The sequence below is a fragment of the Anopheles arabiensis genome, unplaced genomic scaffold, assembly GCF_016920715.1.
Source record: "Anopheles arabiensis isolate DONGOLA unplaced genomic scaffold, AaraD3 Autosomal_pericentromeric_contig0024, whole genome shotgun sequence".
Classification (NCBI taxonomy): domain Eukaryota; kingdom Metazoa; phylum Arthropoda; class Insecta; order Diptera; family Culicidae; genus Anopheles; species Anopheles arabiensis.
Window position 1 is genome coordinate 130625 of NW_024412172.1, and position 72089 is coordinate 202713.

Consider the following 72089-nt stretch of genomic DNA (forward strand, 5'->3'; position numbering starts at 1 on the left):
TGGTAGTTAAACGCAGCGTTCTGTGTATTTAATTTAGCAGCAAGTTGCTCTGCGTGGTTTTGGGTTTGGGTGTCTCGTGCACAGGCCATCCATAATGTGATATTAGTTTTAAACGCTGTGGAACACCAGTTTTGTTTCGGTTGAGGAATTCAATATATTTAATGTATCTCTTTCGGAGTTCAGGAAGCGACTAGCGCTGTACATTTATACATGAGTTAAATGAGAGGTGCGCTCACCTCGCGTGAATTGACAGCAACGTCAGGTTGCGTCATTGGTATTACTGACGGACATTGTATATCCCAACACCCCCGCTCAATGTTCGGAACTTACTAACCCCAAATTCGTTCGGTGTTTTTGAAAAACAGATAGAGGCAAACCTTTCGTCATTATATCAGCGATCTGATCACCAGTACGAATATACTTTACCAATACTTGCCCCCGCTGAATTTCTTCATGCACGAACCGATGCCTTACGTCGACATGCTTTAGACGACCACTGTCTCGCTCATCCTCGACCACTCGAATGATTGATTGATTGTCCTCGTGGTAAACAACCGGTAGCTCCGGTTCTTTCTCCAGATCCCGCAATAGCCGCACAAGCCATTTTCCATGACAAACAGCCACACTTAACGCCACTAGTTCCGCCTCGGTTGACGATAACGCAATCGTCGACTGTTTCCTTGTCAACCAGCTTACAGCTGCACTGCATACTCGGAACAGATATCCCGTCAACGAGCGTCGATCCGTCGGATCATTCGCCCAATCCGCATCAGCAAACGCCTCGATGACTGGCGCAGAATCTTTCGCACGAAAAACAAGCCCATACTCAAGCGTACCCTTGATGTATCGGAGTACTCTCTTTGCATGCTTCCAGTGTACCTCCGTAGGACAACTCTGGAACTGGCTAAGATAGCTAACGGACGCACACAAATCTGGCCTTGATGTCAACATTACGTACATAAGGCAACCAATCAGCTGTCTGTATGGCTTGTCTGTACGCTCAGCATCTTCACCTTTCTTCAGCCGAAGAGACATTTTCCTTCCACATCGCGTTCAATCTTCATGCCAAGGAATGTTTTAACCTCTCCAATGTCTGACATTTCAAACTCTTTCGAGAGAGATTGCTTCACTGCCTTGACCGCATTAAGCTGATGACCAACAACGAGCAGATCATCCACATAAAGCACTAAGATCACTTTACTGTTCCCAGATCCCTTTATGTATAGGCACATGTCACTCACCTTCCTTCCTTCCTTCCTTTTTGGCTCAACAACCGATGTCGGTCAAGGCCTGCCTGTACCCACTTGCGGGCTTGGCTTTCAGTGACTATTTGATTTCCCCCCATAGCAGGATAGTCAGTCCTACGTATGGCGGCGCGGTCTATTTGGGGATTGAACCCATGACGGGCATGTTGTTAAGTCGTACGAGTTGACGACTGTACTACGAGACCGGCCAATGTCGGACATGTCACTCACACTTCTACGAAATCCTAGTTTCTCGACATAATAGTGAAACCTTGCATTCCAAGCTCTCGAAGCTTGTTTCAACCCATACAATGATCGGTTCAACCGACACACAAGATTACTGTCAATGTCAACTCCTTCTGGTCGTGTCATGTAAATTTCTTCCTCCAAATGTCCATTGAGGAAAGCAGTTTTAACATCCATTTGATGAACCACCATTCTTAAATCATTTGCGATGGCTAAAACTACTCTCACGGTATCCAAACGCGCTACTGGAGAATAAGTTTCAGCGTAATCGAAACCATGTTTCTGGTTGAAACCACGCGCTACTAATCGAGCTTTGAATCGATCTTCATTTTTAGATTCCCCGCGCTTTACTTTGAACACCCACTTGCAAGTGATTGGTATTCGACCATGTGGTAGCTTCTCAAGGGTCCACGTGTGATTTCTTGTAAGAGAATCCATTTCCTCGAGGATTGCAGCTTTCCACTTTTCCCAATCTGCGGACGATTTCGCTTCCGTAAGCGAAGTCGGTACATGATCCACATAGCTTGATGCATTGAATGCAAAGCCTGTGTAGTTCATGTTGTAGTCTTTATGCCATGCAGGTGTCTTCCGTTTTCGTTCACTAAGAACTTTAGGCGATTTCACTTCGACATTATCTTCACCATCACCAATACAACTACTGAAACTTTCTTCGTAAACGTTTTCAGCCAGGGTTTCATCAGGATCGTCGGCATTTTCGATCGGTTGTTGGGAGACAACATCATCTTCAACATCACTATCACTGATAGGTCCGTCCCAAACCGTACGGATAAGAAATTCGTCACTGTTGCCGTTTGACCGCGAGGATGTTAACAATTCACTCAAATTCGAATTTTCTACAAAATCGACGTCCCGCGCAACAACGATTTTCTTCTCCTCCAAATGCCATACACGATATCCACAAGAGGCATACCCGATAAAAACACCTTTCCACGATTTTGTATCGAGCTTCCTTCTTTGCTCTTTTGGTACATGCACAAACACAACACTGCCGAAGGTACGCAAATTGCTTACATTTGGTTTACGATTTTCCCAAACTTCGAATGGTGTCGTTAGATTACCTAGCCGGACTGCGATTTACCAAATATGCTGCTGTTTGAACCGCAGGAGCCCAAAACTCTTTACCAATGCCACTGTCACTAATCATAGAACGAAACTTTTCTACTAATGTACGGTTCATTCTTTCACTCACACCATTCTGCTCCGGAGAATATGGAACAGTCCATTCGATTTGAATTCCCTTCACCTTGCAAAAGTTCTTGAATTCACGTCCAACGTATTCCCCGCCGTTATCACAACGTAATCGCGATATACACTGACCGAACTTAGCTGTAACAAAGGCTTCGTATTCCATGAATCGATCCAACACTTCAACCTTTGTGATCTTGGGATAAACAACCGTAAAACGACTAAAATCGTCAACAAAACTAACGAAATATCGTTCACCATGAATTCCCACCTGTGGAACTGGTCCACACACATCTGAGTGTATCAGCTCGAGAACACGTTTTGATCTCCTGATTTCACTATAGAAACCGGTTTCCGCGTCTGTTTTCCTTCGTGACACGCTTCACACACAAACTCGTTTCCCGGATTCTTCACATTTGTTTCCATACCATCTACCATTCCTTTGGAGATGATATTTCTCAAATTCTTAGCACTCAAATGGCCATAGCGTCGATGCCACAGCTCTAATTCTTTAGGCACACGACCACATGAATAGAAACCCGCACTATTGTTATCAAATTCTCGATAAAGCACTAGCTCGTACAATTTACCGCGGCGTTCACCTTTGGCAACGATGCCAGAATCGTTTTCTATTGTAACAATTCCATTTGCAAACAACACTTTCGATCCAGCAGTTTCCACTTTTCTCACAGACAATAAGTTCACTCGCGCTTCGGGAATGTAAAGAACGTCTTTCAATGTTATTCCCGTTGATTCTCCGTTTTCCGAAAAAGCAAACAACCTCACATCGCCACACTCCTTTGCAACAATAGTTTCGCCTTCTTTTGCTACTGATATGTGCATAGGTTGCTTCATGGGAACAAGCCTTTTGAAAAGCGATCGATCATTCGACATGTGTTCAGATGATCCGGAGTCGACAATCCAACTTGCTTCCACGAATTCCACAGCGTCGCCACCAAAGAAACACACATCACTCTTCACCAAGTGCGCATTGTTTCCTTTCAGCACTTTTTGTTTGTCTTTTTCTGGACAATCGGCAACCTTGTGCCCCTCGCGATGACAACCGAAACACTTGAACTTTATGGTTTTCTTCTTATTGTTCTTTTGCTGTTTCTTTGTACTGGTCCCTGCAAATACAACGTCGTCTATTCTTGTTTCACGCGTTGTACCACTTTCCTTTGAACTGTGCTTGATTTCTTCGTCAAGAAGTCTGCACTTTACAAAATCCATCGTCAAGTTTTCCTCTGGCATAGTTTCTATTGCAGTAACTACCGTCGAAAACTTTGATCCGAGCGTTTGAAGCAAATAGCATACCGTATCTATTTCTTCTAACTTTGCACCGGAGGATTTGTATTCCCTATTCAAGCGATCAAACACAAGGAAATGATCTTGTAGACCACCACTAGTGTGTCGCAACGTCAAAAGCCTTTTCTGCAAGTGAAGCCGGCTTGCAATGCTTTTACGTTCAAACACACGTTGTAACGCATTCCAAATTTCTTTTGGAGTCGCCTTGTCCTGGATATACTCCAACATGTCATCACTGATTCTCGAAATCAGCAGGGATTTGCAACGACGATCTTTCTTCACGCGTGATTTGCCTTTCCCTTTCTTTGACACTGTTTCATTCGCGGCATCTTCCGTTGTTTCGTCGAAATCTACATCCGCTTCCAGTTCGATGCAGCATCGTAGCTCTTGCTCTTCCAAAAGCGTTAGCATCCGAAACTTCCACTGCGGATAATTCACAGCGTTCAACAAAGGAACACGTGCCGTTTCACTTTCACGATCCATTGTCTATATTAATCACTCAACTTAACTAGTCAGGTGCTCTGGGCCCATAACCTAATGTGATATTAGTTTTAAACGCTGTGGAACACTAGTTTTGTTTCGGTTGAGGAATTCAATATATTTAATGTATCTCTTTCGGAGTTGAGGAAGCGACTAGCGCTCAAGGTGTTATAAATGACAAGGTGAAGTTGTTCAGAGCAAAATGACATTTCTCGACTTGACATTTCTCTTCCGGGGGCTCCGGTATAAAAATCGGGGAGGGCTGGTGCGGGGTAATGAAATTTGTATGCAGAGAGTGACAGATGTCCCCCACAATGTCGCCCAGCAAAAGCGATAAAAATCAACCTTCTAAATACATTATCCTTGCTAGCGCTCAAAGTGGGTAGAAAGGAGGTGTCGTCATGTAGAACAATTGGGCATCGAGGCTTTAGAAAAAAGCACAAAACCAGGATCGACGGCAGTTGTCAAATGCGACGAATGTTGCTGGTATTTGAATAGGATAAATGAATTGTTTTCGTTTAATTAACATTTGTTTAGCAATCAAAAATTGTATTTTGCATCCACACTCCATAAATCGGCATTTTACACGTTATAATGCAGCTGCTGCCTGTAAACAAATATCGACGGCTGTTGTCAAACTGAATCTCAAAATGGCAACAAACCTAACGCTAAGAAGACACCTCCTCTATATTCCACCTTGCTAGCGCTGTACATTTATACATGAGTTAAATGAGAGGTGCGCTCACCTCGCGTGAATTGACAGCAACGTCAGGTTGCGTCATTGGTATTACTGACGGACATTGTATATCCCAACAATCCACACCAGCAAAATTGACGGTTTCTCGCTCTGTCCAATACTTTGCGCCAACGATGATGAGGTATTGATTTGAGCTGTGCGCGCGTGTCGCAGCGTTCTTCGCTTGCGACTTTGATGCAAGTATTGGCAGATTTCTTAGAGCATTAAATGTGCTGCTTTGAGTAGTATGGGGTCCCGGTTTTCTGCAGTTCGGGGCCCTCGTCATACAGTGCTTGAAGCGATGGGAAAAATTAATTAATTAAAAATAAGTCTATTTGAAATAGATGGTAAAAGCCCCATTCAGAGGGGGGGGGGGGTAGAATCGATACGAAGTCGAACATCCAAAATTGACGGGGCCCCCTAGATCGCCGGGGCCGCCCAGTCCGCCCACCGTTTAACGCGCCACTGGATGTAAGCTGGTTTTAACGGCCATATGAGATAATGTACTCATGTGTTAAAAAATGTCGCATTTTTTACTTTCCTGATATTCCCGAAAATTAACCCATAATTCAATACGATTTGAATATTTTCATTGATTCCTCATACAACGCATGGAAAGAGGTCAACTGGCTTCGTCAATTAATTTATCTCCGCTCCCAACCATTCATCACCCGAACCACCCACAACCTCAGCATTCCATCCACATGTAACGACATTTCCCTCTTCTTTAACAGCAAAGGTCTCAACCGAAGCTTCTACAGACTGCTGCTTTCCATTTTCCTGTTTCTTCTTCTTCTATTTGCCGTATCCATCTACCTGGCCATGCCAGCCAATGCAAGCTTTAGCGTCTTTTTTAGTACCACACACCCGGCTGGCCAGTCCTTACTACGAGGGGACCGTCTATATGAGGCTTGAACCTATGACGGGTATGATATCATCATCCTTTATTTATCCAGTGGCGGATCTAACGGTAGGGGGACTAGGCGGTCGCCTAGGGCCCCGCCGATTAAGGGGCCCCGTAGATCGTCATTCTATAGTATGCCGTATGGACAGAGTACTAGCGACAAGGGCCCCCGGAAGGATGGACGTAGGGGCCCCGAGGCTGGCGAATCAATTTTAGAGCCTATGACTGATGATCGTAGGGCCCCCCGACGCGTTCAAACTCCCAACAGCCAGTTTAGTGCCGCTACCACTTCACCCCCCCACCCCCACGGACCACCATTTACCATTTACAGGGGGCCTCAACTCGTCTTACCGCCTAGGGGCCGCGATACCCTTAATCCGCCACTGCTTACATCGGGTTGAGATCAACATTGGAGAATCACACGTGATAAAAAATCAAATTTCCGGTACGGAATTATTCCTTCACTTTCGCTCGTTTGAAATTGGCTTCATAACCGTTGATCCTCATGGCGATCAAATGGCCACATCAGAAACGGCACGGAACGGCAACCACCAGCATAGCACAAATATTGCTTCAAAACCAGAATTAATCGGCTCTCGCATCGTCAAGGTCACAGGTAAAACCAAATACACTACATATATATGTACCAATCGCCAATTCAAGATACAACTACAACCCTACCTTATACCAGTACCAGCTGATGATCTATCGCACATAAGCCAGCGGCGCGCTCAAATAAGAGGAAGAAGCCTGAAGGAAGAGAGGACAGGGAAGACACCGGGAGAGAGAGTGGTCAACATTTTTGGCCATTTAAATTTTGTCCACCAACACCGTTGCATTTCGGAGCTTTTTTCTTGCCTGAAGCCATACACTTGACATACAGCTGTCTCGCTCCAAGGTGTATGGATATTAGGAGGTGAAGTGCTTCAGAGCAAATTGACATTTCACGACTTGACATAACAATACTGGGGGCTCCGATATAAAAATCGGGGAGGGCTGGAGGGGGGTATAGAAAATTGTATGCGATTTGACATAACAATACTCAATGATGGCGCCCGGAAAACGCGCTAACAATTCACCTCCTTAATAAACACACCTTGCTCGCAAGCTCTTTGTGAGGGCTCTGGAGCAGTGAACTTGTATGGCGTGCGAGCCCTCGCGCGCCCTCGCAAATCGCTGTCACTTGCACTGCGGGTTGTTTGCCGGGAAGTGAGATTTGAGTAATGGTCGTTGGTGTTGATACCCACGTATCTGACCACACGACCATTCATATAGATTTTTGCTCAGAAAGTTAGAAGGCTATATAGGGCATGATAAGATGAAAGTTGTCGAAACACATTGCACGAAAAAGGAAAGCAATATAATGATGATACGTCATCTATTGATCAAACCAATGAAGCTGTGGAGCTTTCATTTTTTTCTATGGATACTCAATTTTCCAGTCGTTTAAGCTTAATCTGTGGCGCTTGGGATTACACGTTTGTAATACCATCTATTGAGCAAACTAATGAAGCTATGGAGTTTTCGTTTTTCTTCTATAGATATTAGATTTAATTGTCGTTTAAGCTTAATCTGTGGCCTTTGGGGTTTTTATTATTTTTATTTATTTTCCCACCTCTTGGCAAAACCAGGTAATTGAATTTGTAGGGCATGCAATCTTGTAGTTAATGTAGTTTATCAATACATATCATATATGTTATATATAAAATATGATTTAAAGATGTTTTATTTTCTGCTTATTAAAAATGTTAATCGAAATTAATTTCCATTTTGAGAGTTTTTAAACTACGATAGCTTTTGTCCGCGAACCACAGTGTAATGATTTACCAAAATAAGACTTTTTGGTACTTATAATGTAACAATTAGCATGAATAATCAGTACAGTTAAATTTTTTATTCAACTATCTAAAACAAACGGTCGCATTGATGATAGAAGTACAATACAAATGTTGCTTGGGAATATTATACAGGGTTACTATAGAACTCAAGACCGCGGGACACTTTTATGAATCTGCGGGAGTCAATCGCAAGACTGCGGAACGATACTTGAAAACGTTGAAGATACCGGGATCTGCGAATTTGTATCGCAAGACTGCGGCACATTATCGATTAGTTTCATGACAGTGTCCTTCTGTCTTGAGTTCTATCGGAAAACCTTGTAACTCGGGGAAAGACTGTATTTTATTATGGTTCTGTGCATTTTTTTGTTTCATCGTAGGACTGTCAAAGTGTTAATCAAAAAGAAATTAATTAGGGATGAACTCTCTCATGTAATCTTTTGGTTAAATCTCTAATCAGCACCTTAGTATGATACATAGTTTTTACATTGTAATTGTACCTGCAATAGTAATAAACTTCTTTTAAATCAAGTCCGTACACTTAGTGGAGAAAACCGGTAATTAAACACGTCTTTCCTTAAAGCAATGCTGCCACAGAAGTTCCCTTGACGTCTTCCAATTATGACCGGAAACGTTTTACCGGAATATGATACAGTGGACAGCATTTTTTCGATCCTATGGCAATGTTCTCGGGTTTCTTGAAAATGATGTAGATATGTAATGTTTATAGCTGATATGGATTCCAATCCTCGATAAATCTTGCCAATTCCATCAATCATTTTTATCTCATTATTCGTCGAACTAAGTATAATTTTTGTACCTGTATGAAAAGAGAACATCATATTCCAGTTAATATTTAACAACAGAACAGATTATAGCCAAGCAATAATCATTATGGATACATACCATCATAGAAAACAACTTCATAATCCTGTAAAGTCTCCATGAGCTGACATTTAGCTTTGTCACTATATAATGTAATTTTTGGGGTTTTTGCTTTAACCATTTGAACGAATTTAGCTGCATACATATACTTTTTAAAATGTTTCTCAGGAATATCTTCATAATTATACATGACCTCAGCACTTCTGGATGGTAAATCTGGCGGTTCATTCTTTATTGGAACACCACGATTGCCATTCGGGTGATACAATATGAATTTTAAACCATCTCCTGATATACGACACACGTCCACAACACGGTTCTCACGTTGCCGTCCTCTTGGTTTAAGAAACTCTAGGACGACATCACCACCTTCGGCAACTATGGTGAGAATTACATGTTTTGTGCGATGTCTTGTAGGTAGCAATCGCAGTGTGTCAAATCGCATAGTATGACGATGGTTATTTGGAACAAATCCCGAAGCTTTATGCATATTATTGTTTTTATTCTCCGATGTTACATGCCCGTGGTTCTAAAGTGGTGAAAGTGAAACGATAAATTTCGATCAATACGAAAATGATACTATATTATTTCATACTTACTATTTGCTCATGAATCGATCGATCTGATACAGGAGTAACAAACCTTCGGGATATGTATTGTTGAGGATTACATACTTCTGTTTCTTTTTCATTCCCAAAAATCTGTAGACGGTTTCAATTCATATAGGTTTTTTGTTTTGTCATTTTCGATTAGTTTGTCCTCAATAATGTTGTACTTATGAACCAGTTCCACACTATTAAACTTTTCAAGCAGTGATATTTGCGAATTAGGTTGAAATCGATAAGAACTCATATTTTCTATTTCGTACTGATGCATTTGCTTCCAGTATGGATGAACTAATGTGAATTTTTCACCATTTAGATCTTGCTTTTGATGGTCGCTGCGCCTGCCGTTAGCTTGGGTCATTCCTCTGTTACCATTAAATAAATCTGATTTGCTTACACTGCTCCCGGCGATAGTGCCCATGCCACTGTCCATACCGGAGTTAAACTTATTATTTGTAGCGTTCATGCTGTTTATGGCTGTTTTATGGCCTAGATCATACCGGGAAAGGAAGGGATGACTGAGGACTTCTTCCAATTTGATTCGCTCAGCGGGATTTTTCCTGAGTAACCGTTCAATCAGATCACTCACGTCAGACGATAGATGAACTGGTAAAACAAAGTTAGATAATACCACTCTCGCCAATGTCGATTTCACTCCATTTGTGTCAAAAGGTGGCTTGCCAACTAATAGAGTATATAACATACATCCTAAACCCCATACGTCAGCTGGTAAACCGTGCGATGCACGTGAGGCTACTTCTGGTGAAATGTAGTTCGGCGTACCACAAAGGGTGAGATGCTTTTCATCTGACCGATGTAGTTGTGTTGCAAGCCCAAAATCAGCTATTTTGATATTCATTTCTTTTGTTAATAATAAGTTTGATAACGAGATATCCCGGTGTAATATTCTATGCGAATGTAAATAAAATAGTCCGTCCACTACCTTACGTAAGATCATTGCAGCTTCAAATTCGCTAAATGGCTGAATACGCTGTTTTAGGTACTGCTGCAGTTCTCCATTTTCGGCCAACTCGAGTACCAAATAAACGAAGTTAAAGTCTTCAAAAAATGTATACATTTCTAAAATGGATGGGTGTTTAAGCTTTGAGTGTATCGCTACTTCTTGACGAACACGGTTGGCCATTCCAGAAGCGTGCATTGCATGTTTATCGATCTAAGATGAAAAGGAAATAATTGATATGATATCAACAAAATGCAAGGCAACAACATATGTTACAACAACACAAAAACTAAATAGGACAAACATACCATTTTTATCGCAACAGAATTGCCCGAAATTAAACATCTTGCTTTGTACACACATCCAAAACCACCTTTGCCGAGAATTTCACCTACTTCGTATTCCTAAAACAAAACAAGAATAAATCATAGCAAAAACATTGTAATTAACGAGGAAACGAACAACAAGTCGGTAAACAGTTGTCATAAACGGACCAAAGGTGGAAAAAATAAACAAACAAAGAATTTAGAAAAAACCAACGGTTGATGTTGTTAGCAATCTAACATCAAATTCACAACTTAAAAATCCAATAGTCCTAAACAAACCTCGATTTTTTCACCAAATTTTTCCATCATTTTTGCAGTCCTTTCAAGAGCGATTAATTGATGATAGGAAAATACACTTCAATCCGTAATTAATATCAACTAAAACGAATTACGCACTAATAAAGTTAAAACGCGCTAAGTTGAACCTCAAAGTTTCTCTAAAAACACACAAACAAAAGAACGCTCCTCTGCAATGAAATATGCTTAGCTCCAAGGTGGATTAATAACATAAGGTAGTGGAATCTCAAGGTGGATTAAAAATATCAGGTGGTGGAATCTAGAGCATTTTGTCAATTCGTCACATGACAACAGAATTAATAGCTCACCCAAAGTGTATGAATATCAGGTGGTCTCGTCCCATACAAATTGACAACTAATTTCGAAATCAAAAAAATCTCCTTTTGACAGAATGGGTAGGAACCATAGGAACCGTTCGCTTTGTTCTTAGCAACACATACGTAGTACACATTGGTATCTTCATCGACGGCATTATTTTGATCCAAAAATGGATTTTAATTAGTTCAGATTTAGTTTAGCTTACAGTAACATATATTTTGAGTGCTTTTTAAGGTATTTCAGTGCAAATAACGAATATTCTAAGATTGTTTGTGTGTAAGGCAAGTCGTCAGAAAGCTTGTTTGGGGAAATGTTTTCACCCATGCTGTCAAAAAGTGACGTTCAACTTTTGCTATAAAAAACAGGCTATGAGACCACCTGATATTCATACACTTTGAGCTCACCGTCCAAATAGACATAGAGCGGCAACGTCGCGCGCGGCGAAAAATAGCTCAAAATTTGACTCGATGTAGATCAAAGTAGCTCATTTGACTCAGTCAACCAGCTTGTTTTTTATTTGAAAGCACACAAAAATAGGTTAAAATGTGTTCAAATCTATTTTTTTGCATTTGGCATTAATCTGGCTTGTAAACAAAGTAGATAATTCGATTATTTAGGATGATGCAAAAATGTCACGCGAGACGAGTAGCTCTGTTTGCAAAATAGAGCTACTTTTTGTCGCGCGCGACGTTATCGCTGTATGTCTATTTGGACGGTCAGAGTTTATTTTTTATCCTTCACTTGTTGAATTAAGTGTTGAAAAATTGAACGTACACCAAAAAAAAATTATTAAAAATGCTTAAATTCCAAATTTAGCGGATGTCAACAAAACGCACACTGCTGTTGTGTCATCTCATACCGTTCAAATAGACATACAGCGAAAACGTCGCGATAAAAAGTAGCTCAATTTTGTAAACAGAGCTACTCGTCTCGCGCTTTATTTATGCGACATTAATGCTTCATCCAAAATGATCGAATTATCATGTTTTTTTTTACGAGCCAGATTAATGCCAAAAGCAAAAAAATTGTTTTGAACACATTCTAATCCATAATTTATTTTTTTACAGATACATATATCAAACCGGTTCGTTTGACAGATAAATATATGCGCAATCTGAGATTACGCATCGTCTATTCCTACGGTAAAGTTTCAAAACTATGGCGACCTCCCAAAGGCCCTTATCCACCCGGAGCCAACGGAACAGTTAAGCTGGCCCTAGACGCTGCATTCATGTATGCGGCAACAAATGACAGCTACAAATTTTCTTTTGTTCTCTTTGAGCGTTTCTACATACACCGAGAATGCAGCTGAGAGATGTCTGTGAGAGAATTGACAACCGGTTCCTCACGCTGGTGTGTGTAGAAGCTCTGAAAAGCGCCGAGATGAGACTTTTAAAATGATGTTGAAAAAATCCATTTTAATCGCTAAAATGAAGTCAAAAAGTTTCTTTTACCTTTTAATAATATATCTACGATTATTAGACGGCAAAAATGCAAACTATTATTGATCGATCGCTATAAACTGCCAATTCAATTTTTTCTCAGCTCCATCGTTCTTTGCATGCCGAGGAGAATTCTCTCACCGAAAATGCTGTCAGTCGCTGTCAAAGCATACTGTCAGTTATTTTCTCAGCTGCATTCTCGGTGTATATAGAAACGCTCTTTGTCAATTGTAAGGTACAGTAGAACGTCGATTATCCGGGTAGCTCGGGACCGGACGGTTGCCGGTTAATCGATTTGCACGGATAATGGTCCAAGAAATGTCAAATTCATATAAAAATTATAAAATACACTACAGGCGTGCCCCGAGTTACGACCCCCCCCCCCGAGTTACGACGATTCACAGATACGACGAATTTGATTTTGACAGTTAAAAGAAGTCATTGACAAGAAATTGATTTATGTTTTTGAATTTCTGGGCTGATAACCGTTACAAACACATTTCCAAAGATTCGAAAACTAGCCGATCTTGTATATCTGTATTGTGTACGGCTTTTGGAATATAATTATAACATTATCGAACATATTTTTAATAAAATACACGATATCATAGATTCCAACTCTTCAACTTCGATTATAGACTTTATATTCACAGATATTCGACATACGACTTTTTCGACTTACGTCTTGCTTTGGGACATTTTTTCGGTCCCAAATACAGTCGTATCTCGGGGGACACCTGTAGTTTTATGATTAATTTACTTTGAATCAATCGATTAATCGTTAGTAGAATATTATTTTAATCAATAACTATAGGTTTTACAACTGTTCATGAACAAAAAATGAATTTCGAAAACACCACTAGACACTACAGAGCTGTACAAAAAACTGGTTGCCCACTTGGCTAACGCTGCAAATGTTCGCTGTACGCTTGAACAGCTGTCACATTTATGGGCACGGTTAAACCGCCCGCCGGTTAATATGCCCCCGCATAATTGACGTTCTACTGTATCAATTTTCGGCACGCTAGTGCAGCAGTTTCACAAAAACTGCTCACACATAAACATTTTTTTTAATTATTTTTCATGAAAGTGAAGTTATTGCGGTTGATGAACTATCATAGTATGTTGCAATATTTTTTATTTGTCGATTCAAAGCCCTTTTTCATAAATATTCGTGAAAATGCAAACATTGATGTTGCTCCTATTTTCGGCAGGCTGTGTCCCATATAACCAAGATACCGAAAACGCCACCAATTTCTTGTACTAAAAATCCAGTTCAATCAAACAAAGCTAAAAAACTATCAGTTTGGTGGGTTAAGCCACACGGCTACAGAAGCAGCCACTTCAATGTTGTTGAAGTTAGTTTTTTATGCACGGGCAATTTATTTGCTCAACATGTTTCACTTGTGTTAAAATGTGATTTAATTATGCAAAGGAAGCAATTAAACGTGTGTGTGTTTTAGTTGGTTTGTTGTAAAACATTCATGTGTAATATGTGTATATGTGTGTTTGTTTACTTGCGAATGATCTCTCCATTTCGCTGGTCAGTGCATAGTTTATAGACTATTAATATTGCTGAAGTTGAAGTGCAGTGATGTAAGTGAATGAATTTAATCAATCGAGGAGTTAAAATCCTGTCCAGCACATCGACTCCTAGCCAACCCTTGACCAAACTTTTTTCCTCAAAGCATTTTTGGAAAAGGTGGGTTAAGGGTGGGCAAGATAAATACATCGGATCGGAACTGGCAGCTCCGATTGTTCTAAAATTTGGTAGGTTAACGACTGAATCGACCACCACAAACCCACGTGGGTTTGAAGTGGTTTTACAGTGGGTTAATGACGATTTGGTTATTTGTGGTTCCTACCCAAGCGCCACAGATTAAGCTTAAACGACTGGAAAATTGAATATCCATAGAAAAAAATGAAAGCTCCACAGCTTCATTGGTTTGATCAAGAGATGGCGTATTACAACTCATCATTATATTGCTATCCTTTTCTTGCAATGTGTTTCGACAAGTTTCATCTTATCATGACCTATATAGCCTTCTAACTTTCTGAGCAAAAACTATATGAATGGTCGTGTGGTCAGATACGTGGGTATCAACACCAACGACCATTACTCAAATCTCACTTGCTTCAGTGCTGGTGGTTTTCATTGGAGTTTAGTATTTAAACAATCGTATCGCCGTTCCAGTTCTAGCGATGCATAACTTCAATGCGAAACCATACAACAGTACAGAGGAAATGAGAAAGCTCTCCTCCAAGCGATGAAGCTCTCAACTGGTTGGGGTATCCCACCTACAGATAGCGCCACCAGCTTTTTTGCTATTTTTAGAATGCATGAGTCGTTTGCCGTCTGCTAAACGAAGTCTTTCTATATTCCGTTTAGGTAGAGAGCTTGAGTCGTTTAGAAGCCGTTTAGTGGTCGTTTAGTGGACTTGTGGCACTTGGGTATATTCGGTAGCGTGAATACGGGTCAGAATATGTTTTTATCAATATTAATATGTACAAAAAAATGATTAAAGCAATTTAACACTCTTACTTTCCTAAGATTGGTGTTAAAAGCACTTTAATTATTAATTTTATGTTGCTTAGTTTGGCCCGTTTTGACAGCCATTTTGATGCGACGTTTCAATAGAGCAGCCCAAGGTGGAATATAGAGGAGGTGTCTTCTTAGCGTTTGGTTTGTTGCCATTTTGAGATTCAGTTTGACAACAGCCGTCGATATTTGTGTACAGGCAGCAGCTGCATTATAACGTGTAAAATGCCGATTTATGGAGTGTGGATGCAAAATACAATTTTTGATTGCTAAACAAATGTTAATTAAACGAAAACAATTCATTTATCCTATTCAAATACCAGCAACATTCGTTGCATTTGACAACTGCCGTCGATCCTGGTTTTGTGCTTTTTTCTAAAGCCTCGATGCCCAATTGTTCTACATGACGACACCTCCTTTCTACCCACTTTGGAGCAGCCATTGAAGAGAATTGACTGTTTGATGGTTATAGCGCACGTGGTGAACTGGCTTACAAATATTTATTTTTCTCTTAAGTTAGTCCATTGTTTGTCGTAAAATTGGCAATATTTGGTACAAGAAAGGCCATATTATGTGTCGACATACGCATTGTAGTGTTCTGATCAATTTTAAAAGCCAAATTTCATTCAGCCAAATTCAGCCAAATCCAAGATGTGTTATTGTTCCGAGTTTCGGCAGCAGCCCCAAGGTGGATTTAAAAATATCAGGTGGTGGGCTCTAGTGCATTTTGACAATTCGTCACTTGACGTAAGGTCCCCAGGATTCAAACTTTGTTTACATTTATTAAATTTGTTCATATAATTTATCTACCCCATTTTTTCGATTAAATATTCTTTAAAAATATAGTTTGGACTTCGCGAGTTCTTATTTAATATTAAAACATAGATTAAAGTGTGTTATTTTGTGTTATTCCGTGAATTTATTCTATAATTCATTGTTTTTTCGACATTTTTGATGATAAAAATTAGGAAAGAATTTTTTTCAATTTTCACAATAATTCCTCATTACCTACGAGCCACAAGGACAATTTACGTGAGATTAGAACTCTTACTCGCATGATTTCAAATTTCGTGCATAAACAAATCATCAAATCTTTTGTTAATATATCTCATTTTTCTATAAAACCAATTAACTCAAAAAATGCACATAATAACAAAGAAATCTGTTCTATTTGCTAAGCTTTGTGTGCGGAAACCAATGGTTAACGGTTCTAAAATGACGTAAAGTCCCTCAACTATGGCGACCCCGCAAAGGCCCTAATTCACCACCTGATATTTTTAATCCACCTTGCCACCATATTTTTAATCCACCAATTAAAAAATAAGCTGCATAAAACTTTGTTCTTTCCAGTATAAAAACAAAAATTCAAAATTATTTTTCATATACAGGCGGTTCCCGACATACACCTGACTTTAAGCTTCCCTGAAAATTTGAAGTCATTTCAACAACCAAAACAGAAGTCATGCACAATTTACCACGATCAAGTGCAATTTCTCATACAAAATGTATGACCTATCCGGGTAGGTCATAAAGATGGGGGTGTATTTTTGTTCATAGAAACGAAGGTTAAGGCAGCAGTAATCGCTACTGCTGGCGTGCGGACGTGCGTGCGGAAAAATCAAAATTGTTTGATCCTGACGCATGCGGTTGAAAACTGTCACCCTCTGCGTGTGTCAAATTCCATACATTTTCAGAAAACGCCCGCACGCCCGCATCAGCGATTACCGCTGCCTACATGTTTCCGTTCTCAATAATGCTCCTGCCGAAATCTGCCAATATAATCTGGCCACACTGGCCCGCAGAGCAAAAGCTCGCTCGAAAGGTCAAAGACCGTCGCAAAACGTCAAAACGACCGTCGCCAGCGCCTCCAAATCTTTGCGAGTTTCGCTCGCTGGCGACGTCGGTTTGCAGTACTTGTGACCAAGGTTATCCTAGGTTAGGTTAGTATTTAGAAGGTTGATTTTTATCGCTTTTGCTGGGCGACATTGTGGGGGACATCTGTCACTCTCTGCATACAAATTCCATTACCCCACACCAGCCCTCCCCGATTTTCATACCGGAGCCCCCGGAAGAGATATGTCATGTCGAGAAATGTCATTTTGCTCTGAACAACTTCACCTTGTCATTTATAACACCTTGCGGTGGCCGCCAAAAAGCTCGCCTGACCTGCGGACCAGTGTGGCCAGATTATATTGGCAGATTTCGGCAGGAGCACTACTGAGAACGCAACCATTTAAATTTAATCAATTATTTTAACGATCAATTTCTTTTTACCCTACTAGCAAAGAGAATGAAAAAGTGTGTGACTTTTATAAATAATGTTTGTGGTTTGAAGGTAGATTGTGTGAAGCTATCAATCAAAAGTTGCTTTTATTTGTAATACCAGTGATAAAATATTTATAAACCAAGTTTGATGTGTTAAAGTTTTTCTTTTGATTCGGGTGCACCAAATCCGTGTGAAAGGAAGCGCACAGCGCGCTAAGAAAGAAACGAGCGGGAGGGGGTTTCAGTCCAGCGCAGCACAACTCGCTGGAATCAATTGGGGCACCAGTTCAGCGCAGCGCAAGCCGAAAGAAACGGAAAGGAAGGGGCATGAGGAACATACAATGAAACAGCGCGAGCGAGCGTTCTTTTCAGTGAGAGCGCCTCGTGCATTTTAAAGGCATGCAATAGAGCGCATTCTCTCCGTGGTAGTGCTCCATCCACCAATTTTAATATTTAGCCCAAAACAACGGACTTCGGATCCGATCTTGAGCCGGACCCCCACCTTGTGTTTCTACCTACCCCTCGTCTGAAAATTTCATTCTCTTTGTCTGTCGGGTAAGCTTTAACCACCGACAAACCGAAGTGACACTTCGAACAAAATGAGCTTCAAAAGTTGTCTCCTTATTTCAAATAAAAATACGTTAAACACTAGCGCCATCTCTATAATGATTCGCTTACTACACTGACACAGAAAAGAAACTGCTAAATCCCCTTTTTGTTTTTCTTCGCAAATTCCAATGCGTATTGTTTTATGTACTTCTCACATCTTTTGCATTGATTTGGAAACTTATAAAATGATTTTCCTGGGTGTTTTATCCAATAATTCTCACAAAATCGTGCCTCACACTTCCTTCGCAATTTGTATTTAGAAAAGTTGTTTACATCGAAGCAGCAGTGAACAGAGCTTATTTTGACAGAAGTGATCGCCTCACTGGTAAATGACAGTACTTTCGTGTGGGACACTTTTGTAACGCCAGTGTCACGTCGGTTTGTCGGTGCTTTAACCGCTGACAGCGAGATTAAAATTCAAATTTAAATGATTTTCTTTAACGAGCAATTCTCGGAATTCACACAAATGACATTTTCTACTTATTATGAACATTAAATTTTAATGGATAAAATTTTGAATTCCAAACGCATGTAGCATTTTTCAAGTTGCAGGCAAACAAACGTGCCCCAAGTGCCACAAGTCCACTAAACGACCACTAAACGGCTTCTAAACGACTCAAGCTCTCTACCTAAACGGAATATAGAAAGACTTCGTTTAGCAGACGGCAAACGACTCATGCATTCTAAAAATAGCAAAAAAGCTGGTGGCGCTATCTGTAGGTGGGATACCCCAACCAGCTGAGCTTCATCGCTTGGAGGAGAGCTTTCTCGTTTCCTCTGTACTGTTGTATGGTTTTGCATTGAAGTTATGCATCGCTAGAACTAGAACGGCGATGCGATTGTTTAAATACTAAACTCCAATGAAAACCACCAGCACTGAAGCAAGTGAGATTTGAGTAATGGTCGTTGGTGTTGATACCCACGTATCTGACCACACGACCATTCATATGGATTTTTGCTCAGAAGGCTATATAGGTCATGATAAGATGAAACTTGTCGAAACACATTGCAAGAAAAGGATAGCAATATAATGATGAGTTGTAATACGCCATCTATTGATCAAACCAATGAAGCTGTGGAGCTTTCATTTTTTCTATGGATATTCAATTTTCCAGTCGTTTAAGCTTAATCTGTGGCGCTTGGAAGATTAATGCCAAACGCAACAAAATAGATTTGGAAACATTTTAACCTATTTTTGTGTACAGTGGAGCGCCGTTTATCCGGGTACACTGGTGGACATAAAAATTGGAATTTTTTCTGCGACCGAAAGACATAGTTCTTGTCAGAAATATTTGGTAGCCCTGAAAAGGACTGTTTAAGTGGTTGTTGGGAGGTGGTGTTGCGGTGTGCCACAGAGCGGAAACATATTCTAACGGTCAATGTGTTGACCGTTATTCGCTATCACTTCCTCACAGCGTAGGGCCACATCGCCGATGAGGTTACGGCATTCGCTTCTGGGTATGCGTTTCCACATAGCCTTGCAGCGTCTCCATAGCGAATCGGCAGAACGTGCATGCTTGTTCTTAAGCTGACGCTTGAGAGTTGACCACAGATTCTCAATCGGGTTGAGGTCTGGACTCAACGCAGGCCACGGTAGAACTTGCACATCCTCGTTTGCCAAAAAACATTTAACTAATCGCGATGTATGCTTTGAGTCGTTATCGTGCTGAAAGATGTAATGCTTTTCGTCTCCGAATTTTTGTCGGGCGTGTGGCAACATCTTACGACGTAGTATGTTTCTATACTCTTCCGAGTTCAGTGTCCCTTTGATACGGAACAAACGACCCGGGCTGTGCCAGGAGAAGCAACCCCACACCATTACGTGGCCGCCTCCGTGCTTTAGGGTTTTTATAGTATTTTTTGGATGATACTCCTGTTTAGGAAGGCGCCAGACGTATTTAGTGCCGTCCGAACCATCCATTGATTGATTCTGGACTCATCCGAAAAAAATATGTTGCCCCACCAAAAGATGGATGCAGCTAAATGCTCTTCGGCTAACCGAATGCGCGCTTCTACGTGGTGCGGCATTAGCTTACGAACTTGGAACTTTCGTGGTTTCCGGGCACAGAACTCACCGGCGTGTAAACGGCGCGACACCGTTTTCGCCGAAACTTGCAATCTAAGCTCCTGCTTAATACGATTGCAAGTTTTGAAAGGGTCCGCCCTGATTATCTCAACCATCTGCGCGTCAACGTCAGCCGTTGTTTTTCGCGGACGACCTGTGGATTTACCCGTAGCCTCGCTACGAATGGCGTTGTCCACAAACGTCCGCGAACGGCCGAACGCCTTGCAGATTGTTTTGATAGGCACGTTCTCACGATACAAACCCTGAATATGTTTCCGCTCCTCTGGAGTGCAGTGCTTTCCGCGACCCATGATGATTTTGTGGAATTTTTAAATAGCAACCTTTCACCTTGACCACTGATGGAAGAATGAAGCGCAACACGGTTTGGCTCTCCTTTTATACTGCTGCAAAACGCTATCGACACTCGTAGCTCAGATAAGTAGCGCACCAAAATTGAGAGTATAAAAGGCAAAAATCGGCGATTGCAAATTCAGTACGCCTTGAACTGTTGGCGATGACACATGTAGTGCACGCAAAAAAAACACATTTTTTTCCTATTTTTATGTCCACCGGTGTTCCTTTTATCCGGCTTTCCGTTTATCCGTGCTGTTGAGAAATGACAGTTCAATACAAAGGTGACATTGCGTTAGGACAAGAGGAGGATATTTGAAAAAGCGGTTATAAGAGCACATGGTCATAACAAAAAACACTATAATTCATGACAAATTTCAAATATTCTCATTGGAAAAACAAGAAGTTAATGAAAACTGGGTTTTTTTTTATCGAAAAATAAGAAAATTTTTCAGAACCTTATCAGTGATTGGCGATAAAATAATCATTTGACTCATTATCCGTGTTATTCGCTTATTCGGGCGAGTTCAAGTCCCGAGAAGCCCGGACAAACGGCGCTCCACTGTATTTTCAAATATAAAACAAGTTTGTTGATTGAGTCAAATGAGCTACTTTGATCTACACAGAGTGAAATTTTGAGCTATTTTTCGCCGCGCTAGACGTTGTTGCTCTATGTCTATTTGAACGGTTACCGCTCAAATAGACATACAGCGACAACGTCGTCGCGCGCCATAAACAGTAGCTCAATTTTGCAAACAGAGCTGCTCGCCGCGCGCGACAATTTTGCTTCATATGAAACAATCGAATTATCAAGTTTTTTTACAAGTCAGATTAATGTCAAACGCAAAACATTATATTTGAACACATTTTAACCTATTTTTATGTGTTTTCAAATATAAAACAAGTTGGTTGACTGAGTCAAATGAGCTACTTTGATCTACACAGAGTAAAATTTTGAGCTATTTTTCGTCGCGCGCGAAGTTTTCGCTGTATGTCTAATTGAACGGTTACGTGTCAAAGTCTACAGTCTGTTCCCGAGTTACGCGGTTCTCGACATACGCGGATTCGGAGACAAGGTGTATGGATATTAGGAGGTGAAGTGCTTCAGAGCAAATTGACATTTCTCTTGACATAACAATACTGGGGGCTCCGGTATTAAAATCGGGGAGGGCTGGAGGGGGGTATAGAAAATTGTATGCGATTTGACATAACAATACTCAATGATGGCGCCCGGAAAACGCGCTAACAATTCACCTCCTTAATAAACACACCTTGTTCGGAGATACGCGGTTTTCTAAATTTGACAGATTAAATGTCAAATCAGCAAGGTGGAATATAGAGGAGGTGTCTTCTTAGCGTTTGGCATGTTGCCATTTTGAGATTCAGTTTAACAACAGCCGTCTATATTTGTGTACAGGCAGCAGCTGCATTATAACTTGTAAAATGCCGATTTATGGAGTGTGGATACAAAATACGTGTTTTTAGTGCTAAACAAATGTTTATCAAACGAAAACAATTCATTTATCATATCCAAATACCAGCAACATTCGTCGCATTTGACAACTGCCGTCGATCCTGGTTTTGTGCTTTTTTCTAAAGCCTCGATGCCCAATTGTTCTACATGACGACACCTCCTTTCTACCCACTTTGCAAATCAGTACAATTTGCGTCAAGTTCGGTATAAATTGCATTTATGTTAACAAATTGAAACCGCTTAAAAGCCAGAAATATAATAATTTTCTGGACGAATTATATCAAATAAATGGTAAAGTGTAGAAAAGTACTAAATTATATAAATAACTCCGAGTAATCAATAGTATTTTAGTCAAAACGTGAAATTCGACATACGCGGATATTCGAGTTACGCGGATTCGTCGGGAACGCAGAAACCGCGTAACTCGGGAACAGACTTTATATCAAAATGGGTATAGGCACGGTGGAATATAGAGGAGGTGCAAGGACCGTAAAGATATCAGGTCAAGTTATAAGCCCGTTTTGACAGCTAGGTGGAAGAAGAATCGACGAAGAAAACTGACAGTTAGTTTTCCGCTTTTGGCGAACGCTTCAAGTTCTCGAAGGAAAATTTCCATTTTAAATCACGGACTGTGTTCTAATAAACTAAAATATTCACCCAAATTGATCTCCTCCAAATATTGACCATGCAAAACGTAAACAATCCATCAATACATATACAAGCGGAAAACCATCTGTCAAAATCGGAGCCCAGGGAGGGATCGCCAAAAGCGCTATAACTACACCTCATTATACATTCCACCTTGAGGAGGTGTCTTCTTAGCGTTTGGCATGTTCAAGGACCGTAAAGATATCAGGTCCAAGGACCGTAAAGATATCAGGTCAAGTTATAAGCCCGTTTTGACAGCTAGGTGGAAGAAGAATCGACGAAGAAAACTGACAGTTAGTTTTCCGCGTTTGGCGAACGTTTCAAGTTCTCCTAGGAAAATTTTCATTGGAAATCACGGGCTGTGTTCTAATAAACTAAACTATTCATCCAAATTGATCTCCACCAAATATTGACCATGCAAAACGTAAAAAATCCATCAATACATCTACAAGCGGAAAACCATCTGTCAAAATCGGAGCCCAGGGGGGGGATCGCCAAAAGCGCTATAACTACACCTCATTATACATTCCACCTTGGGCATGTTGCTATTTTGAGATTCAGTTTGACAACAGTCGTCGATATTTGTTTACAGGCAGCAGCCGCAATATCACGTTGAAAATGCCGATTTATAAAGTGTGCATGCAAAGTACAAGTTTGTTGTGCTATACAAATATTTATTGAACGAAAACAATTCATTTATCATACTTGTAAACCAGCAACATTCGTCGTTTTTGACAACTGCCGTCGATCCTGGTTTTGTGCTTTTTTCTAAAGCCTTGATGGCCAAATGTTCTGTATGACGACACCTCCTTTCTAACCACTTTGCCCAAAAATCATCCTGCAATGTAAATACTTCATCGTAAAACTTGTAAAGTTGTTTGGTATATTGGCTAAACGGTAAAATGGACCTTCTTAGTTCAATATTGGGATCAATGGATCGACCTCCATCAAAGCAACAAAAGGGCACTAACATGTATGAAAGTAAGTTGATGATTGAAACATCAAATGATACATAAAGTATTTCAATACATATTTGTAAGAGGCTGCATTCGTGATTGTTATAATAATTGATTCTCTAGAACAAAGAAAGGAGTATGAATGCGTGAAAAACAGGCAACGTGAGGAATTAAATCGATTTCGAACGTATGTAGAAGAACGCTTAGGGCGATTTATGAAGGATGAAAATCGGCATAATTTAGAATTTCAATCGATGGATAAAGTTCACCGATCCATAGTGTAAGTATGATTAATCTCACGAGTTGATGTAAGTAATAATCATCATGCATACGCTTTTCTTATTTCAGGCATGATGTGTCAGAAACGGCTGGGCTTTCAGGAATGAGTTTTGGAATGGAAGGCGAACGATATATAGTAGTGTACAAAAAAGAGCATCTTCCATGTGAAGATGAGCTGAATGCTCGAAAAAACGGTGAAGTCTGGAACGAAGAAACTGCTGCACAGTATGCCGAAAAACGTCGATTAAAGCATTTGAAGCAATCGGGTGACACAAATGATTTACATATAACGAGAGCTGAAAAGTTGACACCAGTTTCCAGCTGCACTAAGAAATACATGCAACTTTTCAGTGAAGAAGTGAAAATGGAAAATGTTCGTAAAACTGAAATCAATGCATCATACGGATATGGTAAATCTATATTTTATAGTAATTATAGATCATAAAAGAAAAGCAATATTTAATTTCAAAACTAATTTACGTTTTAGTGCCTAGTGCAAACAAAAAAGACGTACGCTCAATTGAACAAACAATGGCAGACATACTAACGAAGAAACGACTTAAAACTCACCATAAAGAACCTGAGGAAGGGCCATATTCGACTGAAGTATCTTCGCAGGCATCAAGACATATCCCAGGCGCCACAGATAAAGCTTAAACGACTAGAAAATCAAATATCGGGGCCCTTCACGATTCTAGTTAGTTTTTTGTATGGAGTTTGACAGTTGGAGGCTGAAATCATGTAAACACTCCATACAAAACCATACAAAAAACTAGCCTGCAATTTTCAGTCCAGATTATTCTAGCCTCAAAGCTAGAACTAGATTCGTGTACTTGCTCGAAAACACGGTGTTGTTTACATTTACCCCAAGGTGCATTAAAGAGATCACGTGGTGGAATCTAGAATGAAAGTGTATGTAGTCCAGGTGGTCTCATAGCATGTTTTTCAAACCAAATTTAAATATCACTTTTTGACAGGAAGGTTGAAAACTTTTGTTCAAACAAGCTTTCTGGAGGCTTGATGAATACTCAAAACACTCTTAAAATCTTCATTCAGAAACAGAAGCAATAAAAATCAGCCTTCTAAATTCATACACTTTGGGATAAGCCCACCTGTATATTATACCCACTTTGATAGCTGCTCGAAAACTGCGATACAATGCAAACAGCTGACAGGCTGAAATTTCAGCCTACGAACTTAAAACGGAAAGGACACCATCCATAGAAAAATAACGAAAGCTCCATAGCTTCATTGGTTTGCTCAATCGATGGCTATAATACCCCGTCAAACAATGCGAGGGTTGCGAAAGATTTCATGTGCTCGAAATCTTATGATATTTTAAAAAATCGTTGATTTTTATTCAAGAATTATATTTTGTGCGGTAGTATTTGGCGAAAAGATCACTATTTAAATTTTTGTGGATTTTTGAAAACTAAAATGTCAAAATTCAGGTGTTTAGTATTCTACAAATCGCACTGTTATACCTGCTCTCGAGGTGCTATAATTATAACTGCTAAAACTAAGGGTGAAAAACCAAGGCTCGCAAGCTCTTTAATGCGAGGGCTCTGGGGCGGTGAACTTGTATGGCGTGCGAGTCCTCGCGCGCCCTCGCAAATCCCTGTCAATTGCATGGCGGGACGCCGTACTGATCATCATTTCTCTGTCCTTTCCCGCCATGCAATTGACAGCGATTTGCGAGGGCGCGCGAGGGCTCGCACGCGAGCTTGCGAGCCTTGGTAGTTATTTCACGCCTAGTTTTAGCAGTCCCGCCATGCAATTGACAGCGATTTGCGAGGGCGCGCGAGGGCTCGCACGCCATACAAGTTCATAGCACCAGAGCCCTCGCATTAAAGAGCTTGCGAGCCTAGGCAGTTTTTTCGCCCCTAGTTTCAGCAGTTATAATTATAGCACCTCTAGAGCAGCTATAACAGTGCGATTTGTAGCATACTAAACACCAGGATTTGTACAAATTTTTTTGAAAAAATCCACAAAAATTGAAATAGTGATCTTTTTGCCAAATAACAATACAAAAAATAATTTATGAATAAAAAATTAATATTATTTAAAATACCATAAGATCTCGAGCAGATGATACTACTCGCAACCCTCGCAATGTTTGACGAGGTTATAATTATAGCACCCCGAGAGCAGGTATAACAGCCCGCCATGCAATTGACAGCGATTTGCGTGGGCGCGCGTGGGCTCGCACGCCATACAAGTTCACCGCCCCAGAGCCCTCGCATTAAAGAGCTTGCCAGCCTTGGTAGTTTTTCACCCTTAGTTTTAGCAGTTATAATTATAGCACCTCGAGAGCTGGTATAACAGTGCATGTTTTAGCAAACTAAACACCTGAATTTTGTCATTTTTTTAAAATTCCTCAAAAAAATAAATAGTGTAACGACCAAGCGTTTTACGGTTGGCGGAAGGTTAATTGGTCGTTTTAATAAGATTTATCACAATTCGGAAGAGCACACAAATAATTATACGCAGAAGTCAGTGGCTTACGTCTGTTCAGTTCAATGTCGCGCCAAGAAGAGAGCTTTATTCTATGACAGTTCATCTAGCACACCGGGTGCTCCAGCGGTCAAGGTATAATGCGTTTATGCCGCTGCGTTTGGGGTTCGGGTTGAGAGCACAGTGGGCGATATTAGTCCGGACGTTACAATAGTGATCTTTTTCACAAATACTACTGCAAAAAAAAAAATAATCCATGTATAAAAATCTAACATTTTTTAAAATACCATAAGATTTCGGGCAGATGATATCATTCGCAACCCTCGCAATGTTTGATGGGAGTGCAGATTGTAGCATACTAAACACCTGAATTTTGTCATTTTATTTTAAAAAATACACAAAAAATTAAAAAGTGATTTTTTCGACAAATACCATGCCTTAGGCCCGTGTCTGTGCTCCCACTCCTACACAAACCGTTCCACAGAGCAGATCAACCCTATCAATAGTTAAAAAAAAATAAATTTTTCAAACAGAACCGAAAAATACCCAATTTTGGAGTGGCGAAAATAAAAACAGTTGAAAAACAAAGTGTTGTGTTGTTCCTCTTTTCAAAGTATCCTTACAAAAAAAATAGATACATACATACAGAGTGGAAAAAAAAATCAAGCAAAGTGGTAGGGAGGGGAGAGGAAGATGGGGGTCATAGACCCGGGAGGAAATAAGACTTTCGGGTCTTATTTCGGCATCTTGGGGGAAACATCAAACAAAAACACAAAAAAAAAAGAAAAACAAGAGGTGAGCGTATCAATTTAAATTTCAGTGAGACAGTGAAGAATGAAGAGGTGTTTATGGTGTTGGAGAGTAAAACTCCCGGCAAAAGTGTGGCATGCTACAACCCATTTTTGTTCGCAAAGGCAACTGAAATGGCGATTGGATGTAGGCCATTACAAACGTCCATACTTAGAGACGGCAAAATACTGATGCGTGTTAAAAATGAAACCGAAGCAAAAAAACTAAAAAATATTAATTTAAAACACGGTGATTGTGCCATCGAAGTGGATGTTTACGGACACAAAACCTTAAATCAAAGCAAGGGAATAATCAGAAGTGATGCGTGCATGTTTTTGAGTGAAGAAGAGCTTCTAGAAGGTCTTCAACCTTAAAATGTATCAGAGGTATACATAATGAAGAGAAAAAGCCAAGATGGTGTTCTCAGAAACACAAGAACCGCCATCATAACTTTCAAATCTACAGTGCTTCCCAGAAACATAGAAATAGGTTACTTCACCGAAAAAGTAGAATTATTTATCCCAAACCCAATGCGGTGCATGAAATGCATGCTTTTTGGGCATACAAAAAATAATTGCAGTCGACAAAAAATTTGCGCCAAATGTGGAGAAAACTTTCATGAGAATTGCACAAACCCTCTAAAATGCACACAATGCGGTGAAAACCACTCATCTTTAGACAAAGATTGTCCAGTATGGAAAGACGAGGTGGAAATAAAAAGAATTCAAACAAAAAAAAGAATAACAATAAGAGAAGCAAGAAAAATTCGAAGGGACCCCAGTGCCAGCTATTCCTAGAATATATATAAGAGAAAAATTTTCATCAATAGTGAGAGGCAATCAAACGCCTATAACGAACGAAAAACGAAAAATAGACGAAACAAGCGAAGATGATAAAAACACATCAAAATCAATTGAAAATACACCAAAAAAAAATTAACAGCACAACAAATAATAAGTACCTACATAATAACACAGAACCCAAAAAAAAAAATACGAATTTAACAACCATTACCAATGATTCAGAAAACCACACAGAAAAGAAAAACACACAGAAATCGAAAACACAGAAACACAAACGAATCCAAACGCAACAGATGAAAGTGCCACCAATACTATACTATATACTGTACCAATCACTTACTATAGTGATACTGAAATGTATCTCAATGAGATAGACATTCAAGGAACAATCGAAATAGACTACAAAGAAACATCACAATAAAACTTACAAAAATTAAAATAAAAACCCTATTTATATAACCAATTACACAAACAATCTTAATAATATTTAACCTATTCTCTATAAATAATTAAACATGGAACAACTAAATATACTACAAACTAACATACAAAGCATACGGAAAAATAGGGACGAAATAACACACATACTACATGAACAAAAATAACATGTAGCTTGCTTGCAGGAAACATGGCTCAAAAATGAAAATAAAATATCAATTAAAGGTTTTAACATAATACGAACAGACAGGGAAGATGGATATGGAGGAAGCTGCATTCTAATTAAAAAAGGAATTAAATACAAACCAATTAAATTAATATATGAAAGTGATGAAATTCAAATAACAACAATACTGATACACTCTGGAAATTTAATTATAATATCAATATATATAGCTCCAAATACCACCAAGCAGACAATAAAAGACACTTTAGCAAAAATAACACATAACACACAAACTTACACAAACATAATAATAGCTGGCGATTTTAATGCACATCATACATACTGGGGAGATGATAGAATCGATCAAAAAGGAAACACAATAAAAGAAGAAATAGACAATTCAAACCTCATTATCCTCAAAAATAACACATACACTCACGTCCCAACAGACCACAACAAGAGACAGACGTCCATTGATTTAACAATTATATCCAAAAAAATCCATAACGTAATCAACAAAACTATTCTGGAAAAACACATAGGGGCAAGCAACCACAAAATAATAAAAATAACAATTAAAAAACACTCCACAAAACCGATACAACATACTATAATAAACATGAATAAGGTAATTAAAAACATTAAACATATGAAAGGAAAAGATATAATAAACATAAAACATTTCACAAAGAAAGTATACAAAATCATACAAAATAGTAAACAAAAAATCAATTTTACACTAAAATCATGGTGGAATAACGAAATAAAAAAGGCCCTGCAGGACAAAAATATAGCAAGACAAACATTCAACAGTACAAAACTCATTGAACATGCCATAGAATTCCGCAAAAGGGCAGCAATATTCAAACTTAACATAAAACAAGCAAAAGAAAAACAAACGGAGAAGAACATGAAAAAAATAAACAGACACAAAACACAAGTAGTAAAGAACTATGGAATCTGTTAGGAAATATTAGCAACACCAATACCATCAATAAAGAGTCAAACCTAATTCACAATGAAGAGACCTATGCTAAGGAATTTATGAATTTAAATTTCACAAACAATAAAAAATCCAAATTTAGAACTTTTTTCAGTACAAATCTACCGATAGATACGGAACTTATAAATTCAGGTATATGGAAAAGCATACTGAAACAAAAAAAAAAATACAACACCCGGTTTAGACAAAATTACATACCAAACGCTAAGAAACATAAACGACGAATCACTAACACAAATTCAGACGGAAACAAAATGTGGGAGAATGGTAAAATAAACAAAGAACTAAAACAAATTAAAATAATAGCAATTAATAAACCAAAGAAAAATATAAATGATCCCAACAACTATAGACCTATATCACTTATACCCACAATAACCAAAGTCCTAAACTCAGCAGTATTATTAAAATTAAATAAATATATTGAAACCAAAAATATACTCCCGGAAAAATCCTTTGGATTCAGAAACAAAAGAACCATAAACCAATGCATTAACTATTTCAATTACCAAATAAATCACAACCAAAGACTAAATAGAATAAGTGGAGCAATATTCATAGATTTGGAAAAAGCATATAATAATGTTTCAACAAAAATCCTCGTTGAACAAATGATAAAATCAGACATCCCACCTCAAATTATAAAATGGACCTACTCCTTTCTTAGAAATAGAACTTTAATAATAGAAAGCAATAAAAAACATGCAAAATGCTAGTGACAGATGGACTACCACAAGGAGATGTTATGTCACCAACACTTTTTAACTTATATACCAAAGATATACATAAAGCTATAAACCAAACAAACACCAAAAATACTATAATACAGTACGTGGATGATTTCGTTATTCTCAGCAGTGGAGTAAACGAAAGAGAGCTACAAAATAACCTACAAAACGCCTTAAATGCTTTCGCAATAGAAACAGAACAATTAAAATTTAACATAAACTCAAACAAGACAAAATTTATGATTTTCGGAAAATCACATCACACCATACAACTCAACATACACAATAATAGCATAGAACACACAAACACATATAAATATCTAGGAACAGTAATAGACCCAAAACTCAATTTCCACAAACACATCGAACTACTACTTAACACTTTGACCGCCAGCCTGACGTCACAGTTTTTGAGTGAGCACGTAGCGCATGGCAAGAGAGCGATGAGAGCGACAGTTTCTCGTGCGATTGTTATCACTCTTTTGTTTCATTGCGGTAAGCGTCGCACATGTCAACTCCTCATTCTTTATCAAAGCCGTGAGCGTCATTGAAACAAAGCTCATGCGAATTTATATGACACGGCGCTTAAAGTGTTAACAAGGCTACAAACAGGCTAAACTTCTTGAAAATTATAAGCACGCAAAAAAATAACCCCAAAAACAGCTTAAAAATATACCGGGCAACAATCAGAAACGCTATGGAAACGGGAGCTTCATACACTCTCAATAACAACAAAAACAAATACAAAACCATGAATTCAACTATCAACCAGGCACTAAGAAAAGCTACAGGTTGCACCAAAACTACCCCATAAATACTCTGCATGCCATTGCAGCAGAAATACCTTTCAATATCAGAAGTAGATTTATAGTACGTAAGGAACTAGCCAAAGATTTAGTCTACTCACCAATCATTAGACAACAACTACAAATACATCAAAGAACAAAATACAAAAAAAAGAAAAAAAAAAACAATACATGAAACAACGTAAGAAAAAGACAATAAAATTCTAAAACAATTATACTGTTCAGGCACAGCCCTGTCACTTCATATCGTGCTTAACGAAACACGAACATTCTTCGTTCAATTTCGAGTGTTCGGCTCGATCGAGTAGTTTATAAATAACAGTGTATGTCGCGAATAAACTCTCTCTTCCAATTTTGCTGCACAACGAATAACTTCTGGTAAATATTAAAGGTTTGAAAGTTACACCGAAACGCGGAAAATAAATTATCCGAAATAGTGAGATTAAACATATACATTGCAAAGAACAACGATATAACCACACACATCAAAATAAATACAAAAATTAAAGACACGATAGAAACAAAAACAAAAACAAACTCTCAAATTTTGAAACAAATTACCATTGAACACATGAACAAGTACGAAAATAACAGACCCACCATCTACACTGATGGAAGCATTGCCGGAAATAAAGTAGGCATAGGGATTTACAAACCACAACATTACTACTATAGCTATAGATTAAAAAATTCACCTCCATAACCACCGCCGAACTGATAGCAATCGAAAAAGCCTTACTTTTAGCACAAGAAAACAATATAGACAACCCAGTAATTTTCACAGACAGTCTAACATCATGTTACATTCTACAAAAAGCAATGACAGATAACAAAATAGAGGAAATTTGTTACAATATTATAAAAACAGCAACAAATATTAAAGCAGATATTGTATGGATTCCATCACATGTAGGCATTGATGGAAATGATAGAGCAGATGAACTGGCAAAAAAAGGCACTTTAACAAATTGGTTCTATAAGAACAAGATCAGATACACAGACGCTACCCAATATTTCAAAAAAGAAATGGAAGAGGAAACAAAAAAATGGTACACAGACCTGGGCAGGAATAAAGGGAAAAAATTTATGCAATTCCAAAATGTTTTCAAAACAGAACTATGGCACAAACAGGTTAACCTGAACGGAAATGAAGTAAAAACAATTAACAAAATACTGGCCGGGCATGATCTTTCCGAATTTTGGCTTCATAAAATGAAAATAGTAGAAAATGGAACCTGTGAGAAATGTCTAGTCCCAGAAACAGGACGACACAAAATTTTTGAGTGTCAAAAATATAAAAGATATAAAGACATCTCCCTAGACACCTTGCACGAAAAATGGATGGAAACCAGTGGAAATACCTGCAAAAAAAATTATAGAATTCATAAAAGAAAACAATATTACATTATAGAACCTCATCACACACTTTTTCAAATAAAAAGAAAAGTCAACAATTTTTTTACACATTTCCTATATCTTCAAAACTCACAACATAGAACCTGCACTCAACACTCCAGAAAAAATGATGTAGCAATAGAATAAGTACTTACTATTTATTTATCTATTTATTATATTTATTACATCTATTGCATTTATTATATTTATTCTATTTATTATATTTATTATATTTATGTGTTCAAAGTATCAACTTTGCTTGTATAATGAAACGTTATTTCATGTTTATTTCCTAGTTATTCAATTATTTAAAACTATTTATTCAATCATTTCTCAGCACCCTATTTATTTATTTATTTATTTATATATTGTTTTTGGCATGACTTATATATATACACAAAAATCATCTAACTGCACATTCCAAATCCAAACACCACACCACAAAAAAATAACAATAACAATAATAAAATTTAATAAATTCAATAATAAATCCGATTTTACACGCATCAGGGGGCCTCCTAAGGTTGGGTACTCCGTTTGTTCTTGCAAACATGAGAAATCCAAAGTCATCCATTTCCATCACTAGAGGATAGAAATAAGATACCAAAAGGACCAACTGAAAGGGCCTTGTATCAAAACCAAACAAAAAAACTTTTTGAAGTGTAATATCTTGGCGATTTGACCCTGAAAACACCATAGTGCCCAATATGCCGGATCGTAATATGACCATCACCGTGACAACTGTGCGATAAGAGGAATGTCAAAATAAAGATCATTCGTTTACGGATCGTTGTACTGACAACACCTTCAGCCTTCTGTTTATTCTTCTACTTTGTGATTTTGTGCCTTTGTTATAACTTGAACGTTTAATTCAAATTGGTAAAATTCGAGGTTTTACATCTCAGAAGTGGGATACGTCTTATCGCCTGCACCTGCTTTTCTGTCCAATCCAGTACGGCACAAGATTGTGTATCGAAGAGTTTGTTTGTTTGTGTGTGAGATGACGCTACCATCTGCCATTGCAATGCGCAAAAACGAGAAGCTTCTGTGTGTGCTTGCCGGTATAGACAGCCAATTCGATGTTTAGGCAACGATTTGCCTCATGGCTAGACCAGATTACGCCAGATTCACCAGCCACAACGATATCGATACCTGCAACCCCAAAGACACCAGCCATCTAGCACTTGCATTTAGTGTGGCCGCCATCTTGTTCATCTTGCACGACAATGACGACACCGCCATTTAGTATGAATACGGCCGCTGGTTATTCTTTCATCATCGCTCATACTTGGAATACTGGAAAAGCTTCGCGCATCACTTCTGTTATTGCATGTGCACCGTGTTGTCATCGCCTCCGATTCATCGTGTGTATTGCCTTCCGCCACTTTATGGATTGACCCCGCTACCACCCTCTACCGCCGCGTCATGTTCGAGTGCTGTGGCATCAGTTGTAGCATGCTGAGCTGTTGAACAACAATCATCGTGGTGTCGTTCAGTATTCAGGTTCATCCTGATCGACATTGTCCTTATGCTTGGCTGTAACTTCTGTAAACGTCAGCAAGACTTCTGGAGGAGATGCCGATCAGCGGCAGCAGTACTTACACCCACTATGAGATTGATTCAACCGCACGCTACATGACGACATCATTCAGGATCAGTTCTTTTCGATATCAGCATCGTCCTCATGCTTGGCTGTAACTTCCGTAAACTTCAGCAAGACTTCCGGAGGGGATGTTGGTCAGAAAAGCAGCTGTGATTGAAATTGACACCCACCTTGAAATTGACCCAACTTAACGCATCATATGACGACATCATTCCGAATCAACACCTTTCGATATCATCATCGTCCTCATGCTTGGCTGTAACTTCCATAAACTTCAGCAAGACTTCCGGAGGAGATGTTGGTCAGAAAAGCAGTTGTGATTGAAAGTATGTGCGTTTTTCTCATGCCAGCTCTGTTCAATAAGTATTGAAGATTTCTACAGTAAAGCCGTTCAAATTGAGGTCAATTTGTTTGTCAGGATAGCCGAGCTGTAATATCTTGGCGATTTGACCCTGAAAAGACCATAGTGCCCAATATGCCGGATCGTAATATGACCATCACCGTGACAACTGTGCGATAAGAGGAATGTCAAAATAAAGATCATTCGTTTACGGATCGTTGTACTGACAACACCTTCAGCCTTCTGTTTATTCTTCTACTTTGTGATTTTGTGCCTTTGTTATAACTTGAACGTTTAATTCAAATAGGTAAAATTCGAGGTTTTACAGAAGCTTCACAAAACAAGCCACTTCAAAAAAAAAAAAAATAATAATAATAATAATAAAAAACCCAATACAAGAACAAGAACCGGTAAAAAAAAACAAAAAACAAAAACAAAACTCCTCATCCTCTCCCAAGAAATAAAAAATACATATATATATGTATATGTATATATATATATATATATATATATATATATATATATATATATATATGTACAAACACCACAAAAAAGAAGAAAATCAAATCCACTAAACCACAAGCGAACTTAAAGATGGAACAACACCAGCTTTTGAATACAAACTGAAAAGGAAACACAAACCATCAAAAAGAAAAAAAAAACGATTGATGATATCACGAAAACCAACACACTGTGCATCAATTAGAAAGATCTCAACCACAACATATAAACATCAATGTTATGTATTTAATTCTCATTTATTAGGCAGAAAAGTTCACATGAGGTTTTTTAAGGAGTTGTAGCAAAAAGTAACCAAACGAATTCAATAAGGTGTAAAAAAGGAATGACATTTAACAACAAACGAAAGGTAGGGTCAACCTGTCAGGCGTTATGACACAACTGTCAAATACCAGGGTTCATATATAACACTCCTCCCTTCTTAGAAATGAACTACGGCGAGTATCGCAACGGCGGGTTTCGCAGTCTTGTAGAACGGCGGACGAAGGGCGGGGCGTCACTGGCTCGGATCGGGCTTCCTGTCGGTGTGTCATACGATGAATCGGACGCAGTAGATGAGTCTGATGACACGGAGACTGTCCGAGATGAAACGGGGACACTCGATGTTTGTGGAGAGTCGGTTGACCCGTAGTAGTGCCTGCGGTGATGGTGTACCTCCGGAGTTTGAGTTGGTACAGGTACACTTCGCGGCTGTTCTGTCCTGTTGTCGTCTAGGGTTGGTCGCATCTGATCCACGTGACGTTTCATCTGGTTACCATTGCAGTTGATGGAGTAGTGTAGATCGCCTAGTCGGGATACCACTGTACCTCGGATCCACTTATCCATTCTCGTACTTCCCGAGAGACAGTAGACGAGTTGTCCGGGCAAGAATGTTCGGTACGTTGGTTCAAAAGCGACTCGTTGCTTCTCTGCTGTTCTTGTCTGGACGGATTGTGGTCGAACCAGGTCGAGACGTGAACGGATGTTTCGCCCTAGGAAAAGCTTTGCTGGTGCTTCACCGGTTTCACTGTGCGGGACTTTGCGGTACTGGAGCAGGAACTCGTTCAGGTTAGCTTGAAGTGTAGTGCTGGACGAATGCATAGCCTTCAAAGCTCGCTTAACTGTCTGAACGTATCTCTCTGCTTGCCCATTGGTTGCCGGATGATATGGAGCGGAACGTTTGTGGAACTTGACACCGCTTCGTTGAAGAAATGTGGTGAACTCTGCTGCAGTGAATTGTGTTCCGTTGTCTGTTACAACAGTTAGGGGGCTCCATAGGATGCAAATAGCTCGTCGAGGATTTTTATGGTTGCCTCGGTAGTGGTTGAGTGAGTCACTTTCACCTCAACCCACTTGCTGTACGCATCCACGATGATCAGTAGCATCGCGCCAGCAACGGGTCCCGCATAGTCAACATGCACACGCTCCCAAGGGTTAGATGGATACTCCCAATGGTGTTGATTGAACTTAGGAGGTGCTGAGACCGTTTGAGCGCATTCGTGGCATGATTTGGCTAGCTGCTCGATGTCTTTGTCTATGCCCGGCCATTAGACATATGAACGGGCCAAAGACTTCATTCTCACCACACCAATATGTGCTGCGTGCAAATCTTGCAGAATTGCAGGACGAAGGATGTCGGGAATCACGACACGGTGTTCAAACAGCAAACAATTGGCAACCATGGTGTATTTGGCTTCTGGTGCTTTATAGCCGATTTGTGATAGGTTTCGTCCCATTTCGAGGTCTTTCAAAATGTTACCCAAGTGCGCTTCTTTTCGCGTTTCGCGTGCGATTTGATCGGCTTTAATGGGCAGCTGCTGGATTTGGTTAAGCACAAAATCTTCAAAATCGTCTTGATCCTCATTTCCTCCTCTACGAAGAGAAAGGCTGTTGACACTGGATTGTGTCGAGGGACTTGGAATGCGTGAACAATAATCGGCATTCTTATTTTCGTTAGTCGATCGGTACACTACGTCGAAATTAAAGTGCGCTAAGTAATCAGCGTAGTTTGCCATGCGACTTATACAAAGTGTAGGCAGTGACTTCTCTGGATGCAGGATTTGCGTCAACGGTTTGTGGTCCGTGACGAGCGTGAACTTCCGTGCATATAAATAGTTGAAAAACTTCTTGACTGCCCAAACGATAGCGAGAGCTTCTTTGTCGATAACCGGATAGCGTTGTTCCGTCGCCGACATTGTACAGCTTGCATAAGCTATGGGTCTTTCTACCCCGTTACTGAGTCGATGGGAGAGCACTGCTCCGAGACCCGTCTTGCTTGCGTCAGTAGCTAATATCAATGGTAGTGTTGGGTCATACTGAGTAAGGACTTGTGGTGAAATTAAAATGTTTTTGATATCGCGGTAGGCTTCTTCGGCTTCAGCCGTCCACTCAAAACGATCTGCTTATAATATCTCACGCAATACCTTTGCTCTTGTTGACAAATCTGGTATGAACGCTGAATAGTATGTGGCTTTACCCAAAAATAGCTGTAATTGTTCGGGAGAAGACGGTCTTGGTGCGTCTCGGATCGCTTCAATGTGTTTCGTCGACTTGTGAAGACCTTCGCGATCAATTCGGTGACCTAAGCACTCGAGTGATGGTGTGGCAAAGACACATTTAGATCGGTTAAGTTTCAGACCACTTTCCTTGATTCTGCTTAGGATACTTGTTAAGGCTTGTAAAAGCTCTTCAAAATCTTTCGCGAAAACGATAATGTCGTCATAGAAGCTAACGACATTTGTAAGGCCTAAGAGAACTTCTTCCATTCGACGTTGCCAGATTGCGGGTATGTTGGCGGCACCGTATACTGCTCTGGTTGGTCGTATGAGCCCATGAGTTGTGGTGTTAAGGGTTAAGACATGACGAAACTGTTCGTCTATGGGAAGATGCGTATACGCGTCGGTAACATCCAAATGGCAAAATAGAGTAGCACCTTTCATTCGGTTGAAAATACTCTCAATTCGAGGAATAGGATGTTCGTCTATTATCATTAAAGGGTTTACAGTAGGTTTGTAATTACCTGTTATCCTCAGCTTACCGTTTTTCTTAACGACCACGTGTGTAGGAGATGCCCACTCCGAATATTCGACCTTTTCGTAAAAACCGGAATTTATTTTACTGTCGATTTCTTTGGCATACCTTTCTCGCAGCGCGGGGAACGTCGCGTGCTCTAGCAAACACTGGTGTTGCATTTTCTTTCAAGTGTACTTTTGCCGGGGGACCTGTCAGTTTACCCGGAGACTCACTGAAAACATCAGCATAGCTGTCTAATAATCTTGTTAGCTGCGTTTCGCAATTTGGAGATAATGTGCTATTTGATACTGTATGGATGGATGTACGCGAGGAGAACATGCGATTTAAATCGATCTGATCTGCTAAGTGAGAGATCCATTCGCGTCCCAGGAGTGAATCGTGTGCTCCGGACACTACATAGAGTTGTTCCTTTCGCGTTGTGGCTCCAATAGTTACATTGACATTCATCCTGCCAATACAGCTGATGCGATGCCCAGTATAACTAGAAAATTGTCTGTCGCTTGTCTGCAAGGTGAAATGTGGTTTAATTGATTTGAGGGTTGCTTCTGATACGATTGCGCAAGGTGCACCGGTATCAAGCTCCATCTTCAGTGATTTACCATCGATCATTTTTTCTCACTCGACGGTATGTTATGAATACGGTTAAGCCGTTGCACTTGATCAATACTACCGGAGGGCGAAGAGATATCTTGTTGTGAAATATGATGGTTGGATTTACCCGATTTGCAGACCTTAGCAATATGACCTTTCTTATGGCAATTGTTACATTTGGCGCTACGGAAACGACACTCGCTTCTGAGGTGTGGACCTCCACAGCCATTACAAGCTACTGGCTGGTTACCGTGTGTATTATTGAATGCGGTGTTCTCTGGCGAGTTTGTATGCTGCTTGTTTGTCGTGTTTCGACGCGTGTATGGTTTTTTTACATTTGGCTTTTCGTAACCTAGCTTGTTAGTAGCTTCAGAAGCTGGTTGCGACGTATTAATGTCTCGAGCAATATTGCGAGTTGCTTCTAACGCGAGGGCTACATCGAGAGCGTCTTGAAATGTGGATGGATTCTTTGCAACTATCTCGTCACAGATGTCGCGCTCTGCCAATCCATGTAACATTTGCTCAATGAGCATTCGGTCTAAAAAATTGTCGTATTCGCAATTTGCTGAACCTTGCTTTAACCGGAGAACGTACTGTGCAATCGATTCGTCTCGTTGTTGCACGATGGTTCGAAATTTAATACTTTCTACGAATTTATTCTTTTTCTGGCCCCAATGAGCTACTAAAATTCTCCGCATTTCCGAATATGGCACTTCTTGTGGTTGTTTTGGTGCGACTAAAAATTTTAGCGACGTGTTTAGCTCGGCTCCCATATGCACACGAGCATAATCCGCGTACTGTATTTCCTGGATTTTACTTAGCTGAAGCGCCCACTCAAAGCGGTTAAAATAATCAGCGACCGATGTTCCCTCGTTGGCACGGTATTCGGGCATAGCAAATGACGGAGCTTTCGGAAGCGGCGCTGGGATATTTTCACCTGTGTTGCGTAGTTCTGCACTTACTTGTTCAACGGCTGGTCCGATGGATGCCTTAAGTGCCTGCACAAGCATTCCGGAAAGGGCCTCCAGCAACTCACGGTTATCATTTGCCATCGTTTTCTGTTGTATTCAGCGTACAGCGAAAGAAACCTCCTTGTCGTAATGTTGTTCGCACGTGGTGATGCTAACCTCACTTTTCTGCTTGGGATGTGTGTGTGATGTATCGTTTGTTTAGCGGGCGACAAATCGCTTTTCCGCTGGCTCCGATGTATCCGACACGTATCCTGGACTACCCCACTTCTGACACCAAAATGTTATGTATTTAATTCTCATTTATTAGGCAGAAAAGTTCACATGAGGTTTTTTAAGGAGTTGTAGCAAAAAGTAACCAAACGAATTCAATAAGGTGTAAAGAAGGAATGACATTTAACAACAAACGAAAGGTAGGGTCAACCTGTCAGGCGTTATGACACAACTGTCAAATACCAGGGTTCATATATAACAATCAACGAAACAGCAATATAAAATCAAAGGAGAATGGATGATTTCCCTCCAAAACTGGTAGTCAAACCTCTGATTGTACCTTCAAAAACGGATGGTATAGGAGGCCTCAACCTACCAACCCTATTAAGAAGAAGAAGAAGTCTGTGCTCCATCGGATGCGATTTTATCGGAAGGCCTGTCAAAATTTTGTTTGAGTGTAGAGTTGCGTACAAGTTCAGCAAGAGAGAGGATCGCATGAGTGGATGAGCGCTGAGCGCACTGGCTCAAAGAGAGAATTGTGAGGGAGAGGAATTGATGAGAGCGTATATAAGCAGGTGCTCAAAGCAAAGAAGGGGCTTTTTGGAATAAACAGTTGGAGACAACTATTGAAAGCACCGAACTAACGGACAGGATTTGTGAAAATTTTGTTAAAATAAAGGAAAGGTATATACAATGGAAGATCGGATTTATCCGAAGTACTGTGAAGTTTTCAAAAGCGTAATAGTTGGTTTAATGTGAGCTTCAATTAACATAGTGTAATATCATAATAGCGATACACGAAGTGAAAGTGAGTTATGAGACGGGCAAAAGCTGCAGCACGCAAAAAAAAAGTTGGGAATCCGTAGCATAAATCGAGACCGGAAAATCAATACGATGTTAAATTGAGTCCGTTAAAACGTAATAGTGAGAGAGATTGAATCATGAGACCGGCAAAGCCGCAGCATGTACAAAAAGTTGAAAACCCGTAGCACAAATTGAGACCGGAAAACTAGTACTATAATGGGTTGAGTCCGTTAAACGTAGCGCCCAAATGAGTCCATAAATAATTTCTGTAGCAAAATATGGGACCGGTTCAATCCGTAGCATAAAACGAGTCCGGGAAAACCGTAGCTAAATTGAAGTTAAGGCCGGTGAAATACCGAAGTAACTAAAAGAGTCCGGGGTTTCCGTAGCAAAATTCGTGAGGCCGGTCTTATCCGCAGCACCAGAAAAAAAAGGAAGGAAAAAGGGTCGTGAAGTTATGTTCGAAAGTGATGAAGCGAATGAAAATTAGTATTGCGTTCTAATGAGACGACAAAAAGGTGGAATTAACCGTGATTGAAATAATATGAAAAACAAATAAGTTGGAATTGGTGGCAATCGAAATAGTGCGTGTGTAAGTGAGTTGGAAAAAAAGAGTTAAAAAATGTTCACGTATGCATCCACATTATACCATTGGAATAACCTACAATACAAAAGAGGAGAATACATTTCAACGGAAACAAAGAAGTGGTAGAACTGAGTTGAAATTCGAAGAAAGAAAAGACAATGGGTCAAAACCAGCTGCTGCTGCCGAGTCGTGTGTGGTCGAATATGGTGGCAAAGAAGACAAAGAATAAAAAGGAGGAGGAGAAGCCGGTGACAAAATAACTAGTGCAAAACAAACTGCGGTAAACAACTTGGTGCCAAAATCTGGATGACACGGAATAGGAAGAAAAGAAGAAAAGCGGCACGTGCGGTACAAAGGAACTGTGAAGTGTAGGGGATAAGAACGTTGGAGACAGATAACAAAAGAACATTAATAATGTATCAATTTTGGACACAGTCTTTTGTACTGGCTTGTCATTTGGGAATAATCAGATAAATCTGGGAACAGTTTTACGATGTGTGTTCTTGGACACACATTATGTGTGTTTTGAGGATATGTGTGTATGCGTGTGCACGTGCGGATGTGTGAGTGTATGGATTTCGTGAATAATTTATTTTATTGTGCGTGTGTGTGTTTTTTTTCTGCTCCCCATGCTTATAGCGGTTAAAAAAAATGTTTTTTTCATGGGATTAGTTATTGTGGCATAAAGACAGTAAAAGGGGATTTTCCTTTTATTTATTTATTTTTTTCTTTCTTTTGGTTTTTGTTAAAGTTATTTTTATTTATGGTATGATTTTATTTTTTAATTTTTTTTCGTTGCATTGTAGATGGAAGAAAATTGGCCATTACAACCGTTCAATGAGTCGGTGGATGCTTCGGATTTACGCCGTGAGTGGGAGGAGTGGCACCGAGCATTTGAGCTAATAATAATGCTTAAAAAGATCAATACGCAAGATGAGAAGTTGGCGTACATGCTGGCACGTGGTGGTCGAGGATTGCAGAGAATTTACTTCAATTTGGCTCCGGTATCAGGAGAAGAACAGCCAAGTCCAGCAGTAGTACCCTTTCAGCAACCACAAGTTCCGGAGTACGACAATGCTATTAAACGTTTAAATCATTTCTTTTGGGAAAGAGAAACGAACGCATCGAGTTGGAGCTTTTTGGTTCTCTAAAAAAAGAAAATGAAGAATCGTTCAACCAGTTTGTGTTACGACTAAGGACACAAGCTGCACGATGCGATTTCCACGAACGAATAGTAAAAGAAATAGCACACCAAATAACTGTAGGAGCAAAGGATGAGCGAGTAAGAGATAAAGGGTTAGAAAATAATTGAGATAGAGAAATAGAGAAATTCTGATAGGCCAAAAGATGAAGATCAAGGATAAGGAGCAGGAATCATCAATAGCGTATGTAAAATCAATGCCAGTAACAGAAAAAAGGAAATGGCGTGAGTCTAGCTGCTATCGATGCGGTTCGTGGCGACACAGTGGGGATTCAAGTGAGTGTTATGCGCGTAAAGCACGATGTAACTCTTGCGGACGAGTAGGTCATTTTGGTAGAGTTTGTAAGAAAGACGGACGGAACTCGGTCAAAAACAATCATCAATGGAAGAGAGCAAAGAATGAACCAACGGATCGACGTGAACAAAATCAACGAAATGAAGCGAATGAAAAGGACAGCCTTAATGAGGTATTATATCACAATTGAGAGGGCTAGTAGAATCCTGTATGGGTGTTTGTAATGATATCTTATTTTTCTTATTAGGTTTTTACCACGACGCGACTATTGGAGAACGGTATGGTTAAATGCATGTTAGATACGGTTCATGTAGTTTTCTTAATAGATTCCGGTGCATCAGTAAACACAGTGACAGAACAAGTATGGTTAGAATTACAAAAATCAAAGGCAAACATTCAAGATATATCTTACAATTGCGATAAGCAAATCACAACGTACGCCAGTAATCAGCCTCTGAAATTAATTGTAAAGTTTAAAGCAGTAATATATAATCAATTAATCAGAGTAAACCTACAACTTTCGCTGAATTCATTGTAGTGCAAGGCAGTAATAAGTCGTTGTTAGGTAAAGTGACGGCCGAGAAATAAAAAGTTTTGAAAGTAGGCTTGGAGGTACAAAATATTGAGGAAAGATGGCAACCGTTTCCGAAATTCCCCGGTATTCAGATTCGATTATCTATTAACAAAGAAGTTCCGCCGAAGAAAATATCCTATGTTCGCATTCCCATTACTCTGGAGAAAAAGGTAGAAAGTAAAATTCAACAGATGTTAGAAACTGATATAATAGAACCAGTTGATGGTCCCCCCGAATGGATATCACCAACGGTGGTGGTACCAAAGGGCAAAGACGATATTAGAATTTGCATAAATATGAAGTATCCAAATCAAGCCATACAACGAGAGCATTTTCCACTTCCAGTTATCGAAACTTTATTGAACAAATTACAAGGATGTAAGATTTTCTCAAAACTTGATATAACTTCGGCTTATCACCACGTAGAACTCCATCCAGACTCGAGAGGAATCACCACTTTTATGACAAACAAAGGATTAATGCGTTTCAAACGATTGATGTTTGGAATAAATTGTGCACCAGAGATCTTTCAGCGGATTGTGACGCAAATGCTTCTGGGAATAGCTTGTGTAGTAATCTACATAGACGATATAGTCATTGCAGGAAAAGACAAAGTGGAACATGATAGTCGATTAAATCAGGTGTTAGAAATACTAGGAAAGAATAATGCTACACTGAATAAGGATAAATGTTCTATAGAAGTAAAAGAATTGGAAATCCTCGGCTACAATATAAGTGCGTCAGGTATTGGTCCCACAGAAGCTAAAATAGAGGCTATAAAGAACTTTAGGAAACCAATAACAAAAGAAGAGACTAGAAGCTTCTTATGTTTAGTTAATTTTGTTGGGCAGTTTATTCATCACCTTTCAAGTAGATCAGAACCATTACGAAAATTCATCAGAGGAGAAATAGAAGTATTTGGAAAAGAGCAAGAAGCAGCGTTTGATGATTTAAGACTGGAATTGTCAAATAATGTACGTAAACTAGGTTTTTTCAAACCGGAAGAGGACACGGAACTGTATGTTGATGCTTCTCCAACAGGATTGGGTGCTGTGTTGACCCAGAGGAATAAGAAAGGCATGGCTAGGATTATAAGCTTTGCATCAAAAGGCTTGACGAAACCTGAAAAGGTCTATCCACAAACGCAAAGAGAAGCGTTAGCAGTAGTATGGGCTGTTGAAAAATTTTATCCATACTTGTTTGGTACTACATTTACCATCTCTACAGACCATAAAACATTAGAGTATATTTTTGAAGGAAAGCATCAGAGCGGCAAACGAGCTTGTTCTAGAGCGGAAGGCTGGGCTTTAAGACTACAGCCATATAATTTTGTAGTAAAATACATTCCAGGCTCATCTAATATTTCAGATAGTTTATCAAGATTATGCCCTAATTCAGATAAAGATAAATCGTTTGATGAAGCTTCTGAACATTATGTATATACCATTGAGAGCGAGTCTGAGGCAATTACGTTAAACGAAATTAAAGCGGAAACAGATAAAGATGAAACAATGAGAGAGGTCATTAAAGCAATTGAAAATCAATCTTGGAAACCAAAACTAGCACACTATCAGGCATTTAGTAAAGAACTAGGAATAGTGCAGGGTATTGTAGTTAGGGATGATAGATTAGTTCTACCAGAAAAATTGCGTCAAAAGGCCCTAAAGATAGTTCACATAGGTCACTCTGGTGAAGAAACTATAAAAAGAAAACTTAGGGAAAGAATGTGGTGGCCATATATGGACCGAGAAATCACATGTTTTGTAAAAGCTTGTGCTGGTTGTGCAGCAGTGAGAACTATGGGTCACGCAGAACCAATGATTAGAAAAGAAATGCCAGATCGTCCTTGGCAGGATACTGCAATAGATTTTTTTTTCGGTTAAGGAATATGGAACGTTCCTGGTAGTTGTCGATTACTACAGCAGATTCATAAAAATCATTGAGATGAAAATTATATCAGCAAGTAAGACTATCGAGGCTTTAGAGACAATATGCAAGGATCAATCATATCCAGAATCAATTAGATGTGACAATGGGCCACCTTTTAGTAGTGAAGAATTTAAAAACTATTTGAAACGTAAGGATATAAAAATAATTCACACAATACCGTATTGGCCACAGATGAATGGACTTGTGGAAAGGAATAATAGAGGTATACTTCGTGCTTTGCGAATTGCGAAAGCAGAAAAACAGATTGGCGCGAAGCAATTATAAAATATGAAAAGATGTACAACACCACTCCACACTCCATTACGGGAAAAGCTCCGCTTGAACTACTCACTGGAAGACCAATCAAAGGCCTTTTGCCATCGTTAAGAACTACAGAGGTTTGGAATCGGGATAGTGAAGTTAAGGAAAGAGATGCTATAAAGAAAATGAAAGGAAAACTTTACGCAGATAGATCAAGGAAATCCAAACAGTCTGGAATTAAAGTAGGAGATAGAGTGCGGGTATGGAATTACCAGCAAGGAAAATCGGAGCCAAATTATGGAATTGAGATATTTAAGGTTTTAAGAAAAGTAGGAAATGATACGGTAGTTGTAAGTAGTGCAGGTGTAAAATATCGCCGCCCCGTGGCTCATTTAAGTAAGGTTTGTGACGAAGAAACGCAACAAAACAATACAATAAGTTCACAACATAAACAGCAACAAGAGGATAAGAAGGAATTGAAACGTCCCACGCGCATTCGAAAAATCCCAAATAGGTATAATTATTAGTTTTTTTTCTTTTCTTGCTTTAAGTAAGAATAATTAAAATATATTTGTAATGTACATATTTCACTTCCGAGTAGAAAAGGGATGTAGAGTTACGTAAACGTTCAGCAAGAGAGAGAGGATCGCATGAGTGGATGAGCGCTGAGCGCACTGGCTCAAAGAGAGAATTGTGAGGGAGAGGAATTGATGAGAGCGTATATAAGCAGGTGCTCAAAGCAAAGAAGGGGCTTTTTGGAATAAACAGTTGGAGACAACTATTGAAAGCACCGAACTAACGGACAGGATTCTACAGTGAGATTTGACAGATAACGTCGGACGTGCGATTTCGTCGTACGACGGAATCAAAAATTTTTGATTTCGTCGGACGCAGCATCCGATTTTATCTGTCAAACTAAATGTGTGGTGTTTGGCAGGAACAATCTCAACTTAATTTTTCATAATCGTTATATTATTAAAATCATCCAAATAATCGCAATATTATACGAAAAAGCGTTTGACAGCACGTGCGATAAAATCGCATGCGATGGAGCTCAGACACGGGCCTTAGGCAGCGGTCAGAACTTCGTCGCATGCGATTTTGCCGTAAGCTTTGTATGGGATTTGACCTTAATGACATTACTTGCGAATCTGCCGCATGCAGCGATGCGGCAAAATCAAAATCATTTGATTTTGCCGCATCGCCGCATGCGATTTTATTTCAGATGTCAAATGCCTAAAATCATATCAAATAATGATTATCTTTTTGGCTACCAGAATAAACGGTAGACCATTTTTATATTTTGAGATTGCCAAGATTTATTTAACTTTGTCGAATGGTTTACAAAATTGGATGTGTCTCTGAGAAGAGAATAAAAGGAAAAGAGATCGCGTGTAGTGTTCGCTGGGTTTTTATTAACGATGAGACGGAAGTGTATTGCGCGGCCTCGTGGCATATGTCACGTTGACATATCTGGTTAATCCGTGCGCGGTGTATGTCAGGTTGACGTTTCTTGGATAATCCGTGTGCGGTGTGTACAAACGGAGGTCAGCTCCGAACAGTGGTAGGGCCACACCGTGGTCGCCACAGTACTCCCCCATCATACTGGTGTTACCGGAAACGAAGCGGGATAATGACGTGACGCTGTGAACGAGTGACACCGGTCGAGAAATCGTTCGGAGATGACGATGTATCTGGTGGTGGTGGGGCAGGTGGTGGCGGCGTTGGCTGCGACACAGGTGTCGGCTCTTGTAGCGAATAGCAGGGCTTCAGGCGGTCGATGGAGATGTTGGTCGATCTACCGTTAATTTGGATCTGGAACGACTTACCGGAACGCTGTAACACCTGGTAGGGCCCTTGATATGGTGGCGTAAGGGCGGGGCGTACAGTGTCGTTGCGGACGAAAACGTGGCTGCATGTCCTCAGATCCGCGTGGACAAAAGAAGCTCTTTTGTCGTGCCAAGCGGTCTGCGTTGGTCGAATGTTGTCCATAGCCTTTCTAAGCGTTTGCGTGAACTCGGTCGTGTCGGGTCGTCTGTGGGCTGCTGCAGAAAAACTCGGACGGAATTTTCAGCGTGCTGTCGTAAACGAGTTCTGTTGGGGAAGCTTTGATGTCTTCTTTGAATGCCGTCCGCAATCCAAGCAGGCAGGTGATCGGCCCAATGGGTAGAATCTCTGCTACAGATGGCTGCTTTCAGGGTGCGATGCCAGCGTTCGATCAGACCATTGGCCTGAGGATGGTAAGCTGTCGTTCGCAGGTGTTTGGTGCCCAGCGCTCGGGTGAGCTCGGCGAAGAGGGTCGACTCAAACTGCCTCCCTTGGTCGGTAGTGATGAAAGCTGGGACGCCGAAGCGGGCTATCCAGCCGCTAAGCAGGGCTGACGCTACCGTTAGCGCTGCGATGTCGGTGATGGGAATGGCCTCCGGCCAGCGGGTGAAACGGTCGATGATGGTAAGGCAATAGCGGTAACCATTGCTTATCGGGAACGGCTCAACGATGTCCAGATTGATGTGGGCGAATCTGGTGTCTGGTGACGGGTATCGTACGAGTGGGCTGTGTGTGTGACGATGGACTTTCGTTGTTTGGCAGGCTAAGCAGCTGCGGACGAATTCTCTGGTGTCTCGGCGAATGTTCAACCAGATGAATCTCTCGGTCATCAGTCGAATGGTGGTTCTCGCGCTGGGATGGCTCATGCTGTGAACGGCACGAAGTAGGTGTTGTCGGAAAGGTCTCGTGACGTACGGGCGGATGATGCCGGTAGGACAGTCGCAAAACAGTGTCTTGCTGCTGCCAGGAATTGGGACGCGTTGAAGGACCAGGTCCGTCCTGATTTTACCGCTGAGGATGTCAGTCAGTTCGGGATCACGGGACTGGTCTTCAGCCAATTCGTTGAAGTCGATAGTCGAAGAGGACTGGATTGTTTCGATACGGGACAGTAGGTCGGCGGTGACCTTCCACGTGACGGATGTCGGTGATGAACTGTCCGATGAAGTTGAGGTGTCGTGCTTGCCTTGGAGATGCTTTGTCCAGCGACTGTTGGAACGCATAAACCAGTGGTTTATGATCCGTATAGATGTGGAACGAGCGTCCTTCCAGGTGGTGACGAAAGTGCCGAACTGCGAGGTACACTGCTGTCAACTCGCGGTCGTAAGTGGAGTATCTACGTTGCGCGTTGTCGAATTTCTTGGAGAAGAATCCAAGCGGTTGCATCTGCCCATCGACGACCTGGTGTAGTGCGGCGCCGGCGGCGAAATCAGGAGTGTCACACCAGAGAGATAGTTCCGCCGATTGCACAGGGTGCGCAAGCAAGGTGGCTTGGGCAAGTTGCTGTTTGCTGTCTTCGAAGGCTGCGTCGGTAGCGGGCGTCCAGGAAAGCGGTGTTTTGTCGCGCCGCTTATTGCCGGGTATCATGTTCAATAGTGGCGCTTGTGCTCGTAGGGCATGAGGGATGAAGCGTCGGTAGAAGTGCGTCATGGCCAAAAACCTCTTCAGCTCCATGACGGTGGTCGGTTTCGGGTACTGACGAATAGCTTCCACCTTATCTTTTAGCGGCCGGATGCCTTCGGGGGTGACGCGGTGTCCTAAAAAAGAGATTTCTATCTGGGCGAACTCGCACTTCGCCAGGTTAATGGTTAGCCCGTGTTGCGTGAGGCAATTGAAAAGCTGTCGCAGATGGTCTCGGTGTTCCTCCAGTGTCCTTGAGGCGACTATGATGTCATCGATGTACGGGAATACGAAGTCGAGACCGCGTAGGACGTTGTGGATCAGTCTCTGGAACGTTTGGGCCGCGTTTCGCAGCCCGAAAGGCATAGTGGTGTATTCGAAGAGTCCGAAGGGAGTGATGATCGCCGTCTTGGGGATGTCGTCCGGATGGATGGCGATTTGATGGTACGCCTTCTGTAAGTCCATCTTTGAGAAGATGGTCTTCCCTTGCAGCTGCATGGTGAAATCGTGCAGATATGGCAACGGATACCGGTCGGGGTTGGTGCGTGCGTTGAGAGCGCGGTAATCGCCGCAGGGACGCCGATGGTACCTGGCTTTACGCACGCGGCTACGCGGAGGTTAGATTGCGCGTCAACTAAACAGCGATGGCGTACAAGTAAATGGTAATGGCGCAGAAAGTCCGCTCCTATGATGGCAGAGCTTACGTCCGCGATAACGAAATTCCACAAAAAAGGACGGCGTAAACTAAGATCAATTGTACGGAGGGACTCACCATATACCACTATCGGCGAACCGTTGGCTGCATATAGCCGCATCGTAGACGGCTTCGTGGGAATGTCGTTAGCTGACTTCGGGATGACGGAAACATCAGCGCCAGTGTCGATTAGGTAGCGGTGTTGTGTTTTGCGGTCGAAGATCACCATCCGGTTGCTGACAGGTGAGATGGTGTTCACTTGCGATCCGATGTTCCCGGCACATCCTCATGCTGATGACGGCGGTTGACCCGAGCTCGGGGACACGGGGACTGGATACGAGCAAGGCTGTCGGCAGGATCGTGCTGTTCTTCCAAAACGGCGGTGGTAGTAGCACTGCCCATTGGTGGCGTCAGTGGCACGACGTGGCGGTGTCGGTGGCTGTGAACGAGGGTGAGTCCGGAAGCGGTCGCTTTGGCGGCACTGTCGTATGAACTCGTTGAGCTGGCGGCTAAGGTCGTCCACTTTCCGCGTCATTTGTGCTTCGAAATCGTTCGTCGTGCGTACCTCGGCCATGGTGTTGCAAGCGCTGGTCGTGGCGAGAGGTGAAATGCATTCCATTATAGCCTCGACGACGCGGTCTTGTCTGCTGTTGCTCTTTGTGCGGCGATCACGGCCGACTGCACGTGTGGAGGTAGCTTCCCGATCCAGAGGTCCACCAGGAGCGATTCGATAATCGTATCGCCAGCGGCACGACGCATCACCGCAAGTAGCTTGGACGGTTTGCGGTCTCCTAATTCGGTCGCGTACAATAACCGATTTAGTCGCCTGCGTTGAGATTCGCTGTAATGTGCGAGGATGGTTTTTGTTACGAAATCGTATCGGTCAGTCGCAGGCACGTTTCCTGTAGCTCCGAGAACAAACGAAGAGGTACACTGGTGGACATAAAAATAGGAACTTTATTCTGTGACCGAAAAACATAGTTTTTGTCGGAAATATTTGGTAGCCCTGAAAAGTACTGTTTAAGTGGTTGTTGGGAGGTGGTGTTGCGGTGTTCCACAGAGCGGAAACATATTCTAACGGTCAATGTGTTGACCGTTATTCGCTATCACTTCCTCACAGCGCAGGGCCATATCGCCGATGAGGTTACGGCATTCGCTTCTGGGTATGCGTTTCCACATAGCCCTGCAGCGTCTCCATAGCGCATCGGCAGAACGTGCATGCTTGTTCTTAAGCTGACGCTTGAGAGTTGACCACAGATTCTCAATCGGGTTGAGGTCTGGACTCAACGCAGGCCACGGTAGAACTTGCACATCCTCGTTTGCCAAAAAACATTTAACTAATCGCGATGTATGCTTTGAGTCGTTATCGTGCTGAAAGATGTAATGCTTTTCGTCTCCGAATTTTTGTCGGGCGTGTGGCAACATCTTACGACGTCGTATGTTTCTATACCCTTCCGAGTTCAGTGTCCCTTTGATACGGAACAAAGGACCCGGGCCGTGCCAGGAGAAGCAACCCCACACCATTACGTGGCCGCCTCCGTGCTTTAGGGTTTTTATAGTATTTTTTGGATGATACGCCTGTTTAGGAAGGCGCCAGACGTATTTAGTGCCGTCCGAACCATCCATTGATTGATTCTGGACTCATCCGAAAAAATATGTTGCCCCACCAAAAGATGGATGCAGCTAAATGCTCTTCGGCTAACCGAATGCGCGCTTCTACGTGGTGCGGCATTAGCTTACGAACTTGGAACTTTCGTGGTTTCCGGGCACAGAACTCACCGGCGTGTAAACGGCGCGACACCGTTTTCGCCGAAACTTGCAATCTAAGCTCCTGCTTAATACGATTGCAAGTTTTGAAAGGGTCCGCCCTGATTATCTCAACCATCTGCGCGTCAACGTCAGCCGTTGTTTTCGCGGACGACCTGTGGATTTACCCGTAGCCTCGCTACGAATGGCGTTGTCCACAAACGTCCGCGAACGGCCGAACGCCTTGCAGATGGTTTTGATAGGCACGTTCTCACGATACAAACCCTGAATATGTTTCCGCTCCTCTGGAGTGCAGTGCTTTCCGCGACCGATGATGAACTTGTGGAATTTTCTAATCGCAAACTTTCACCTTTACCACTGAATGAAGAATGAAGCGCAACACGGTTTGGATCTCTTTTTATACTACCGAAAAACGCTGCCGTTACTCAAAACTCAGATAAGTAGCGCACCACAAATAAAAGGCAGTATAAAAGGCAAACAAACAGCGATTGCAAATTCAGTACACCTCGAACGTTAGGCGAAAGAACTCCGCAGGAGCCAAAGCCTCTCTAAACCATACTAACAACAACAACAACTGTTGGCGATGACACACCTATTGCACGCAAAAAAACACACAACAAATTTTTTTCCTATCTTTTTGTCCACCGGTGTATCTGAGCCATCACTATATGGAAACGTCGGTTGTCCATTTTCGCGGTGATACCGGACGCTGCGAACCAATGTTCTAAAGCACAGAAAAACGACGGTGTTGGTGTCCATCTCCGGTACATTCAGTCGTATGGTGTGGCATGTGTCCACTTGGCGCTCTGCGGTGGGCTCCATCGTAGGTGCTGCTGCAGCCGCGTCGTTAACATCAGCCGGTATCATCTCATCCGCCTCTGGGACGAGCGGTAATGCTAGGGAAGCGCGCTGCAGGTCGGTGCTGTGTTGCATCATCTTTTACGCCACGTGTAAAATCGTGGTTTCGCTGCATGGTGCTTTGAAAACCCGAAATGCCGCTGTAGGGTTCTGAAGACAATGGCGCTGTCTGCTCGTACACAATGGCGCGCTGAACTGATTGACACAAAATGGTGCGCTGTACCGACACGAATAAAATGGCGTCGCTGTGTCGGAAAATGGTGTGTCGCGAATGACGATGTCACTAGCACTGGCCGGATTGACGGCGTATTTGGGCTTACCGGAATGACGGCGTAATTGGTTCGAGCCAGATCGTTGGTACGGGTCGCTGGTCTCATAGGCGTAGACAGCTGAGGGCACGTGCCGGATCGATGACGAAGGCTGCTGGCTGTGTGGACCGGAACGTTGGCGCGGTGCGCGGGGTCGCACGCTGAAGCGTCGGCGTGGGCTACTAGCTACACGGGCCGGATCGTCGGCGTAAGCTGTCGGTCGCGCGGGTCGGATCGTCGGCGTAAGCTGCTAGCAACACGGGCCGTAACGTAAGTGTGCTTCGTAGATCGTAATGCGATGTTTCGATGGTTACACGGGTCGGAACATCGGCGTAGCGTGCTAGTTGCACGAGCCGGATCGTCGGCGTGTTTCGGTGGTTACACGGGCCGGAACATCGGCGGAGTGTGCAGGTTGCACAAGCCGGATCGTCGGCAAGGTTAGCTTGTTACACAGGCCGGAACATCGGCAAGTGTGCTGGTCGCACAAGCCGGATCGTCGGCGTGAACTGCTGGTGTAACCGTTGGGGTGCTCTTTCTCTCTCTCTCTCTCTCTCGTCGATCTGCTTCCGTGGGGGGTCGGTCGGTCGCTGGCTGCCAGGTCGTGGATCCTGTGGACACTTCACTGGCACAATTTTCACTCGCCGCGGTAAAAATGTTCGGTCGGGCGACGCACTCACGCACTCACGGAATAAACGCACTACGCACACACTCACAATAAAACACACGCACTCGCGTCGAAATACTTGCACTCGCGAAAACAAAAGAAATTTTTATTGGCAATCACGTCGGGGTCACCAGTTTTGGCTACCAGAATAAACGGTAGACCATTTTTATATTTTGAGATTGCCAAGATTTATGTAACTTTGTCGAATGGTTTCCAAAATTGGATGTGTCTTTGAAAGAGAGCCCAAGCGACAAAATCGACATGCTTTCTCGCTCTCTCAGGTTTACTGATCTATTGGGTAGAATGAGAAAGCATGTCGATTTTGTTACTTGGGGAATAAAGGGAAAAGAGATCGCGTGTAGTGTTCGCTGGGTTTTTATAAACGATGAGACGAAAGTGTATTGCGCGGCCTCGTGGCATATGTCACGTTGACATATTTGGTTAATCCGTGCGCGGTGTATGTCAGGTTGACGTTTCTTGGATAATCCGTGTGCGGTGTGTACAAACGGAGGTCAGCTCCGAACAGTGGTAGGGCCACACCGTGGTCGCCACATCTTTATAAAGAAACAAAAATATCATTATAATACCTTGAAAAGCTAGAAAATTGAGAAAACTTTTTTCTTGCCGCAAGCGGCGAAGATCCGACCATTACCTTAGTGATGGGCATGCTTGTTTGCCATACCACACTACCGCAAAACAATAATCCATGAGGCCCGTGTCTGTGCTCCATCGGATGCGATTTTATCGGAAGGCCTGTCAAAATTTTATATGGAATTTGACAGATAACGTCGGACGTGCGATTTCGTCGTACGACGGAATCAAAAAATTTTGATTTCGTTGTACGCCGCATCCGATTTTATCTGTCAAACTAAATGTGTGGTGTTTTGTAGTGTAGTGTAGCCGCGTTCTTATCTAATTAGGTCATTTAGGTTCGTTAAGCTAGATTCGTTAAGTTAGATTCGTTAAGTTAGATGCGTTATGTTTAATCTGTAAGTGTTAGTGTTAATTTGTATAAAAGAAATTAATAAACCCGAGCGGGCTCTCTTTTTCCGTTTGGACGTTCGACTGAACACACGTCCGTACACCTACAACATTACATGGCGATCCTGCCAGTTTAAAACCGAAAAGCAAAACCACGTGTAAGAAAAAAGAAAAACGGAAGTGGTATCTTACGAGTGTCGCTATAATCCTCGTGTAAGCGAAAATACCACCAAAGAGAAGACGAACATAGCGAGTGACGTTACAATCCTCGCATCTTGTGGTCGAAAATACCATCGAGAGCAAAATATATATAGCGAGTTGTTCAACCCTCGCATTGTACGTGCAACGCTAGGGCATCATACGGCACGCGCCATTGTGCTGTATGACACCAGAAGCGTATTACTGTATTGAACGAACGGCTACAACAACACCGTACTGTGTGAGATTGTGATCCAGCGAGTGCCGTTACAATCCTCGCTCCCTCACACGACGACCGAAAGTGCGAATTACAGCCGTATTAGATGAACGCCTGCAATAGCCCCGTAGTGTGTGAGAATTGTGATCCAGCGAGTGCCGTTACAATCCTCGCTCTCTCACAAGACGACTGAAAGTGTGTTCAATACACACTGTGACGTGATACTGTCGCCGTGAAAGCGCACCGTGTCGTGCCAAAATCGGACCTCTTGTGACCGGAGACGACCCTATGAGAGAACAACTGAAGCAGAGTGGCGAACGGCGAGCAGTTTTCGACAAGCAAAAAAAAAAAAAAGCAGTGCAATCGCGGGTGAAGATCAACCTAAGCAGCGCAATAGTCTGGAAAAAAAAGGTTGGTAATGTGAAACGCAAGGTCAGTTCAAAGAAATGCTAAACTAAAAAAAAAAAAAAAATAATAATAATAATAACCCTTCATATTTCAATGTTTTATTTTATTATATAAATCTTTTTATAAATTTATTTTATACATATATATATATATATATATATATATATATATATATATATATATATATATATATATATATATATATATATATATATATATATATATATATATATATATATATATATATATATACGCATCGTATTCATATCGTGTTAAAATAGCTAAGCGTGTTACGAAAAAAAAGTCTTTAAATAATAATCGGGATGTGAAAAACCGCGTGTGACAACCTAACCTATAATCTGTGAACAACTCACAACCTTTCGTCAGAGACCACGTGTTCAGAAATTCCTTGTGAGCGCCTAACCTAAAATAATACATTAAGTTTTATTTTTCTATTCTGCCCCGTCCAATCCAAATAATGTCAAACTAAAAAAAAAAAAAAAAAAATTCATGTCCAAACAAGTTAAATTTGCTATATTCAAAGCTGCTCCACCTAGACGGATAACTCGAAGTTCAAAAAAAAAAGATAGACCAAACCGAGATCGCTAACATAAAAACTGAAATGGCTACAAAACTTGATTTAAACCTTGCTTTAAAAATCGTTAAACCTTTTTCGGGCTTGGCTACTGATCTGCCAAGCTATATTGAGAGCATTGAACTGTTAAAGGATTACTCTGAAAACGTGAGTGAGAGTGAATTAATTCGTTTTGTGAAATTGACACTGACCGGTGCTGCACATGGTGCAATAGATGGTGCAATTACCTTAGAAGAAGTTTTTAATAAACTAAAATTGCGGTTTAGTATAAAAGTTTCGCCATCCGCTGTGGAAAATGAAATGAAATCAACTAAGCAAGGAACGAAATCTGTTACAGATTTTGGTTTGCTTATAGAAAACTTATCCGTAAAATTAGCTGCATCCCACGTTTCCAAAGGGACATTTAGTACAGAGTCAGCTGCAGCGAATATCGTACAACCAGTGGCGGTGCGATCTTTCATTGATGGGCTCGAGAATCCAACAACTAAATTTTTTTTAAAAGCACGTAACCCTCAAACGTTAACGCAAGCCATTTCTGACGCGTTAGAGTGCAGTGAACCGGAAACTGAGCAAATGCCAATCAATTCTTCTGTCTTGATGGGATCATACTATCCACGGTTCAGCTATGGGAATTATTACCCACGTGAACGAAGTGTTCCTTCCATGCAACATTCTTTTGCAAACCGAGGATACTACAAACCACGTGGTAATTTTTTTCAAAATAAGCCAAGACAGATGAATTTTAGGCAAAATAATGATAAAAAATATAACTTCAAAAAATTCAATAGTTCTCGCGAATACAATCAACGGTACCATAATCTTAAAAATAATCAATTCCAGGAAGACACTGATTACAATAATAACCGTAGAAATAAAAGAAATAATGTGAACATGACATTATCACAACCAGAACCCACAAATAATACTGAACAAACAGAACCCTCACATGATAGCGAAGATAATCAATCATTAACGGATTTTTTTTCGTTAATCTAAACACAAATAATAATGTGAAAGCTAATTTCATTTTTCTTGGTAAACCCTTTAATTTTATTGTAGACAGTGGAGCATCCGTTTGTATTCTGAACCCTTTATATCTTCCGAATAATATTTCTATTAACACTTCTATAAAACTCACAATAAGAGGAATCAACGGCATTTCGAAGACAGCCGGATTTATTGATACATTTGTTAATTACCACTCGCATTCTTATCAAATAAGATTCCATATTTTACATCAGCTTCCACCTGATGTTAAGGGATTGATTGGTACAAATTTTTTGAAACAGTTTGAAGCAGTGTTAAATTTTAAAAATAATTCTTTAATATTGCAAAATAATTCAAGCTATAATTTAACCATAGATGTGCCTCCTAGAAGTGAAATAATTACTTATATTGATACCATTGAAGACAATACTTGCGTTGTTTGGAATCAAGAAATTGTCCCTAAAGTGTTTTTATCAAATACTATTGCCCATCCTTGTAATGGAAAAATTCCAATAAAAATAATCAACCTAAAAAATAAGCATGTGAAAATAAATAATCTTAATCCAATTATAAAACCAGCATCAGAATATTCTATAATCTCTATTAATACTTCTAAATACAACACTGATCACGCTAGACAAACTCTAAGTGAACTAAGCTTGAATCATTTGTCAAAAGAAGACAAACAATCAATTGAAACCATTTGTCTCAAATTCAACGATATTTTTGCTTAGAAAATGATACTCTCAGCACAACTAAACTAATGCAAGCCTCTTTAAACCTAAAGGAAAATTCAAATCCTTTATATACTAAACAATACAGATTGCCTCAATTCCAAAAACCTGAAGTTGAAAAACAAGTCCAGAAAATGTTAAAGGAAAAAGTTATAGAACCAAGTAAATCAGAATGGAACAGTCCTATCTTATTGGTCCCAAAAAAGTCGGCAAATGACCAAAAAAAATGGCGTTTAGTAGTTGATTATAGAAAAATAAATACTATACTACAAGATGATAAGTTCCCATTACCAAACATTGAGGAAATTATAGATTCATTAAGTGGCGCTAAATATTTCACTCACTTGGACCTCTCTCAGGGTTATCATCAATGTGAACTGAAGCCCACTGATAGACCAATTACTTCATTTACTACCCCATCAGGGCAGTATCAAATGACTCGCCTCCCAATGGGATTAAAAATAAGTCCATCTATTTTCTCACGATTAATGACCGTTGCGATGTCAGGGCTTAACCTCGAAAAGTGTCTGGTTTACCTAGATGATATTATTGTGCATGGAAGGACAATGAAAGAACACAACAAGAATCTTATGACAGTTTTCGAATGTTTAAGAAAAGTGAATTTAAAACTCAACCCCATTAAATGCAATTTTCTTCAAAAAGAATTAGTTTATCTAGGGCACCTTATTTCGGCCGAAGGTATTAAACCTGACCCCGCAAAAATAGAATGCATAAAAAGCTGGACTGTTCCATCTACATCGGATGAGGTAAAACGCTTTGTAGCGTTTGCAAACTATTACCGTAAGCACATTCCCAATTTTGCGAGACTTTGCATTCCGTTAAACAAGTTAACGCGAAAAGGTGAAAAATTTTGTTGGTCACCAGAGTGCCAAAGCGTTTTTGAAATACTTAAAGAAAAATTTATAAATCCTCCTGTATTAGATTTCCCAGATTTCAGTTCTCAAAATATTTTCAATTTACATACGGATGCTTCATGTCATGCCATTGGCGCAGTGTTAAGCAATAAAAATGGGAAACCGATTGCATATGCAAGCCGTGCTTTAAATAAAGCTGAGCGAAATTATGGGACAATCGATAAAGAACTTTTAGCTATCGTGTGGGCAACTAGACATTGTCGGCCTTATCTTTATGGAAACCCCTTTAATCTATACACAGATCACAGGCCTTTAATTTTCCTTTTTTCAATGACTGACCCATCAAGTCGGTTAACAAAATTTAGATTAGCACTTGAAGAGTATAATTTCACCATAATATACAAAAAAGAAAAAGAAAATGTCATTGCAGATGCTTTATCTAGACTAAAATGCTCCGATCTTAAAACCATGAACAGCCATGTATTTCAAGTAGTGACGCGTTCAAAAACTAGGCCTGAATCAGGTGAAGCGATCTTTAACAAAAATGAAGCAAATAATGCCAAAAGCAACTCACGTATGGTATATCTAGAACTAAATATAGATCCGAGGGTGGACAAATTGAAAATCCTAAAAGAAAAAAATATTTTTCCTTCTTGTTGTGGGCAGCCGTGCCGACCCCTGGACTTGCCGTGGCAGTTGCGCTGCCACCGGTCAACGTCCAGGGGGACGACAGTGTACACGCACACACTAAGCAGCGCAAGGCTTAGTGTGTGCCGAGCGCCATACAGGCAGAGTGTGTTAGCGAGCCGATCGAGGAGGAGCTCTCGGCAGGGGCGCTCGGTGCGGCTGGTCCGCGGCCACCGTACAGTATACGTTTTATTGTGATTGTTTCATTTATGTTTTATTTATTATGTACGTTGTATAACTGTCTAAATAAACACAAGTGTTAGAACACAACAGTGGCGACGAGGATGGGATCCTCCTGCGTAAGGGGATCCCAACAAGAACCCGCGGACGCCATCGCGATCGGGCCCATCTCGTTTTTGCTGCATCATCGCAGCGGCCATCGCGATGGCACGGTTCCCTGTGCTTTTGGGATACCGCGGAACATCGGGCCGCCACCGCCGCCAACACCGAGGCCCCCGGCTGTCGTCCCATCATTGGCGACCTCAGGGGCAGCCGAACACACACTCTCGGCGACAAGGAAGGTCGTCGGGCTGCAGCCCCAGCAACGCCAGCAGCACCACAGGCGAGGCAGCTTTCCGCCTTGCTGCTGGAACATCGGATGGGGGTCATTCCATCCAGGCTGCAGCCCCCAGCTTCATCGGGCGAGGACGCATTCCGCCCAGCTGCAGCAGCAGCAGTGCAAGGATCCATCGGCGACGAGCAATACCGCCCGGCTCGAGCTCAGCACATCATCGGCGAGGCAGCAATTCCGCCGCGGCTCGAGCCCTGCCTCTCATCACGGCGACGTAACATTCCGCCTCGGCAGCACAATATGGATCGGCAACGCAAAGTTGCATCGGCTGCATCACAGCAGCCCCACATCGGCGCGAACGCATTCCGCCAGCTGCAGCAGTAGCAGCACAGCAACCGGACGGGCGAGGTGCCATGCCGCCCCAGCTGCAGCCACCGTTTCCAGATGGGTAAGGACATATGTCACCCTGGCTGCAGCACAGTGTCCGGAAGGGCGAAATCATATTTCGCGCTGGCTGTAGTTGAACAGGCGTCGCCAATTGCGCCTCGGCTACAGCCACAGTGTCTAGAGGGGACGAGGTAGCATGCCGTCCCGGCTGCAGTCGAACGGGCGTCGCCAATTGCGCCCCGACTGCAGCCACAGTACAAAAGGAGGGCGATGAGCCAAAGCATCGTAGGAGGGCGAGGAACCATGCCGCCCGAGTATTTTCATCTCTGCCGCCCGTCATCGGAAAAAATACATCGCTGCTGCCCTGGGGCAAGGATCATCACCATCATCATCATCATCATCGCGGCATCATCATCATCGCGGCATCATCATCATCGCGGCACCTTCATCATCGCGGCATCATCATCATCATCATCATCGTTAGCATCATCGTCATCATCATCGCCGTCACACCATCGCCGCCGTCCCAGGGAGCGGCACAGCAGCAGCATCACCGCCGCGTTATCGCCATCGCGGTGTGGCCCGAGAGCAGCAGCAAGCGCTGCTCAGCGCACCAACATCGGGGTCCCCACATCTTGGCAGCATCGGCCGGAAGGGTTCACCACGCCGGTATTCCCTTAGTGGAATACCCCGCGTCGGTTCGAGCCCTTGGGTATTAAAAGGGGGGAGATGTTGTGGGCAGCCGTGCCGACCCCTGGACTTGCCGTGGCAGTTGCGCTGCCACCGGTCAACGTCCAGGAGGACGACAGTGTACACGCACACACTAAGCAGCGCAAGGCTTAGTGTGTGCCGAGCGCCATACAGGCAGAGTGTGTTAGCGAGCCGATCGAGGAGGAGCTCTCGGCAGGGGCGCTCGGTGCGGCTGGTCCGCGGCCACCGTACAGTATACGTTTTATTGTGATTGTTTCATTTATGTTTTATTTATTATGTACGTTGTATAACTGTCTAAATAAACACAAGTGTTAGAACACAACACTTCTATTATGAGCATGACTGACTTACGAGGGGCCATGACGGAAATAAAGGAACACGAAAAAAAATTAAAAATGTCAATATGTCTCATCACGAACGAAAACGAAAAAATTGTAACAAACTTACTCAACAAAATGAAACTTTTAAATATGAATGGGTTACCAAAAATAATTAAATTGAACAAAAACGTAAAAATTATCGATGAAAACGATATGGGAAAAAAGAAATTGATTATGAACGACCATCACATACTACCAACAGCAGGGCATGCAGGGATTCAAAAAACACTACACACTATAAAGCAAAAGTATACGTGGAAAGGAATAGACCAGGACGTAAAACAAATGATAAAGACTTGTCCGCATTGCCAATATTTCAAAAACAGAACCAATTCACGAATTCCAATGAAAATAACACAATCTGCTTCAGAACCAATGCAGAAGCTTTACCTCGATTTAGTAGGTCCGTTAGTTAATTCGGAAGGCTATGAATACATATTAACTACCCAGTGCGATTTTACAAAATTTATAACTGCTACACCGATAAAAAATAAGAAAACAGAAACGGTCGCCAAAGCGTTCACTGAAAATGTTATATTGCGTTATGGGATACCAGAAACAATTTGTACAGACAGAGGAAAAGAATTTATGTCAGAATTGTTCAACAATTTTATGTTCTATCACTTGTATTTATTTAGACACTTATACAACGTACATAATAAATAAAACATAAATGAAACAATCACAATAAAACGTATACTGTACGGTGGCCGCGCACCAGCCGCACCGAGCGCCCCTGCCGAGAGCTCCTGCTCGATCGGCTCGCTAACACACTCTGCCTGTATGGCGCTCGGCACACACTAAGCCTTGCGCTGCTTAGTGTGTGCGACAGTGTGCGTGTACACTGTCGTCCTCCTGGACGTTGACCGGTGGCAGCGTAACTGCCACGGCAAGTCCAGGGGTCCGCACGGCTGCCCGCAACATCTCCCCCTTTTAATACCGAAGGGCTCGAACCGACGCGGGGGTATTCCACTAAGGGAATACCAGCGTGGTGAACCCTTCCGGCCGATGCTGCCAAGATGTGGGGACCCCGATGTTGGTGCGCTGAGCAGCGCTTGCTGCTGCTCTCGGGCCACACCGCGATGGCGATGACGCGGCGGTGATGCTGCTGCTGTGCCGCTCCCTGGGACGGCGGCGAAGGTGTGACGGCGATGATGATGACGATGATGCTAACGATGATGATGATGATGATGATGCCGCGATGATGAAGGTGCCGCGATGATGATGATGCCGCGATGATGATGATGATGATGGTGATGATCCTTGCCCCAGGGCAGCAGCGATGTATTTTTTTCCGATGACGGGCGGCAGAGATGAAAATACTCGGGCGGCATGGTTCCTCGCCCTCCTACGATGCTTTGGCTCATCGCCCTTCTTTTGTACTGTGGTCGGGGCGCAATTGGCGACGCCTGTTCAACTACAGCCAGCGCGAAATATGATTTCGCCCTTCCGGACACTGTGCGGCAGCCAGGGTGACATATGTCCTTACCCATCTGGAAACGGTGGCTGCAGCTGGGGCGGCATGGCACCTCGCCCGTCCGGTTGCTGTGCTGCTACTGCTGCAGCTGGCGGAATGCGTTCGCGCCGATGTGGGGCTGCTGTGATGCAGCCGATGCAACTTTTGCGTTGCCGATCCATATTGTGCTGCCGAGGCGGAATGTTACGTCGCCGTGATTAGAGGCAGGGATCGAGCCGCGGCGGAATTGCTGCCTCGCCGATGATGTGCTGAGCTCGAGCCGGCGGTATTGCTCGTCGCCGATGGATCCTTGCACTGCTGCTGCTGCAGCTGGGCGGAATGCGTCCTCGCCCGATGAAGCTGGGGCTGCAGCCTGGATGGAATGACCCCCATCCGATGTTCCAGCAGCAAGGCGGAAAGCTGCCTCGCCTGTGGTGCTGCTGGCGTTGCTGGGGCTGCAGCCCGACGACCTTCATTGTCGCCGAGTGTGTGTTCGGCTGCCCCTGTGGTCGCCAATGATGGGACGGCAGCCGGGGGCCTCGGTGTTGGCGGCGGTGGCGGCCCGATGTTCCGCGGTATCCCAAAAGCACAGGGAACCGTGCCATCGCGATGGCCGCTGCGATGATGCAGCAAAAACGAGATGGGCCCGATCGCGATGGCGTCCGCGGGTTCTTGTTGGGATCCCCCTTACGCAGGAGGATCCCATCCTCGTCGCCACTGTTGTGTTTGTCACTTTTGCTTTTATTAAAACACTTATAAACGAACATATATAAATAAAAGACACAATGAACAAACAATTAACACTTTAAAACCGCAAGTGCGGTGGCCGCGCACCAGCCGCACCGAGCGCCCCTGTCGAGAGCTCCTGCTCGATCGGCCTTCGTACACACTCTGCCTGTATGGCGCTCGGCACACACTAAGCCTTGCGCTGCTTAGTGTGTGCGACAGTGTGCGTGTACACTGTCGTCCTCCTGGACGTTGACCGGTGGCAGCGCAACTGCCACGGCAAGTCCAGGGGTCGGCACGGCTGCCCACAACAAACAACATTTGCAAAATGCTTCAAATTAAAAAATTGAATTCTACAGCTTACCATCACCAATCAATAGGCTCGTTAGAAAACTCGCACAAGGTGTTAGGAAACTTTTTGAGAATTTATTGTAACAACAACCCTCTATTATGGATACACTGGGTTAGTTTTTATGAATTTGCGTATAATACCACTGTGCATATATCTACAAGTTATACCCCATTTTACTTATTATATGGGCGACACCCAAAGCTACCATCAAATGTAATAGAGGACGCAGAAGAGCAAATTTCCACAACCATGAACAATTACACTGAATTTTTAAAAGCAAAGCTAAGGATAGCACATAATATAGTTAAAGATAAATTAACTACCAATAAACAAATTAATAAAATAATATACGACAAAAATGCAAAACCAGCGGAATACAAAAAAAGGAGAAAAGGTGCTTCTAAGAAACGAAGCCGGTAAGAAACTAGACTCAAAATATACTGGCCCTTATACTGTATTTAAAGATTGCGATGAAAATGTAGAGGTGAAAATGGGAAATAGAATTGAAACAATTCATAAAAATAGGGTCAAGCGATTTTATAGTTAGATTTTATACATAATTTTTTTTTTCCCTTCAGAAAGGGTGTGTAGTGTAAAACTTTTATTACCAGGAAGGGCGTGTAGTGTAGCCGCGTTCTTATCTAATTAGGTCATTTAGGTTCGTTAAGCTATATTCGTTAAGTTAGATTCGTTAAGTTAGATGCGTTATGTGTAATCTGTAAGTGTTAGTGTTAATTTGTATAAAAGAAATTAATAAACCCGAGCGGGCTCTCTTTTTCCGTTTGGACGTTCGACTGAACACACGTCCGTACACCTACAACATTACAGTAGGAACAATCAGTTAGACCGACCCGCTAGAAACCAGACTGCAAGCTGGCATTCCACACCGGCTACGAGCAGACGAAGATGTAACGCTACACCGGCCACGAGCGGACATCGGCGACATGCGCAAGTAATGCGACACGCAGACCGATCGTGAGAACGAACCAATGCAGCCAGCAACCAGCGGCCTCGTTAGAACATTAGCTCGTTAGGTTTAGGCAGTCGAAGTCGAAGTCTAGAATCAGCCAGATGTAGTTCATAGTTTAGCTTTAGTCAGGAGTAATCCTGTTAGTGTAAAATAAAAATCTTTTTTTATGGCCAACCGGTCTAGATAAAGATTAACTGGCGCCCGAATAGGGACCTCTAGTGAAGTGAAAGTCAAGTGACGAGTAGTGATCGCGAAAGAGCGTAATCACACCGTGCTTAGAACATCTCCCGATCGCAGATTGCAGCCGTGTGTATGAGCACCTCAGTAGCCGGTAGCAGCCAATAACTCGTTGCCGGAGGAAAGGGACAACGCCGACACACCGAGAAGGAAAAATTCACCGGAGGCCCGAGCAACAGAAACCAACCCCGTCAGAGGAGGCGAAGCAACCAGCCCCGTAAGAAGGGTGAAGCATGAATTTATTAATGAAGTTAACAGAATCGAAATAAGAGACACACATCTTTGATCACACACATCATTGATCAGCTGTCAAATTGGCATAGTCAGACGTGTTTACGTATAGCTCCGTGATTTATTTTCCGTATTTCGGTTATTTTAACAAACAATCAGTTTTCTCTAAGTAAAAAAGTTGTGTAGTGAGCTTGCCCACAACGTATTATACATACTTTTAGCAATTGTGCTAGTTCTTCTTCAATTGCTCGTCGGTCGCATCACCCGCGTAGTGCGTCTATTAACCGGTCAAGGCATCGACCTGTGAATTCCTTTTCAAAATGGAGCATACTTGCAACTCTTGCGCAACCGAGATCACCGAAGACCTCATTAGCTGTTATATTTGCAACTCACCTTTCCACATCCGCTGTTCGCGCATTCCTGAGAATGCACTGAAGCTAACCAACGAATACCAACAACTCCACTGGTGCTGCCTAGCGTGCAACAATGTGATTATTAATCCTCGCACTAAATACATCAAACAAGCTTTGGCCCAGTCGAGCATACAAACAACAATGGATGCCGTCGCCAATAGTCTCAAATCTGCACTTGAACCTCTAGCAAAAGAAATTCGTACTGGTCTATCGCAGCTTAATGAATCGCAGAAGAGAACATCACTGAGAGGTCGCCCTCCTGCCAAATTGCGCAGAGTTTTACCAGCGAAGAGATTATTCTCCGAGTTGGTTAGTGCTACAAACACTTCACCTGCTATCTCGCTTGTCGCCAAAAGAACAACAAACATCAATAATAACAATATCAACAATAACATAGCCGTACCGTCACTTGCTGAGCACAACAATATTAACATCACAAATAACATCACTTCTCGCCAGCCAATTGCTATTTATGGCACGGATAACGATTCTCCAAACCATCCAACCGTTTAAAACCGCTTTGTACCCAAAATGTGGCTTCATTTAGCTAACATTGCTCCTGGCACTTCCTGTGAACAAGTCGTGGAATCTGTGAAACGACGGCTGGCCACAACCGACGTCATTGCATTTAGCTTGATGGGCAAAAATTTCGACACCACTTTGGCTAGACCGATGTCGTTTAAGGTTCGCATCCCGGCTCACCTTCGTGAAACTGCGTTATCGTCCTCGGTTTGACCTTCTAATCTACGTGTACGTGAATTTATACTTGGTGATAACCGTCCAGCCTCATCCCATCCTTTGGCTTGTCTCACACCGATGAATGCACATGAAACCCCACTTCAAAGCATCAATTCAGTGCCTATCGATAATATTCCGAAACCGGCAGAGCAAACCATCAATGAAAAGCCAAATAGTTCATCACCTAGTAATGTACAACCAATAGTGCACGATATGGAGCATTCACCTATCCCAGCTGCACGTACGGCTCAAAACAATGACGTTCATCACGAACACAGCTCATGAAGCTTACGCACACAAGAAGCATCAGCCAGTCGCTATTCGCACATTAACACTTCATGTAATGACCACGCACGCACTAACACAGCAACTCACTTGAAAATGTTTTCAGTTCGCGATATTAAAAACATTTCACATGCCAAACCGACTGACACTGCTTTGAAACCATGTGATGTACATTTTCACTACCAAAATGTTAGAGGACTACGTACCAAACTCACAGAATTCGGATTGAACACAACGCTAAATATCAGATAATAATACTCACCGAAACCTTGACAATTCAATTCCATCATCGCTACTGTTTGACCCGGGCTATTCGGTGTATAGATGTGATCGTAGCTTGTCTAATAGTATGCATACTCGTGGTGGTGGCGCACTGATCGCATGCTCATCCTTATTGAACACCCGTGAACTCACTCTGCCTCGTATCTCACTTGAGCAAGTGTGGGTTACCGTTCGCCTATCATCTTGCACGATATTCATCGGGACTGTTTACATTCCTCCTAATCGAGCTAACGACACAGATACTCTTACATCTGTGATTGATAGTGTAAGTGCAATAGTAAACCATGCAAAAACTAATGATCTAATATTTTTGTTTGGAGATTTTAATTTTTCGGCAGTATCGTGGTCACTATCACAACAAACATTTGGTCACTCATCATCGTTCGCGCACTATGTGGCAAATTCATCATTATCGGTCAGATCCCGGTTTTTGGATGAAATGAACGCTAGCGATCTTTATCAAATAAGCTGTATCAAAAACTCGCTTAACCGGCAGCTCGACTTAGTATTCGCAAATTTTATTGCCGCAACTTACTGCATCGATTTGCACCCCTGCCCAACACCACTAGTCTCTCCTGACCTGTACCATCCAGCCATCGATTTAACGGTTCAAATTCCAAGCACAATGCCTAATCCTACACTGACTCAAGCAAGTAGACCTAGGATGAATTTTTATAAAACCAATTTTACTCGGCTTGATGAGCGCATAACTAATTTTAATAGCTAGTTCAGAATTAGCCAGTTTAATTCTGTTGATGAAGCTTTATCGATATTTATACGCTTTCTTTTATCCTCGTTTGATTCTTGTGTACCAATTATCATACCAAAGAGCGGCCCTGCTTGGTCTGACCGCCACCTAAAAAAACTTAAAAGAGCTAAGGAAGCTGCATTAAAAAAATATACGAAGTACCGATCACCTGTTAACAAAAGCATATTAAATGAAACAACTCGCTTGTACCGTAGTTACAATAAAATACGCTACGGTGGCTACTTGTCTCGGTTGGAGAAGAATTTCATCAAAAGGCCCAAAGCTCTCTGGAGTTTTCGTAAGAAACACAATAGTACAAATGTGACACCTAAATCGATTTACCACAATGACCGAGCTGGTTCAACTGCTTCAGATATTTGTGATATATTTGCGAGTAGATTCGAGGAGGCATACACAATCTCAACTACTGACGACAATATTATCACCAACGCTTTAATTAATACTCCTAATGATGTCATCGACCTTAATTTAACTAATATATCGCAAGAATCTGTTCTAAATGTGCTCAAAGCAGTCAAGCCCAAAGCTAGTCCTGGCCCAGATGGTATTCCTGCCATCATTCTCAGCCGATGCTGTGAGTCCATTGCGCCGATCTTCACCAAAAATTTTAATTTTTCACTGCAACAAGGAGAATTCCCCTCTATTTGGAAGAGTTCATGGATTGTCCCCATATTTAAAAAAAGGTGACAAGGAAGATGCAGCCAACTATAGAGGCATAACATCACTCAGTGCTGGAGCCAAAGTTTTTGAGAAAGTGATCCAAACAAGTTTACTCACGGCTTCATATCACTATATTAGCCCTCAACAACACGGTTTCGTTCCAAAGCGGTCGACGATTACTAACCTTGTTGACTTTACATCACAATGTCTCCGTAACATGGATAGCAGGATTCAAACAGATGCAGTTTATATGGATTTAAAGGCTGCTTTTGATAGCATCGATCACAACATCCTTTTAGCCAAGATGAACAAGTTGGGACTTGGGCGAAATTTAATATGCTGGTTAGAATCGTACCTTGTCAATCGATCGTATGCTGTATCTTTCTCACGGTGCCATTCAAGGTCTTTCATCGCATCATCTGGTGTGCCACAAGGTAGCAACCTGGGTCCACTACTGTTCGTACTGTTCATCAACGACCTATCGTATGTAGTACCAGCAGCGAATCATTTAATGTATGCAGATGACATTAAAATCTACATGACGATAAAAAATGACACAGACCACTCCGAGCTACAACAATACCTTCTCGATTTTCACCAATGGTGCAATCGAAACCGCCTGAGCCTCTGCATTGAAAAATGCCGAGTCATTTCATTCACACGAGCACGAGAAATTAAGAACACCAGCTACACAGTTAACGGTTTACCAATAGAACGCACTAATGCTATGAAGGATCTCGGAGTCATACTTGATTCAAAGCTGTCAATTGACCAGCAAACAGAGGAGGTGATTACCCGAGGTAATCAATTTCTTGGTATGTTGTTTCGGATAACAAGAGATTTCAAAGACCCAGTCTGCATCAAAGCGTTATACTGTGGTATTATCCGCCCGGTACTCGAATACACCTGTGTCGTCTGGAAGCCCTCAACCCAAAGACTTTCTGAGAGAATGGAATCGATACAGCGTCGCTTATCCCGATACGCAACACGCTTGTTACCTTGGCCACCTGGCAGTCAGTTACCACCTTATGAAACGCGACTTCTGCTCCTTGGACTGCAACCGCTCCACATCCGACGCCGTACCGCACAACAACTATTTGTGGCTGGTTTACTGCAAAGTAACATCGACTGTCCTTCCCTACTCCAGCAGTTAAACTTTTACGCGCCTGCTGTTCAGCTTCGCTCTCGTCCGTTACTTGCCCTGAACCGTAGTCGAACTGGATATGGATCTAGAGACCCCCTCAACTCCATGATTAGGGTGTTTAACGAAGTTCGTCATTTGTTTGATTTTGGAACCTCAGTGCAATCCTTTAAAAACTGCCTTAGAAACGAATTATTAAGTTAATGTTTCTACTTATTTTAATCTAATATTAGACTTAAGAACATTCACACGGATCCATTGTTATCCATTGAACGAGTAATAAACAAATTAAACAAATTAACCACCAAGAAAAAGAAAAATTACATTTATTTCTTAACAAGTTTCAAGATTTATTCCAGCCACCCGACGAAAAGTTGCCCTTACAACAAAGTAGACCCTCAAACAGGAAGTGGAAACACAGATAAAAAAATTATTAAATAATGGTATAATTCGACCATCTAGGTCACCATATAATTCACCTGTGTGGATAGTTCCCAAAAAGGTTGACGCATCTAACGAAAAAAAAATCGACTTGTGATCGATTACAGAAAAATAAACCTGAAAACTAAAAGCGATAGATATCCCATTCCCGATACTTCAACAGTACTTGCCAATCTAGGAAATAATAAATATTTTACAACACTCGATCTAGCATCGGGATTTCACCAGATTCGTTTAGCAGAAAAGATATCGAAAAAACCGCCTGTTCCATCAATAATGGAAAATACGAATTTTTAAGATTACCTTTCGGTCTGAAAAATGCACCTTCGATTTTTCAGAGAGTCATGGACGATGTTCTTAGAGAACATATTGGAAAAATTTGTCACGTATACATAGACGATATAATAGTCTTTGGAAAAACATTCGACGAACATCTGAAAAACTTGGAAATTGTTTTGAATACATTACGAGAAGCCAATTTTAAAATACAGCCAGACAAATCAGAGTTTTTAAGAACAGAAGTTGAATTCTTAGGATTCATTGTTTCAGAATATGGCTTGAAACCAAATGAGAAAAAGATAGAAAGTATCTTAAAATACCCCGAACCTCAAACTATTCGAGAACTTAGATCATTTTTGACGCGCTTTCAAAACTCTTAAGGAAGTTTTATCATCCGATGATGTTTTAGCATAACTTGATTTTGATCATGATTTTATTTTAACTACCCACGCTTCTGACAAAGCAATCGGAGCTTTTCTTTCCCAGAACGTTAATGGTGTTGAAAAACCAATAACATTCATATCTAGAACACTATCAAAAACAGAAGAGAATTATGCTACAAACGAAAAGAAATGCTTGCTATAGTTTGGGCTTTACATTCTCTACGTAATTACATTTACGGTGCAAAAATAATAATATTAACAGATCACCAACCTTTAACATATGCAATGTCACCAAAAAATAACAATGCAAAATTAAAGCGATGGAAAGCATTCATAGAAGAACATAACTATGAGCTAAGTTACAAATCTGAAAAAACCAACGTGGTAGCTGATGCTCTTTCACGCATACAAATTAACTCACTAACTCCTACACAACACTCTGCCGAAGAAGATGATCTTTCTTTTATCCCTTCTACCGAAGCTCCAATTAATGTTTTCCGAAACCAATTAATTTTTCAAAAGGTACTATTAGTTCCTACGAGTTTGTAAACCCCTTTCCTAAGTTTAAAAGGCACACTTTCATAGAACCACAATTTTCAATCGATTTTATAAAAGACAAACTTAAGATATTCATGATACCTGGTATAATAAATGGCATATTCACTGATGAGCCAACCATGGGGATCATTCAAGAAACTTTTAAAACTCTATTCAATATATCAACCATGAAAGCAAAATTTTCACAAACTCAAGTTCAAGACATTTGTGATCAAGAACAACAGATAGAAGAAATTCGTAAAATACATAACTTTGCCCATAGAAACGCTAAGGAAAATTCATTACAAGCTATAAAAAAAATTCTATTTCCCTTCCATGAGAAACAAGATAGAACAATATGTTAAAAACTGCGAAACTTGCAAAGTAGAAAAATACGAAAGAAGACCCCCTGAGTACATACCAGTTAAAACACCAATCCCAAAATATCAAGGAGAAATTGTTCATGTTGATATATTTGCGTATAATGCAAATTTTTTATTCATCTCGTCAATGGACAAAATTTCGAAATATTTGAAATTAAAACCAATTAAATCAAAATCCATAGCAGACGTTAAGGAAGTACTGCTACAATTATTATACGATTGGAATTTGCCTAGACAAATTATATTTGATAACGAATGTACATTTGTATCGAACGTCATAGAGCAGTCCATACTAAATTTAGGTGTATCAATTTTTAAGACACCAGTGAATAGATCAGACTCAAATGGACAAGTGGAACGTTGTCACTCCACGATCAGAGAAATCGCAAGATGTACAAAAGGTTTGTATCCAGACATGAGCTTAATTACCTTAATACAACAAGCCGTGTATAAGTATAATAATACTATTCATTCTTTAAAAAAAAAGAAACTCTCAGAAAAGTATATATTGGAGATCAATCAGAAGAACTTTCATTTAGAGATAGAACAATATCAAAAGAAAAACTTGAGAGAAAAATTATAAAAATAATTGAAGAAAAAATTGAAAAGATTAAAGATGACAAGTACCAAGATTATGAACCGAATCAATTTGCGTATGAAAAAAATAAAACTATGAATAAGCGTGACAGTCGTTATAAGACAGTGGTAGTTAAGGAAAATCATCCAACGTATATAATAGATTCGAACAATCGAAAAATCCACAAAATAAATTTAAGAAAAAAAATAATGATATAATTATGATTTAATTAATTTTTTATTACAGAATCGCGTTTTTCACACTATATGGTGTTCTACAAGCTAGCATAAACATTTTCGACTTAACAAACTATTTTTATTTTTATATTTAACAAACTATTAGCTATTGTTCCGTTAGGGCAAGCAA

At 41.3% G+C, this 72089-nt stretch overlaps 3 protein-coding genes across 4 annotated transcripts; 1 reads left to right on the forward strand and 2 right to left on the reverse strand.

Annotated features, from left to right (window-relative positions):
- Positions 1 to 7993: 7993 nt before the first annotated feature.
- Positions 7994 to 9526, reverse strand: LOC120908325 (serine/threonine-protein kinase PLK4-like). Its single transcript, XM_040319235.1, has 3 exons — positions 9444 to 9526; positions 8866 to 9373; positions 7994 to 8779 (listed from the first exon to the last, which is right to left on the reverse strand). Exons 2-3 carry the CDS (start codon positions 9332 to 9334, stop codon positions 8487 to 8489), a joined length of 762 nt encoding a protein of 253 aa, XP_040175169.1. The 5' UTR covers positions 9335 to 9373; positions 9444 to 9526; the 3' UTR covers positions 7994 to 8486.
- Positions 9517 to 11231, reverse strand: LOC120908324 (serine/threonine-protein kinase PLK4-like). Of its 2 annotated transcripts, XM_040319234.1 has the most exons (4): positions 11016 to 11231; positions 10719 to 10814; positions 10393 to 10623; positions 10089 to 10292 (listed from the first exon to the last, which is right to left on the reverse strand). In XM_040319234.1, exons 1-4 carry the CDS (start codon positions 11043 to 11045, stop codon positions 10203 to 10205), a joined length of 447 nt encoding a protein of 148 aa, XP_040175168.1. In that variant the 5' UTR covers positions 11046 to 11231; the 3' UTR covers positions 10089 to 10202. The 2 variants fall into 2 exon arrangements, with proteins under 2 accessions (XP_040175167.1, XP_040175168.1); XM_040319233.1 differs by having other exon boundaries at positions 9517 to 10623.
- Positions 11232 to 23287: 12056 nt separating this feature from the next.
- LOC120908329 (sperm-associated antigen 7-like) lies at positions 23288 to 24743 on the forward strand. Its single transcript, XM_040319238.1, has 4 exons — positions 23288 to 23725; positions 23824 to 23980; positions 24049 to 24389; positions 24467 to 24743. Exons 1-4 carry the CDS (start codon positions 23647 to 23649, stop codon positions 24634 to 24636), a joined length of 747 nt encoding a protein of 248 aa, XP_040175172.1. The 5' UTR covers positions 23288 to 23646; the 3' UTR covers positions 24637 to 24743.
- The last annotated feature ends 47346 nt before the right edge of the window (positions 24744 to 72089 follow it).

Coding starts and splice junctions, on each gene's coding strand:
- LOC120908325 (XM_040319235.1), bottom strand. CDS start 9,334: ATGCATAAAGCTTCGGGATTTGTTCCAAATAACCATCGTCATACTATG. Junction 8,780..8,865: donor TGAAGTTGTTTTCTATGATG/GTATGTATCCAT, acceptor CTTTTCATACAG/GTACAAAAATTATACTTAGT.
- LOC120908324 (XM_040319233.1), bottom strand. CDS start 11,045: ATGATGGAAAAATTTGGTGAAAAAATCGAG. Junction 10,815..11,015: donor AATTTGGTGAAAAAATCGAG/GTTTGTTTAGGA, acceptor GTTTTGTTTTAG/GAATACGAAGTAGGTGAAAT. Junction 10,624..10,718: donor ATTCTGTTGCGATAAAAATG/GTATGTTTGTCC, acceptor TTTTCATCTTAG/ATCGATAAACATGCAATGCA.
- LOC120908329 (XM_040319238.1), top strand. CDS start 23,647: ATGGACCTTCTTAGTTCAATATTGGGATCAATGGATCGACCTCCATCA. Junction 23,726..23,823: donor GGGCACTAACATGTATGAAA/GTAAGTTGATGA, acceptor TTGATTCTCTAG/AACAAAGAAAGGAGTATGAA. Junction 23,981..24,048: donor AAAGTTCACCGATCCATAGT/GTAAGTATGATT, acceptor TTCTTATTTCAG/GCATGATGTGTCAGAAACGG.